Source organism: Glycine max, chromosome 18 (genome assembly GCF_000004515.6).
Source record: "Glycine max cultivar Williams 82 chromosome 18, Glycine_max_v4.0, whole genome shotgun sequence".
In the NCBI taxonomy this organism is placed as follows: Eukaryota; Viridiplantae; Streptophyta; class Magnoliopsida; order Fabales; family Fabaceae; genus Glycine; species Glycine max.
Genome location: NC_038254.2, coordinates 4,554,570 through 4,626,658, shown reverse-complemented (window position 1 = coordinate 4,626,658; position 72,089 = coordinate 4,554,570). Strand labels below are relative to the sequence as shown.

At 32.1% G+C, this 72,089-nt stretch overlaps 6 protein-coding genes and 2 pseudogenes across 6 annotated transcripts; 1 reads left to right on the top strand and 7 right to left on the bottom strand.

Moving 5' to 3' along the window:
• Positions 1–944: 944 nt before the first annotated feature.
• LOC100797049 (nardilysin-like) lies at positions 945–12,576 on the bottom strand. The gene is made up of 19 exons (XM_003552872.5): positions 11,901–12,576; positions 11,550–11,625; positions 11,136–11,182; positions 10,231–10,343; positions 9,601–9,674; positions 9,341–9,436; positions 9,120–9,239; positions 7,743–7,973; positions 7,079–7,227; positions 6,558–6,714; positions 5,869–6,021; positions 5,258–5,640; positions 4,196–4,345; positions 3,904–4,086; positions 3,200–3,403; positions 2,976–3,082; positions 2,417–2,570; positions 1,770–1,891; positions 945–1,462 (listed from the first exon to the last, which is right to left on the bottom strand). Exons 1-19 carry the CDS (start codon positions 12,468–12,470, stop codon positions 1,219–1,221), a joined length of 3,333 nt encoding a protein of 1,110 aa, XP_003552920.2. The 5' UTR covers positions 12,471–12,576; the 3' UTR covers positions 945–1,218.
• A 9,270-nt stretch (positions 12,577–21,846) lies between these two features.
• Positions 21,847–22,493, bottom strand: LOC102665092 (agamous-like MADS-box protein AGL80). Its single transcript, XM_006603055.1, has 2 exons — positions 22,415–22,493; positions 21,847–22,271 (listed from the first exon to the last, which is right to left on the bottom strand). Exons 1-2 carry the CDS (start codon positions 22,491–22,493, stop codon positions 21,847–21,849), a joined length of 504 nt encoding a protein of 167 aa, XP_006603118.1.
• An 8,075-nt stretch (positions 22,494–30,568) lies between these two features.
• Positions 30,569–31,325, bottom strand: LOC100796517 (agamous-like MADS-box protein AGL80). The gene is made up of 2 exons (XM_003552871.1): positions 31,253–31,325; positions 30,569–31,128 (listed from the first exon to the last, which is right to left on the bottom strand). The coding sequence occupies exons 1-2, from the start codon at positions 31,323–31,325 to the stop codon at positions 30,569–30,571; spliced, it is 633 nt and encodes a 210-aa protein (XP_003552919.1).
• Positions 31,326–34,843: 3,518 nt separating this feature from the next.
• On the bottom strand, positions 34,844–35,712 carry LOC100795996 (agamous-like MADS-box protein AGL80). The gene has a single exon (XM_003552870.4). The coding sequence runs from the start codon at positions 35,677–35,679 to the stop codon at positions 34,990–34,992; it is 690 nt and encodes a 229-aa protein (XP_003552918.1). The 5' UTR covers positions 35,680–35,712; the 3' UTR covers positions 34,844–34,989.
• Positions 35,713–43,354: 7,642 nt separating this feature from the next.
• Positions 43,355–44,128, bottom strand: LOC100794935 (agamous-like MADS-box protein AGL80). Its single transcript, XM_003552868.3, has one exon. It carries the CDS (start codon positions 44,126–44,128, stop codon positions 43,355–43,357), a length of 774 nt encoding a protein of 257 aa, XP_003552916.1.
• A 12,537-nt stretch (positions 44,129–56,665) lies between these two features.
• Positions 56,666–58,357, top strand: LOC100794409 (MADS-box transcription factor PHERES 1). The gene has a single exon (XM_003552867.2). It carries the CDS (start codon positions 56,903–56,905, stop codon positions 58,067–58,069), a length of 1,167 nt encoding a protein of 388 aa, XP_003552915.2. The 5' UTR covers positions 56,666–56,902; the 3' UTR covers positions 58,070–58,357.
• A 2,603-nt stretch (positions 58,358–60,960) lies between these two features.
• LOC100793893 (stomatal closure-related actin-binding protein 1-like) lies at positions 60,961–64,750 on the bottom strand (annotated as a pseudogene).
• Positions 64,751–66,031: 1,281 nt separating this feature from the next.
• Positions 66,032–71,439, bottom strand: LOC100793364 (agamous-like MADS-box protein AGL80; annotated as a pseudogene).
• Positions 71,440–72,089: the final 650 nt, after the last annotated feature.

Here is a 72,089-nt window from a genome sequence, read left to right as displayed (position 1 = left end):
CCTAAAAATTATAATTTAATGTTAAATTGATCTCATAAAACTTAATGGCAGAACCTAATTGTCATATTTTTTTACATTTTTAGGGATCAAGTCAAAATTTTCTTTTTTCCAGAGACTAAATTGTCATCACCTTATACTTTTAAGAATAAAAGTGATAATTAATCCTTAAAAAAGGACCGTTAAAAATTTAAATAGTTTAACGTGTGTATCCCGATAAAAATACTACAAATCAAATAAAAATAAATTACATGTCTTTGTTACAATTGATGACAAGAAATAAATTTAAAATTTGTGAAATCAATTATAATATTATTCACCTTTTTCTACTCTTTTCTCTATCTCTCTCCTCATCTTTTTCTATTTTTCTTCCACCGAACATTTTTACTTTTGACTTTGTTTCTCACATATTTTCACTCTATTTTTATTTCCATCTACTCTTATTTTTCTCATCCATACCAAACAGTCTTAGGATTGAGCTCACCGAGTATTAAAAAGTGTAATCTGATTTTTCATCCAACCCAATAGGTCCTTTATATCTCTAGGTGTTTCCTGATACTTGGTTGAGGGTAGTTACCAGAATCGTGTGTATATCAGGTCACCTAGCTAGATCAGGTCCCCCTGATCACGCCAATGAATGATCCGACCCAAAAGACTACATATACATATTTCTTTTTTTAAAAATGGTGATTTTTTTTACCTCCTTTCATTTTCTCTCCACTCTCTACCATCTTCCCTTGTTATCTCATCTCTCCTCGCTCCAATGATGTTTCAACCTAAAAAAAATAAAACTACCAAACAACTACTTTTAAAGATTTTGTTTTTAACTTCTTTTAACTTTTCAAAGGAAAAAAAGAGTCAAACATAGACTAAAAAGGAGCAACTCGTATCCAAGGAGCGCAAGGGAACAAATATACAAAGGACCAATGTATAACTCTTTCAGTCAATGACCTATAATAACTTGTGGATAAAAAGAATATTTCCCAAATAAATGTAATTTACATCAACAAAATCTGTGGTTCCAGGTAACAAATTCTGTATTCCCCTCCTTAAAAACTCCAGATAACAAATTCTGTATTCCCCTCAAAAACTTTAGTTTCATTATAAGTATATGGATGGTACCCCTGCAGTCTGACAAGACTACAACCAATAAATGAGAAATGAAGACTATCTCTGGTTCTAGTTGTCATTTCAACAGTTGAACAAACTACATCTTCGAAGTTAACAAAAACTTGGATAAAACTTGGATTGCATCTTAAAAGCTGCTGGATCTGTAATGGCCAGCACAGATTTGGGTAGTGCTTCAGCTTCTTTCAAGTCTGTGTTGCAACCCCATAGCCGAATAAGTAGTTGCCGACACTTTGGAGACGACGGTTTCAAGTAAGTCTTGTACCATTCAACAATATCATGCTTACTTATGTTCTTCAATTCTTCTGCTTCTTTCTTTGACAAGTCAAAGATGTACCTGAAAAATATAATGTTTTATAATCATATAAAGCATCAATATAGAAACAAAATGCAGATAATGAAATCTCCTACAAGGCTAGCCCCTTTTAGTCCTCCTTAAACTTCAATCATCACTTGGCAGAAATTGTTCCATAAACAGGACAGATTCAGCAGTAACCAGAAATAACAAAATGTGCACATGAGAGATATCTGGCAGATGAACCATGTAGGAATACGTGGCTGCAGGTTATGATACTTCAACATCAATTGACAACTTAAATAACTATAGTCTACCATTACCATCTAGACCCCAAAATATAAAATACCTTTTTTCAACAATTTGGTTCCACAATCTATTGCTTTCATATGTGAGTGAAGGGTCTTTCTCCAGCAGCTTTGCCACTAACCCACTTTTGTAATTCTCAAAGGAATCACCATCAAGTCCATCCTGCAATCCCAAAATATTTCTCCAAAGCATAAGTCTTCACTCAGAAAATATATACACATTTCAATATAATATTTTAGACAAGGGAATAAAAAAATCTAGTCAGAAACAAAAAAGCCTTTTTGGAACAAGTTCTTTTGGCATTTTATTGTCTTTGCGACGAAAACCCAACAGAGAAAGATAATTTTGCTACAAAGAGAAATGAAAAATAATTCATAGAATAGCAGCTTCTGTCTCTCTTTCTCTCTTTTTCCCAACCTCTTGTTTTTCATTGAATTTGAGACAACTACATAACAAGCATTAAAACAGGCAATGGATTTCTCATATTCTGTGATCTAAACGATAAACAATTCAGATTTGGGCTATAACAATGTTAATGCTGTCATCTGAGGGGGAGAAAAGATTTCAGACTCTGCTGATTACAAATTCCTCGCATTTTACTATTTGCATCCATGTTAACTTAATTGCAGTTCACAAGGAAGCAAATAGGCTAAGAACATGGAGGTTGAAAGAATCAGGAACACTTACCAGCAATTCTTCCAGGCCATTTAAGAAGTTTTCAATTCTACCCTGCAAGTAAACTGGGTTGTACTCAGATGACTGGACGCAGAAACAAAACCCAAAGACACGGTATGTTACTCGCGGGCTGCATTCAACAACATAACCAAGCTGCTCTTTTGTCCTGTATTCAGATATATGAATTTTAGCCCCCAAACAGACAAAACAAGAAGGCAGGAGAGACAAATGAAAGATGAAGAAAAGGCAATCTCAACCTAAGCGAAAGACTGCAAGTGAATGGTTTCATTGAATTTAAAAGTTCTTTTCAGCGAAACTAGGATTCTATAACAGAATAGAAAATTCCAGGCCAAATCAAGACAACTTCATTATCAAGCCATCCATAACCTATGCTCGGAACTAGTTTACAAAGAATGGAGTTTATAAGTAATCAATAACCTAGTGTAGCACGCTCAAGTAAATGCAAGTACAAGTGTATTTGGGCAAAGAATATCAATCATCAGAAAATAGGAGAAGAGAGAACCTATCATCATTAACAAAATATAAGAAACTTTGAGCAACAGATTGTCACCTCAGTTGATTGAAAAATGGCTCCTCCACAATTTCATCAAAAAGATCAATTAAAGCTTTCAATTTGATTGAACCCAGACCAAAATCTTGATCAATTTGAAAATAAAGCTGCATAAATACCAAAACCAATGCAAGAAGCAGGAGAAATTTGTCAGGGATCATTGAAAACCAAATATCTATGGAACATGGTGAAATACAAACAAAAACCAATCTAACTGAAATCACCTCAACCACTGAGTTTTTTTCTGACTTATTCTTCACATTGACATCTCTAACTAAATTGGCACTGGATGGGAGGCAAATAACACGCTCAGCATGTCTCAACTCAATAGGGAGCGGATTAACTGGAAAACTCATCTTAAATATTTTTGATATGTTAATTGCTTCTTCTTTTGACAGATTTCCATGGCATAGACCCTCCACGTATATCTGTACAAAGTTAAGATATAAAAGAATAAATCTCCAACAATGTCACACCAATAAATTAAAGACAAAACTAAACTAATCATAAAAGGGTTGCAGTTAACCTATGTTGACTTATCCATATTCATAACAGAACTCATGTTTACAAATCAAGTAAAAAACAATAAATATAGGACAAACATCAAGGAGTAGATGTTTTCTAGCAGTTGTTAGCATTATCAACCTATGGCATAGGACTTCTATATGCACAAGTGTCAAAATAGGGAGCAATTTGGACAGCACAAGCAATAAAGTTACAAGCTCCAAGCACAATAACAATTGCTCATCCATGTGCACCTCAGGAGTTGGCACAACACACATGACACATTCGGGTGCATGTTGCTCACCAATCACTAACAGTATTGACATCTGTTTTACTCCTAAAACCATCATAATTGGAATTAAGAAGACAATAAAACTGTAAATAGTATAATAGAAAATACTAATATTAAATATTTCATATCAACCTGGGAGAGAAGCCCAGGGATAAATGCCTTCAGATCATCAAGAAACAAATCATTTAGATAACACAGCTTCTCATCAGCGTCATAAAAACTCTCACACAAAACTTGCAATCTCAAATATGTTGAATGGCTTAGAGGCTTCATGTTGGTGTTCTTTAAAGCTCTCTTCATGTCTTCTTTTATTACCTGTTCAGATAATTATTGGTTCATGACAGCAAAGAATGTAGGAAAATTGAAGACAGAAAAAGTAAAACATCGTCAACGTTAAAAAAAATTAAATACACATATCACATACCTTAAACCGATCATCAGTTGGCACGAAAGATTTAGATACTGAAAAGAATTTAGATAACAAAACAGGAAGCTTTTCATTGAAACCATAGACCTTCAGCTCAAGCATGTCACCAACATAAGTGACAGAAGTTTCTAACTTGGCAATACTAGCCTGCATCCATAGACAGATTTATTTAAAACAATACCTAAAAAGAGTATGGGACTATTAACAGTTTGGCACACCCTTGGCCTCCACTACTTTTAAACGCAATTTCTTAAGTTGCCTTCAAATATTCAATTTAAGAAACTGCAATTAAAAGAAGTGTTTTAATATGCTTCAGTATGGCTTTCTTCCTTTATTAACATTAAAGAGAAACATAACTATGGTGAAAATATACCTTCAAGTGTTTTAATATGCCATTTTGCCAGTTCTTTCCTAGAAGTGATATTAGAGGCCAGTTTCCATTAAAAACTAAAAAGAAAACTTTGTTCAATTGTAAAAGAATAAAAGTGAAATCTAGAAAGTTATAAAGGCATTCTTCTGGACTCATTTTTCCACAAATATTAACGAATGAGAGCATTTTTATGATTGACAATAGGCAAACAGATGACTATCTGATTTTAAGATTAGTTTAAGAAGAGCTTCAGAAACAATTGAAATGGATAATTTATTCATGAAGAATCTCATGAAAAATAAGCATTTTTTAAGCTTTAGTTTATGTCCTTAATAGAAAACTGTATCTGAGCACAAGTTGTCTTTTGCTTCTGTGCTTTGTTTACTTCTTTCTTGTTGTAGGAGAATTTTCTATCCTCCTTTATTGTCCTGTTCTGTTTCTTATAAACAAAAAAAAAAAAACTTGAATGTAACTAGAGATGATTGAATGGAAATCCTCTAGTGTGTTCTCCACACTTTAGGCTCTATTATATTAGAAAACTTAGCTTACTCAGTAAGCTGAAGAGAGGTAAGTACAAAATACAGAGCTCTGAACAGAGCAGGAACAGCAGGCGTAAAGACAAAAATAAAATGTAAGCTACTACTCTAGGTACATCATGACCTATTTTCCAAAAAAGATGGATGATTTACCTGATATGTGATTTCATTCAACTCATCTTTAAGAAGATGAATAAACAATTCGGATAATACACAACTCTTCACGTCAGCATAGCCACCCTTCATGGTAATTCGAAAATATGTATTGGCACGAGGAACTTTGAAAGTGCTATCCGGTTTGTACCATAATTTTATTAATGCTTCATCAATTATACATCTAGGAGATGTTGAATTTGCAAAATCATCAACACAGGTGTCACTAGCACGTATAGAAAAGTCACTAGGAATAAACTCATTCTTGGAAGGAAGATGCAGTGAGACATCAATTTCTGGAGGATTTCTCCATAACTCCATGAAACTTTGACCAATATCTTCCTCAACGTAACGTGAACCAAACCAAGGTTCATATTGGAAATCTGAAAAAAAATAAGTAGTTCAATTGCCTTGTGAAAATATAACTTCCAGAACTAATCTTTGAAAACAGTGAAATTTTGGTTTTAATTTCTAATACAGTAGTAGAAAAAAATTGATGTGCATAACGATAGCCATTAGTCAGTAGCTTAGAACTTTGCCAGAGTCAATGATTTGGGAAAGGAAAAAGGACAGCAAGCAACTTTCAAATAGACGAGAGAGAAAAAACGCACCTTCTGACTTAAGGAACGACTTTGAAACAACATCTACCCTCATGTTTTCAGGAATGAAGAAACCAAGAACTTGTTTTAACAATTGTTTATCCCATGTCTTGAACACGTAGTCACCATAAATTACATGTTCTGGTGGATAAAAGTGCATATTTTCTGCACAAAAAGAAAACAATAAGGACAAAAAAATTGTAAAAAATTATCAGATTTCTAAATAGCAATATCCACATAGGAAACAACCACAAATATGAAAGGGCCAGCAGACTCTTTCATATAATTGGGTTGAGAGCATAGCAAATACATCTTCAGGTTTTGCTAAGTCACTACATGACAATAATATTCTTTTCATCTCTACTTAAGTTCTTTTTTTATATTTACAATTGATTGTATTATAGACCAGTTGAGTGCTTCAATTAAATCCTATGTTTATAAAAAAAGGCAGTTACTATCCTTTTACGACAAAGATCCAACATAAACTAACATCATAATCCACTCAAATAAGTAGTGATTTTGATATGTTCTTTTACCAAAACTGCATCATTTCAAACACCAAGATTTTCAAAAGGCACTAACATCAGAGGACCTCTCCTCCCCGTATATTAAACAAACTTCAACTCATACCAGAAAAAAGAAAAGAAAAAGTTTGACCCTATATTGCCATGAAAACAACTTCAAGAAAATAATTTAGAAACCTGCAAGCTCAGCAGCATAATCATCAGGAGGCTGCTCTTCCGCAAATCGGAAATCCATGTTTCCAATATTCTGAAGTTCCTTAAATATCCATTCTTGTGGAGAATCTTGGCTCAACAACTTAAGGTATTGATAGACAAAGCCAATGATATCAAAGATCTGCGAAGTAGAAAAAAAGTTAAGCCATATTGAAGAAATAATGTTGAAACTTGAATTCTTGAAAGCATATACTGAAAAAGATGTATTAATTTTGCTACAAAATAGTAAATAATGCTTTCACCAACCTTACATTTATAATTTATTTATGAAAATTTTAAATCACTAAAACTCCCAAATAATAATAATTTGAAACTGACGTTAACCTTATAACTTGGCAAGTGATGGCTCACTAAAACTCCCAAATAATAATAAATTGAAACTGAAGTTAACCTTATAACTTGGCAAGTGATGGCTCACTAAAAACACAAAAATTCACTTACTCTTCCATCTGAAGTGTCTATAGAAGTTGAGAAAATGAGATTACCTTTTCTACACCAGAGTCAGTGAGGTGTATGGACATGACGAAGACATAAGCTATAGATGACCGATAAATTCCTTCTTCCCCAACACCTGCAGATAGAGATGTAGCCCATCCTCTGCTCTTGAGAAAGGAGAGCAAGCTTCCTCTGCCCTCTGAAGGGTTAATTATGCTCTCGTTAATGAAAATCACACCATAAAACTTTCAATCTTAGAATTTTAAATTTAAATGAGAAATAATTAGCACGTATGAATCAACAATGTATATTACTATTAACCAGAAATGAGAATATTCTCATGCAGACTGCAGAAAACAATGTTTCAGAAGTTTATCAAGCATTTTAAGTTGGGGCTAAAGTATTTAAAATAGAAATTTCAGCAGGCAGGGGATATCATGTGTCTTTTTGTGAACCAAATACTATCTTGCTTGATATTATATTATTAACCAAATAGATGAAAACTGGCAGTTTCTGTGCAGGGAATTTGTTGACAAGCTTGGAAATATCAAAAGAAGAAAAGAAGGGAGAGAAATGCAGGAGAAGAAAAACTCTCCAATGTCAATTGTTGTACAAGTGTATTGCTTTAATTTGCAACAGAGATATACAATAAGATGCATAAACATGAATGATAATAGATGCATCTTTGGATTTATCCATAATGAGATATCTTACCATGCCCAAGGAGATGAGCTAAATAATCCTCTGGCTTCTTTAAATACTCTTGGTGTAGACAGGGAAGTGTCCATGATAAGTCAAGGATATGAACATCTTTGACAGCTTCTAGCCGATAAACTTTACCAGATTTCCAGATAGGACCTTCCACTGTGAACACTGGGTTTGCTTGACCTTTCTTGACAGCGCCAAACAGTTCCACAACCCAACTCTCAAGCACATCCAGAGACTCTGTATTATTTATAAGCATATTACTCAAATCCTACCACCGTATATCAATTTTAGTCCTACTCTTGAGCCCTGACTAGAGCCATTAGAAGATATCACTGTTTCAAATAGTGTAATAACAAAACTATTTACATAACATTGTCAAGATATTCATATGATGATAGCCATTTTACAGGTTCAATTTCAAAAAAAAAAAAAATCTAATCAACAGTAACAAGATGCAACCTTAACCCTTTTCTTATTCTTTCAATTAGAAAGATACTTGTTGTGCATCAATCTTATTGGACAGGAAACTCCCTTTTTCATTAGCATTCAGTAAGCTCTTCACTTTCAGTGACAATTTGCATCAAGTTTCATCCAGGAAAAAAAAAACTAACTATACAAAGACCACAACTAATGAAAAGAAGCCATGCATGCTAAAAATTGGGGGCTTCCCCATATAAATTGAATAAAAAGAATGGGATTGCTCATGTGAAATTATTTCACCATTTTCTCTCTATGAAAAAGGACACCAAGTAAAACATGGGTTCTAGGCCAGGAATTACTTCTTCAACATTATAGGTTTTCCTAGGTATTATGAATCAAAGTTCTTATTTCTTAAGAAAAGAGTTTTGATTTTCTTTATTGTTTTACCATGCTGCACTGTAATAAGAAATGTTTAAAATTCTGTTGCAAGGAGAGGCAGCTACTCTCCGAATGTATTGCCCACATGTTAGTATTTGCTACACTAGAACAAATTCTTAGCACTTTTTTTTTTCTCTCCAAGTTAGACACAATCTTTTGTTAACCTGCTTATCTTGCCAATTAGTGAGTGAGACACAAAACCACAGAGACTCCCTGTTTTAACAGCCTGTCTTTTGGAAATGAGCTTCCATGCACAACAGCTTCCAACACAACTTAAGATCAGACAGAGATAAGCTTTGAACAAATAAATCTATCTTAAGGCTGATGCAATGATTTCTCAACTCATCTTTCGATGAATCGAGAAGAGTGACTAGCTACAAATCTGTTTCCCATGTTAGGCTTACTCAGGAAACACTAGGGGCATTATTGCCTGGAACTAAATATAATTATGATAAAGATAAACTTGGTAAACTTCCTGAATGTAAATAGAATAACCATATACAAGATAGTGAAATAGAGCTTCACCTCCACCAATAACAACAAGCTTCATCAATCCACCGTGATAATATTCCTTGTATAATTTCAATATTTGCTCCCGCAAATTAATACCCTTCTCCATTGCATCAACCAAGCTCTTTTTATTCCCTTCATGCATGTGAAAAAGAAATAAAATAGCTTTTCAAGCATACAAAATAAGCTAAAAACTAATTGACCAACAAATGGATGAATAACATAATATAACTTACCCCAAAAGAATCTATTTAAAGGATGATTATGAGCTGCAGTATGGCACTGAAGTTGTTGAAGACGGCAAGCATCACTTTGTAAAACCTGGTTAAACTCTATGTTCAGTGTTGTACACCATTATGGTATACAATTGTAAGCCAAAAACACATTTCATCAGCAAACTGGCAGATAAGCAAGTTGAAGCTCTTTCAAAGTTTTTTTTAAAAAAAATAAGAAAGGTAAAGTGGAAATCTGTAGAATTGGACTAAAATTAGACTACCTGAATCTACTGCAAGTACTTCTCGCTCCATTGCCTCCATCTTTACAAGAGGTGAAATAAAGAACTGAGAAAATCTGATAAGGAAAGAAACCAATAATGAAATGTAACCAACAGCCAATGTTGATAATTAAAATATTATCAACAGATAGTTTACTAATAGGTCTCACTGGATTGATGATCAATAGGCATTGTATTTCACCAAACACTGAGATGACTAAAATAAAAAAGACAGAACCAATTTTACCGGATTAATGATCTGAAAATCTTGTATTGAAATGCATACTAATTCTGTTTTACACTTTACAACAAATACTAATTCTGTTCTGTTTTATAACACATGTGGCCACTGGCCAGAAATCGAATTAACAGTAAAAAAATAAAATAAAAAATCACTTTTTACTTCTATAAAACCGCAGTAGCTAAAATTTATTATCTATCATATGCATCATCATCACATACTATATAGATTTATGTGTTAGGTTTAGACTGTTAGTAACCAGCGGCACAAGACAAGTACAAAATTAAATGCAATTTAGAGGCAAAAATTGGAAGCAGAACCTATCTGCAACAAGTAATGTGTAAAATCACCTAATGAATTGTGCTGTCAATACAATGCATAACAGGGTTTACCTTTTCAAGGCACCCTTCAGAAACTCTCGCTTCACTTCAAAATGGTAGCAGGTATATTCAGTTTCTGTGTAAGCATTTGATGAGCCACCATGCTTGGACAAATAGCTATCATACTAACAATAAAGAGTCAGAGTGTCAACTCCTAGGCCCATTAACCTATGTTATGCTTCTTTCAAATACATTAGGTAGGAGCACAATTAACCACAAGAAAAGTGACAATTCATGCCATAGATACAGAGAAATTAATCAAATCAATCTTAATTATTTTAAGTATCAACAAAGAATAGGAGGGGGAATCAATTAGGATTACAACTTAGCTGTGCTGGGTATAAAACCACAATATGTGACATCTGACATGTAGAAGCAATGAAGGATCACTTAGATTTCAATACTGATAGTTAATAATAGTAAGAACTGCATATAAATTTATCATTTAACATATCAGTAACTGTAGGAAATAGGAAGTTGAAACTTCAGAAAGACCCTCCTGGGGTGATGTGGCATTCAGTGAAAGAATGTCAAGATTGCTTACAAACTATAAAACTGGAATCCTACATCATGTGAAATAAGTAATACATTTGAATCAAAAGCTTCACATAGTGAAAACTTTCTTAACTGAAGACGGGTAATATTCATGAATTTGAATTCAGGATTTCAGGCACATATCAATACGTGATGAAGGAAAAGGCAATAAGTGTACACACATGCATAAGTAGCATTAGCTGTATCTTGTCTTAAAGTACTATTATGTCATAACAGCAGATCTTCATGTTTTATCCCTTTTACACCATTCTTCTAAACCAAAACGAACGTATTTTAGATAAATTATTTTCTCGATACTATATAAGAATTCAATCATTTTCGGGCAGATGTAAATAAGCAACGTATGACATAGAAAATCAGACCTCATTTTCATCTGGAAATTCATCACTCCCCATGAAGAGCATGTGTTCTGCAAACCAAATACATAAAATTCTTGTTTTCAATCCAAGATATTCAAAAAAATGCCATACAATGATAAATCAAAAAAAGAAAAAAGCTCAATAAACCCTGTTTGAATAAACTTCTCAATATAAACACTTATAGAAGAAGAAAACAAGAAAGTAAATTGGATAAACTTCTTCCATAAGTTCATCAACTTATACACCTCAACTTTCAGAGAACTAAGATGGGAGAGCTTTAATAAAAGTTGCAATGCATAAGTTGATTCTAACTTGTGAGAAAAACCTACTTTATTTTACCTCTTCATCTTATTCTCCTATAAGTACTTATAAAGAAGTTTATCCAAACAGGTACCTAAATGAGTTAAATATTCAAACCTAAAAAATGCGCTAGTCCCTGCGCTTCATACGGGTCAGAGAAGCTGCCCATTCCTACACACATAGCTGCTGCAGCCTGCAAACAACAAAAACACATCAATTCATCTATTCAATCATTCACTCACATTCAAAAAAAAAAAAAACAAAGCAACAAACCAAATCACACACAGCATAATCATTCCCCAATCCCCACTCACAGCATCACATTTTCACACAGAACCCAGATCCCATCTACACAAAAACGACCTACCCACAAAGCCACAGCAGCAGCACATTGCAAAACAAAGCTAAAATCGAAATGGGCATTCAGCAAAAATGCACAACACAAAAGAAAACGAATAAAAAACCAACCTTTTTGCTCTGAGCAGCAGCAGCACCACCCTTCACCCCATCCATTTCATTTCCTTCTTCTTCTTCCTCATCATCATCATCATCATCCTCATCTTCTTCTTCTTCTTCTTCATCCTCGTCTTCTTCTTCATCATCATCATCTTCTTCTTCAACTTCGTCCTCGTTTGAAACATGCTTCGGAGGCCCCTCAGGGTAAATCTCGGGATCGTGAACGAGCAGGGCGCGAAGGCCGTTGGGGAGGTGGATGAGGCGGTACAAACGACGGTCGTTTGGGGACTTGAGAACGACGTCGTCGTCGGAGAGAGTGGCGGGAGCACCCTTCATTCCCATTATTGTTACAAACTTCTTCTTCTTGTGGTTCTGGAGAAAATGGGAATAATGAATTGGTGAAAGTGAGCGTGGTTTGGCAGCAAAGGGTTTTTTTTGTGCGATAGTTGTAAGTCTCAGCTGCCGAAGGCAAAGCGCCGTACTTGTTGTGCGGGTTTTGATTGGGAAGGGATGTGGAACTTGCAAGCCCACTCTTGTTCTTCTTTGGTAAGGGAGAAAAAGTACCCTTGAGTCTATGCTCATCTCATATTCTCATCTACACCCCCATAACACGAAGTCACAAACTGCTTCCAAATCAATAGGCCAATTGGGCCAGTCTCTTGAAAAAGAAAAAAATAATGCTCTTATTAGCCTCTCTTTTTTTTACAGCAAATTGCACTTATATCTTTTAAGTTTTTTCAAAAATTGCACATAACATTATTTCTTTTATTCGTATATTAACTTAAATGTTTGAAAAGCATTACGCTGGACCACCAAGGGTTGTTGAAGTGGAGTTGGCCCATGTGGCGTTAAATATTTAGAGAGATAATTTTATCGTTTATAATAGACTTATGATGCGTAAAATATGTTAAGTCCGCACAAGGGCAAGTGTATTCTTCATAATAGTAATAGTGGACTCAAAAGTTTAGATATCCAATCCAAATGACCAATTGTATTTTCAATTAGTCAAGTTTATTAAACTAACCGTAAAGAGGATTTAAATATTTTTATGATTTTGATTTTTATAAGAAAGCAAATAAATGAATATAAAGAGAGGTTTTGAGTTATAATAAGAGTAACCAAAGGTTATGACTCACTAGTACCAATTTCTCCCCATTCTTAATCCTAATGAAATTTTTTTCTTGGTTAATTATTGATTCTCAAAATCAACTAAAACCTATGATCAAGTTCAAAAGATGTTTTTTGCCTTAAATCAATACTCTAATGATCACGCATCTACCAATTTAAGTCAAAGTATAAAATCAATTCTAGGGACAACTAATTAAATATTAACTAATTTATCATAAATTATCCAAACAGTTTGATCATATAATTTGGTGTAAAATATTTTCTACCTAGATCTACCAAGTACATTTGAACAATTACATCATAACATCTGGACTAGGAGTCACTCATGATGAAAGCAAAACTAATATTCTTGTAAAAAAGTAAACATAAACATACCAATAGGCAAAAATGATGATTACAATTTGTCTCAACGGTGTTGTCCACACTCTTCAGCTCTCAAAAGCTTTTAAGATTCTCCCATATCCGTAAAAAAATAAGAATAAAACTAAAGATTTAAACTTGAAATGAATTTTACAAAACATGGAGACTTATATATGGTTTCCTCAAGATATCTACATAAAAAGGCACACCACAACCGCAGTCGAAAATAACACTGAAGCCTTAGGTCATTATGGATTGACCATGACTTTTTTGGTTGACCATGATTATCATGAGTTGACCATGACCCTCATGATTTGACCATGATCGTTGTCGGATCTTGACATTGTTTTGGAGGGTTGTTATCACTTTATTGTGGACATATTAATTACCATGACCCTGATCAATGTACCATGACCATGATCAAGTGTAAAGTCTTCAAATTTTCATAAATTTGTGTAATTTTCAACTCTTTCACACGATTGTATTTCTACAACACACAATTAGTGTTCAAAGGTAAGTTTTGTCAAGAAAAGGCATGTAAAATGACAAAAAAACCACTTAGAAACTAGTTTATCATCATATTAATTAGCTTAAACAAGATTGCCTTCATCGAAAAATACATGTTGTCTACACAAAAAATAATATCACACTAGCATCCGTTTATATATTATATATACTAATCCCCTAATTTATTTGAAAAATATTAAATCATGTATTCCTATTAAAGAGACTATTATAAGCATAGATATTACTAGCAATTTGGAAAACTTCATAAATATTAATATAATTTGTTCTTTTTTCCCTCACAATTATCTTTATTTGTGCAATTCTATTCAATACATTATGAAACTTTACATATAGGGGTGTTTATGAGTCAAATTTGACTAAATTTGTTATCCAATCCGATAAAAAATATATGTGTTGGGTTAATCGAGTTTGGATATTTTTTATTTTGTAAAGAATAAATTTTTTTAAAATAATTTATTTTTACCTAAATTTTTTTAAGTATATAATGACTAAATACACTAAAAAAGATCAAATTGTGATAATATTTGACTAAAAAAAATTAATGATTTTAATGATAATACGATATTTTTATTTTAGAGAGAAATAAAATATCATATCAGTATGAGAAAACATAGATAAAATTAAAACAAAAATGAAACAACTTATAAAAGAAAAAAATTATGAGTGATTTAATTAAATAATTTAATAAACTATGTGAGTTAAAAATTAATATATTTTGTATTTAACAATTAATTTTTATAATAACAAGCCTCTCAAAAAGCTAAAACATTATAATCCATCCCCAGATCATAACATAAAATGTTCCCAATTTTATTTCCAAATTTAAATCATGATTTTCCAATCATAACAAAAATTCTAAAATAATCACAATAGGTGACTAGGCCTTAGAAAGCAATAAGAACTTAAACAAGGTACTATAACAAGAGATATAAAATGAGATAGAAGTTTTATTCAATAAAAGATTAATACATGACATTGCATTCAGAGTAGGCGAATTCTAGGGTGCGAAAGTGAAACTACTTTTGCACCCAACGAAAGTTGCTGAAAAAAAGAAGCAATTGTTGTCGTCCATGTTTAAAATAAGAAAATTAAACGGTGGAGATCGGTTAAGCTATGATGGAATTGTTTACACCAGAATACCACACATACCATCACCACCGCAGCACTTCCTCCTCGGATCCCTCCGTTCAACGCCCTCACTGCCTACGACCTCCGCTCCCGCTCCCGCCGCCGCCTCTTCCTCTCCTCCCTCCCCTCCGAAGAGATCAATACCGCCAGTGACGTCGCCGTCAACCACCGCGGCAATGCCTTCGTCACAAACTCTGGTGGAAACTTTATCTGGAAGGTCACCGCCGACGGAAAATGACAACACCACCCACCGAAACGACATTGCCAAGAAACCCAAGCTCCCGCACGACATGCACACCATTTTCGAGGCCGAGATCCGTGAGGAATTCTCCCACCACCACCGCGGCGTCACCAGAATCAACAACGACAGCTTTGGCAACTGCCCGCGCTCCGTCCTTACCGCGCAGTCCACCTGGCAGCTCCGCTTCCTCCAGCAGCCCAACGACTTCTACTTCAACGCGCTCCGCCCCGGTATCCTCGTCTCACGCGCTGCCATCCAAGACCTCATTAATGCTGACCACGTGGGTGACGTCTCCATCGTTGACAACGCCACCACCGCCGTCATCGTCCTCCAGCAGAGAATGCATTGTGTTCGTCTGAGACCAAAGGAGAGAGAAGCTCGAAGGAGAGAGATGGTGTTGGAGAAAGATGGGTGGTTGGAGACCAAAGGGAGAAGCTCGAAGGAGAGAGATGGTGTTGGAGAAGGAGGGGTGGTAAGAGAACAAAGGGAGAAGCTCGGAGGAGAGAGAATGGTGGTTGGAGACCAAAGACAGCTTGGAGGAGAGAGAAGCTCGAAGGAGAGAGAAAAAAGAAAAAAAAATCTCATATTTTTTTATTTTATCTAGTGTATACACTTCCATGATAACTTAATCGATCTCCACTGTATGATTTTCTAATTTTAAGATTGATTTTCTAATTTTAAGATTGGACAAACGTGATACATTCTTTTTTTTTCCAGCAATTTTCCCATGGCGCGTAAGGAGTTTTCCTTACGCACCCTAAACACTTTCTTCAGAGTACCTTACATCTTCCAACAATAGACGTTTAACCGCTCATGATTATGACAAGCATCACTCTAGGTTCCATTCAAAACTTTCAAATAAAATGACTAGGACCCTAAGAAATCTCTCTCTCACTCATTCTTTTTATGAAAATGACTAGTCTCCCTCTCGATCTTTCTCTTTTGCCGATGCACTTATATATAGAGTTTTAAAATTCCCAAACAGGGCACACAACACACTCTACCCGACGTGGGGCCAACGCTCCTTTAGTGATTAGAAATTCATTCTTTTGGGTCACTAATCGCGTGGCGCTAGTGACTTTGACGCAGGGTGCTAAACCTCATTCGAACACACCTTTAAAACTCTTGACTTTCCAACTTCTTAGGCCTTTTTCTTGGATGCTTTATACCCAATCTCAAATTATTGATAAAAATTACAAAAAATATAATAAAAACATAATATAATTAAATAAAAAACTTTATAAATTTATTACTCAACTTTCTAAGTTTTATTTAAATAAACTAAGAATTAAAGTAAAAAATATAAAAAAATAAAAAAACTAAAAATAAACACAATTTTACCACTAACATTGGTAAGGTTCAAAATTGTATTTCGGAAGGTTTCAGTTTTGAATTTTACAATTGATTCAACTTTCTTTGTTCTCGTGATAATCGGTAGCAATATCTCCTAGACTAACTTGTGGTCGAGTTCTCCCAGCTCATTTAATTTCTTTCAAAATTCCAAAGACTCAACTTGTGAGTATATATTCCTATATAGTTGTCTCTTTTTTTACTAAAGAATCTGAAAGTAAATAAATTCTTCCCTGCATGATAGATTTTCACTTCTTGGCAATGATAAGATGTAGTTAAATAGTAAAAAAATCAAAGTTAAAATGCATCTAAACAATATTTTCTTTTCCTTGTATATTTTTAATAAAAACATGAGAATATATATGTTCAATTTATTTTTGGTAATGTCGTTTGATGATTAAATTCTAAGAAGTTCTCACTTCAAAATAACAACTTTCTTTATATGTACGCATACACACATATACGCCTGCACCCCAACGCACATATTAAATTATATATCCTTCTTTTTATATAACAAATTACCTAACAAATATAGTAGTGATTGTTTGTTACAAAATAGGTAACAATTGTTTAACCTGATAATGGTTTTGCTTCTGTGCTTCAAACAATCATGTTGGTGGTTCATATTGATCTTGCTTTTGCGGTTTGTCATGGTGGTGAAAATGGTTCAATTTTCGGTGGTCATACATAAAAAATTTAGGTTCCTTGTTATTCATTTTATCTGCATATTTGGTTGTTAAGTTCTTATTTAGAATTATCTATTGGATTAAAGTACTTTGTTTGTTAATTTTATTTCTTTTTTTTTTTGTTATTTAATTTTTTTTTCCAACAATTTCAGTTCTTACTCAAACCCACCTTTTATATTTATTAATTTTACTAATTTGAAAAAGAACTAAAATCTAGTAGTCATTGTGGATTTAACCCAACTCATCAATATGCAAAAATTAAATCCTTTTATAAATATACGGTACTAGATACATTGTAATTGCAAATATTTGTTCTTTGCTTCTTCTTTTTTTTCGGTGGATTACATTCTTTGCCTTATTTGTTTTCGATAGAATGAACTATCAAAACACAATGAGTAAGTCATCATTCTATTTTTCAATGTAAATAAAACCTTTCTAATCGCAGCTAACTTAAATTTACTATGTGTAGAATAAAAATGAGAAATTATTCATCTTTTTATTTTATTACAATTCAAATTTGCATTGTAACACCCCTATTTTCTATAAGATTCATTTCTCAGTTTCTATTTGCATTGAAACGCCCCTTATTTCTCCTCTAAACCGTAAGCTTTTCACTCTCCCTATTTTCTTATCAGAGCAAGATGCCATCCCTTATCACTGACACTTAGGTTAATCATCTCTACAGTACTACTCAAGCAAGAATCACTTTGTACACCCATCAACTCAAGAAATTTCAACACAAACTCAGGCACTCCCTCATCTTTTGGCTGCATGTGAAAGGTATAGGGGGGAGTGGGATGTTATTCTCTTTTATACTAGTTGCTCCACAAAAGATGATAGGAATGGGTTTGGCCCTCCAACCCGTACTTGGATTTATCTGTGACTGAATGATATTTTACTCTTTTGTGTGGGTTTTGGTTGGTTTGGCTGTTGTTAATTAATAATGTTGTGAGCTATTATTATATTTAATTACTTTGTGCAGTAATATTTTCTGTGATATTGATCTCCTACACGATCCCAACGGATTGCATGATGCATGGAGAAAGGGAAATGTTTCTTTAAAATAATCATGTCTTTTTACCTGTGGACTTAGGTGAGGAGTCCTAGAAGGAGTGGGCGCCTTTCTCCTCTTTATTTTGTCATGTTTTCTCGTTGGCAGAAGGCTGTATATATATATATACACTATCTAGGGGGTATATCTTTTGCTTTTTTGTGAAACAGTCCTTTAATTTGTTTGAGGAAGTTAGCTTCCTCTTGATGTACTTCTCTTTCATAATTGGGCTACAATTCGTGCCCAAATTAATAATAATATTCAATCTGCCTTAAAACAAATAAAAACACACGCACATATATAGATATAGATATATAAAAGTTAACCTTCCTCGTCATTTTCCTTCCCAGCCATTGGTTCAGTGAGTTTGAATTGTTTCAGGAGTTTTATACCATTTCACGGTTACAACTACCGTACATGATCTTGTAGAATCTTAAAAATTTGTCAAAAAGAAGTTGCTCTCATTATTATTATTAGGTTCGATTTAAAACACTTTGAATGGCTAAAAACGTGATTTGGAAATATTTTGTTTATTATTATTATTATTATTATTATTATTATTATTATTATTATAGATTAAAGGCTTTTTTTTTTATCTCTAACTATTATTGTATTACTAGTCTTTTCCGTGTGTGAGAGTCCCACCTTAAGAAATATTATGAACGTGAGTTATATAGAGTACTATAAAGACCTTGGTTTACAGATGAATATATCTCGTGCTTTCACTACCAAAGTCCTGATTTAATTAATATACTAGCTTGAGGTTACAACTATTTCAATAATTGTAAATTTCTAAAACAAAACAAAAAATTCTGGTTAGTCTAATTACCTATGCTATTCGGTCATGTTATTTTAAACCTTGAGAAAATTGTTTTTTCATATGATAATAAAGTCTTAAAACTAAATTTCGTTTATGTATTTTTCTAGCCTCAAGAGAATTTTATTTTTGTATATGATGATAGTCGAAAAACTAATTTTTGTTCGTGCATTTTAAGAAAATTTTAAAACCTTTTGAACTAAATTACTATTTTATGAATTGAGTTTTTACTAGGTAGAGACACATCTGCCCGTAAAGGAATAACCATTTAGAGAAACCTAGTGTTGTGCATGGCTAACATTCTATGGGTGAGTACGCGAGTATCCTAATGGTTGAGTTACTCACTAGAGCACCTCAAAATCTGCTCAGTATAACCAAGGTTGGTGTAGAACATATACCTCTATAGCTATTATAGCCATGCACGAGCTGAAAGATGGCTCGTTAGTCTTGAGATTGATAGTGACAATTTGGTATCGTGGGGTGGAGAGGTATATGGACTTCCAATTAATCACTTACCTGTGGATGTGGATGATGTTCATCTGTGGGGTATGGATCCATAGATGTGGTGGGAGCAATTGGATAAACTTTGACAAAATATAGAACTTGACTTAAGTCGGCATATTTCATTTTTGCTTATTCCTATTAATCTTTTGTGAATATGTAATTTGAGAATAAATCACCTCACTCCTCTTCTTTTATATATTGTATGTATGCGTATGTGATTTTATACGAGAAGATGGTGGAGATACGTACCGGTCCTGCTGCACATGTACGTGCAATTTAGCCAGTTTGGAGCTTCAAGTTAGGATGTTGTGTCCCAGTTGCTTGACTTTTGATTAATATATGTATTGTTTAACTATGTGGTGCATGTATCTCGACAATTGTACTTTTGTCTTTGTGATGGATTAAATGAGCCTTGGTGCTTGAGATGATATGCATGTATGGATATTCATTACTTTTCTAGTGTTATAACGTTGACGCTTAGTACCTATATATACAAAATTGAAAGTTTATCTTATATGTTTATGTACTCAAATATCAAACCTGAAAAATCTACCTGCATTTTTCCACATGATGAATGATATATAATGATTAAATAAGCCCGTTAATATTTTATAAATAAACCAATGTGATTGCTGGACGCCAATGCATTGTGTGTATAATTGTTTTTAATGTAAACTCCTGTTCATTTTGAAATTGAAATTGTTTCAAATTTTGAGTTGTAAGCGATTCATTCTTATTCTTGTTTTTTTTTTCTTGCAATGTGTTTCTTTCAATTTGCAGAATTGTAACAGAGCAGGTATGTATCAAGCCACATTGATTCTATTTTTCAATTTGCAAAAGTTCTTTTAATGCATGCATTGATGAAACGATGCATTCTTAACTAATAGAAAGAGGGCAGCTATTCTTTTTATCCCAGTGTTTTATCCTCGACTAATAGTTGGGTAAGGTAAGGATAATCTTTTTTTTTTTTGGCAAATAAATTTCATTAAAAAGGAACAAGAAGTATAACAGTACATAAAGGAAACCCCAGCTAAAGATCCATGAAAAACCCTCTCTAAATATGTATATCCCCACCAAAGAAAAGAAATAGAAAAAGTCATGGATCTTGATGTATATATATATACACCTAATCAATGCATACATAAGGATACAAGACATACTGTAAATCTTCTATGCCATCATGAAAGTCTAAAAGCCTCAGGCAACCATTACAGTTATGCAATATATGCCCTTCCACCAAAAAATGTACAATTTAACCTGATAGCTAAAGGATTTGTCACCACGAAACGTACAAAATTGAAAAAGATGCTTCGCCCAACCCCAACATGGTCCTAGAAAAAATGTAGACTTCACATGCAGTACTTAAAACCAACCAGACATCAACCATGTAAGGTTAATCATTTGATGCGTGCGGCCAATGGATGGACATGTGCATAACATTCCAAATACCATAAGATTAACAATAAGACAATCTCAAAATTTCCTAATAGCAGTATTTAGATCTAGAGCAAGTGTAGCCCGCATGATGAGTATGGAATAGATATTTAAAACAATTTAAACAATAGACATAAAATAACTAGTACAATTCAAATTGTTTTGAACAAAAAATGCGTCTTAAACCACCTAATTTATGTAGGGAGAACTTTCTTACTGGAATAACTAATTAAATATATATCAATGTCTTCTTTCCAAATATTTAGATACACATACGTTAATTCTTTCAAAGTATGATAATGTATCCTACGTACTAAGATTTTGCGTAATTAGAATTGTGAGCAATCAAGGTTCTACATAATTGATCCATAGATAGTTGAATCCATGAAATATACCGACAAAGTTTCTATTTTATTTGGTATTATTCCTGTGTCTAAGCATGGACACAGTAATTTAAAGACAAAAAACATGACAGCAAAACATTGAACAGCTCAAACAAACGAGACCTTTGAAACCTTGCCAAGAAGAGCATCATTTTTTCAAGGGATGTATTTGTTCAGACAACCACTTTTAACATTAACATCTTTCAATGTTACATCCCATCCCCACCACCATCGATGTTGTTCATAGACCAATTCTAATTTGGCATGGCATCCCCATTGGTCTTAGGTCCTTGGACTTGATACTTCACAAGTGCTTGCTCTCCTTGACTCATGGTTTCTCCTCCATTCTCAATAGCTGGTGTCATCTCCTGGGCTTGGCGCATCTCGAATTTCATTCTCATTTTCTCCAATTTTTTTATCAGTCAAGAATGTGTTATCATTTAGATCAATGGTGTTGGCATTCTCAAGGTTTTTCCCAACTATGAAGTATTGACACATGAGAAGGGACATCTCTTTTTTTCTATTTTCATTTTTCAGTTTCTTGGGCTGCTCCTGGGCTTTGCTTAAATTATTCCTCAACAATAAGTTCTCTTGGCACAACGTTTTCTTGCTTTGTTCCAGTTCAGAGACTTCCCTAAAGCAGAAAATCACACTTCGGACTCCCTGGTCAGATGGCCATACCTCAGGCTTTGCAGGTTCATCTGGAGAATAAATGATAGCATATGCTTCAATTGCACAAAGGGTGCAGATTTCAGAAACCTTTTTGAACAAACCTGCAGAAAAACATAGCAGTCCATAAGGAGAAATGAGAAAGTGAGAAATGGTTAGAATTTGAAATTTTATGAAAAGATAAAATGTATGCTAAAAGGCTAATAAAGTATAGTTAAAATGAATTAAAGAGAAAGAATCCTTGAACCATTTTTTCTTTTCTTAAACGTTGCCTTCCTCTTGGCGGGATTGCTTATGTATCTAATGTTGACCTTCTTTCTAGCCATGACAGTAAACAGAAAACAACAAGAAAAGAGCAAGAAAGAATCTCTGAGAATGATAAATTGATGTACCTTTTTCAATCTTGATGATGTGTTGTTTAAATATATAAAAAAATGTAACTAGATTGAATATGGGAAAGTGTTGCTAACTTGCTAAATACATTTGTCAGATAATCTCATTACCAAATTGGGTCCATTGTCTGAGTCATTGTACCTTAACAAATTGGTAATCAAATTCATAAACATTGAATAATTTGAGGGATTTTATAATAAAATATTTTTTAAATGATTTGTAATATGTGGAAGATAAAAGAAGTGTGGCATTTTTGAATCATCATAATATTTGTGTGGAGTATTTACTAGATGATTAATATCTTTCGTATAACTTAGAGTGATCCTGAACCTCTTATCTTAATCATGTTTTTTTATTTACAAAAGTTAAATCTAATATTTTACTTAAAATATCTGAGTCTAGTTTCATTTGAATCAACTACATGTTAGTGAATATAAGATTTTCAACTTGATATTCAAATTAATATTATCATTATTTTCTTTTATCTATCCATTTAAGAGGATAAAATACAAATTAATTGTTATTTCTTTCTCATTAATGATAGATAACAATTAATATTATATTGAATTAGTATAAGTAAGTGAATGTATAATAATTAATAATTGTATTAATATTAATTAAATAGTACCTATACTTTTTGAAATACACAATTTTTTATTCCTTCCAAAAAAAACTAATAGTTTACAAAAGTACTTTGGATATTTTCAAAAGTACTTATATAAAAACTAATAGTTTTAAAACTTAGAGACAAAAACTAAAATTTGAAAATCTTTGAGCAATAAAAACACCATTAACCCCTATTGAATATTATGTCACTAAGTTGCTATAGTTGGTAAGGATCAAAATTGTATCTCACAAGCATTCAAATTTGAATTTTACAATGGGTGAGAATACCTGAGTTTACTCAACAACACACCATTTATAAATGCTTTTGCATCTTAAAAGCATGTTTATTTGACATAACTAAGATTTATTGAAGGGATTAACATTTCCCAACAAATAATATTTCATATATACATACATGGAGATCAAACTCTTAATCACATACATTAGGAAACATAATTATTTGTCAATTATACCACATTATATTGGTCAATTATTTTTTTAGCACATTCGATTACTGATCTAATCTGTTATATTTTGCATATGGTTTTTTAATTTGGTTTATTATAATGATTAAATGTTGAATCACTTACTTTTTAGGGCGTGTATTAAAACTTCTTTGTAGTTGTTTATAAATTGTATTTAAACAATTAATAAATATATAATTGATAGATTACTATTTCAGTATAAATTGAATTTTCTCCAAAGATTTAATTAATTATTTAATATAAATTAATAATTATTCAATAATTAATTTAATACATAGAATTTGTGTTAATTACATGAATGTCATGAAGATGAGGTTTAGGACTCAGGAATATGCTCTGTAATACATTCTCTGACTCATTACTATTAATTAGTTTTTTTTATAACCAAAACTTTTCTTAACAAATAGCTAGAGTACATTCTAAGCTGAGTACAAAAGTCTTACAAAAACATATCAAAAGTATATAAAATAGACAAGCTATAGGATCAATAAACCAATATAAAAAGAGAGAATTGAACTACCTATTTTGATCGTAAAACCATGTCCATGATTTGATCCTTACCAAGTCAAAAGAACTATTGAAGGAAGAAGAAGCATCTTGAAATGCAATTTCGTGCCACATAATCCAAGTAGATCATATTACAACATGCTAAACAAAGCGACAAAATTTTTTCAATAAAAATTTATTAAAAATTATGAAATTAAATAAGTGGAACTCACCAAGTTTTGTGATTATTTCTAATTAAGTTTAACAAATACTACCTCCATCTCCAAATATAAAATTCTTTTAACTGATTCACATATATTAAAATAGTTAGTTGATTTTGTTAGTTACGTTAAATTTGTTAATAATTAAAATAACCATACACAATTTAAATTGTTGATTGTAATTAATCTAAAATATATTTTATATGTTCATATATGTTTATTATTTATTATGAATTTTAATTATAATAAATTTTATAAATTAAAAATACTATTTAAATATATTTTTGGTCCCTGAAAAATTTATGAATTTTGTATTTAGTCATTAATAAATTTTTTTTTACTTTTGCTACCTATTTTTGTATTCTTGGTCCACAATGCCATATTGGCTCGGTTAAAACATGTCTGGTGGTTGTGATAAAAAAATTTTAAGGACCAAAAGAAAAAATCATTAATATTTTAGGAACCACTTAATAGAGCCAATGTAATAACTTCGACAAAATACAAGATAAAAGAAATTCAAAAAAGACTAAATGCAAAATCCGTAAATATTTTAGGGACCAAAAGTATACTTAAGCCTAATAATATTTATTTATTTAAGAATTTTCATTATATTAATATAAGAATGTATGTTGTGTAATGATTCATGGTCGTTACATGAAACTAGTAATAATTTCAATAGAAAAATTTATTTTAATTCATTTAGAACTCTTTAATTAATTTAATTATGAAAATACTTGTAACTTTTCATGTTTCAAAGACCAAAGATTAAAACACACACAAATATAACACCGTAGTAATCCAAATCTTCTCAAAACATACATATAAACATAAATCATACTATAAGGATAAATTAAATAAACTCCGAGTCAGTCAACATTATACATAAACCTAACGAAGAACAACACATGAAGGACTACATCTTCACGTCCAAGCATGCCCATCCATGGTGCCTCCAAAGAAAGGATCCACCTCCTAATCATCTGCTTCGATGAACATGAAATTTGAGATCATCACAGTCACAACCACGTATCTCATGTAAGGATAAACTTACCAAAAACAAACATACTTAAAAACTGGATAAACTTAAATCGTTTAAGCATGACCTACTATTATCACATATAAAACATAACATGAAGGAATCATACATAAAACATAAGGTTTAGAATCCACATAACAAAGAATATCATAACAATCATCAATTCATCATATCAAGATTCAATCATCATACACCATGACTTATCCATCAAACATCATCATCACCAGTCCATCAATCATCGACACCAAAGACAAACTTAACTCTATGGAGATTTCACTTTTTGAGCGATTAACCCAAATACACATCCCTTAACATAGTCACATGTTAATTGCTATTCATGAGTACTAAATGATTAAAAATAGGATAAAAGGTAGCAATGTACCTCTAATTTATGGTTTCTTTTGTGAGATTTGTAAATAATTTATTCTTGTGTGAATTTATATAGTGGAAACTCCATTTGGATGACTAATGTTGAACTTATTTGGATTTTTAGGCTAAAGAAGAAAAGATTTTGAAATGCTGCTGAAGGGCTCGCTCAACGAGCTAGATTGGCTAAGCGAGACTTATCTGCTTAGCAAGGGAGTCAGCTCGCTAAGCGAGTATGAAACCCTAGAGAATGTTAAGTCAGAGAGCAGCACGCTTAGCGCACAGCCAACCCGTCTAGCGAAGATTTTGTCTCTTCTCGCGCTTAACGCGTCTAAGCCCGCTTAGCGCCCAACTACTAACGCTCACTGAGCGCGCCTTCGTAAGCTGAAAAACCTAAAAGTCTTTAAAGACTAAGAGATGAGGGGAAATGAAGCGTGAAGCAGCATGGAAAGAAAGGGACAAGGCACCAAGGCTGAAAGGAGACATTTTTCTTTCCATTCCTGCATCATTCTCATCCTTGTATTGAGCCCTCCTTGCTAATGGAGGGCTAAACACTGCATTGTTGGGGAGTTTTTTTTACTGAGCACTCTTGATGTAAAAACTCTAACTATCTATTTAATATTATTGCTAGTGTTCTCTGCTTCTATCTGTGTTTATTTTTCATATTTGTGGCTTGATCACTCATTTATATGTTTTGTTAGGCTTTGAGTATTGGAAAATCCTTTTAGTCCTTAGAACTTGGTAGAGTAGCTAGAGGCCTGCATTTCTAGGAATGATGTGTAGTAATCTAGTAAATATTGCATCTTTTGCGTAATGCAACTCGTTTAGAATGAGTTTGTTGAGGAATCAAGAACGAAACTAGGAGGACTAGACTCTTTCATGTGAGGAATTACGGTTAGAGCAATTCAACGGTGTAAAAAACATTAGAGCAATATTAAATAGAGAAAAACTTATTTAGTTACATTAAGAGAAATTTAGTAGAATACTCCTCGACATTTTCATCTTGGTATTTGTTCAGTTGTACAATTCTGCATTTGTCTTGTCATATGTTTTTAAGTTTAGAAAACTTAATTCAAGAATTTGAAACATGAATGAGTTCTTTCATTTTATTTCACTACAACTAAAATTGTTTACAAACTGAATATGCGTCATCTAAGTATAACAAATTTCTTGTGGACACGATACATGGACTTACCGTTTTAATTACTACTTGAGCAAATTGGTACACTTGCCAATCGTTACTAACATCATACTCTATGGTTTGACCATTTTAGGAGACTCGAATTAACCCTATGGAGGAAGTTTGATTTTATAAAAAATGGATGAGCGTGGGTAGTGGTTTACCTTGAAAATTCTTGAAAAGACCTTAACCTATATAGGAGTTCACCCACCCATTCATTTTATAGGCCTTTTCATCGTTAACCACCACCGAAAACCTCTAACACTAGGTTAAGGGCCTTCTTAGCACCCCCAACTTACGTACCTACTCACAACAACAACTAAACATGGATTCCTTAAGGCTTAAGATATGCACCTCCGTACCCGCCATCTCACTCATGGTTTGTCTCAAGGATTTAAGTTTCACCATCAACAATAATTCATCCTATATGTACTAAAAGAGTCACTAATCCTCTTGAGAAGTAGTTCTCAATACCTCGACATGTCATTCGAAGTCAAAACATAAGGAGGGTAATTAGGAAGATACCCCACTAGGCGAGACCTCCAGGTCGCTTTAGTGAGGCAGAGTTCTAGCATGAAACTTACCTTTCCAAGTATACCATTTTCTAACAACAATAAAAGATCTTCCCAAAGGATATAATTAACTCCTTTTTCATACATATGAATGGTTCTCAAAACAAAATTATCATCTACAACAATCATATGTTATCACAAATTCATTTACCAATCTCAACACCATAAGAGGTTATAACATCATAGATTCATCATTCATATGCTCATCACAATCATGAACCTACCTATAGTTTAATAGACCTAGCAAGACATTCTAACACCTTGAATTCTTGCAACAACTCACCAAAAACTCATGAATGTGAATCTCATGATTTCAACGTAAAGTCAACTTTAATCATAAAACAACATCATGTCAACCACATCTCATATCATCGTAAATTTATTAAAATCTCAAAAAAATAATTTACACAAGGAAAACAAACATAAATCATATCCACATCAAGAACTAATTTTTTGGACTAAAAAATGATCATTGAACTCAAAACTGGTCATTGGACACCTAACTAGTCATTGAACGCAAAACTAATCATTGAATGCCAAATTGGTCATTGGACAAGAGACTGATCATTGGTTGCGAGACTAATTAGTGGACTCCAAACTGGTATTGGATGCAAATTCTGCTACATTTCAAAATTCTGTAGAAATGCCTCTCATGGCTTCCAAATCATCCCAAAACAAACCCAAACCATTTTCTATCAATTCTAATACATAAACAACAACAAAACTCTTCACAAATAGGAACTTTTCACCAATATTCATCAAGTAATAAAAAATCTAAATTTCAAAACTCAAAACCTCAAATGCTCAAACTTCCATTTTCAAGCAACATGATTCATTTTCCAGCAATATTGAAACCAATCCATAACAACCTAAGCATAAAAAATGGATGAAGCTTCCCTTACCTATTCAAACACAAAAGATGACTTTGTAAAGAAGAAGAAGGAAAGAAAGGAACTTTGAGTCCAAGATGGAAGCTTTCTCCTACTCTCACAACAGCTCCACACCATCCATACCACCTAAACTCAGAAAAACAACAGAAACCACATCAAAATCATGAAAATGAAATCTTTTTATGAACTTCCAAAAGTACTCATGGGGGAAAAATGAAAAACAAAAATGAAAGGGGAATAAGGAGAGTTCCTTACCATTGAACTAGCCTCAAAACTCGAAAAGAACACCATTACAAGGTTCATTGAGTCAAGGAAATTCAAGGTCTCACACTCTCTAATGGTGGGTTGTCTTGGAGAGGAAAAAGAGAGTGAAATGAGAGGATTTGTGTTTTGGTTCAAAATTTACAAATGGTCTCTTAGTAGTTTATGGCTCTCTCACTTTCTTCTATGTACACCCCACACTTCACTAAATTCACCCACCCTTTTCTCATGACTAAAGGCCCATCCACTTAGGTCTAAAGATTTTTAAATTCATCAAAACATATATAGAACATGACATATACATAACCTAGACATAAATATAACAACCCATCATATCATAATTAATTAATTAATTAATTAGAGACACTTAAATTAAATTTAATTACTCTTACAATCTAATTAAAACACTTAATCAAATATTATAGAAATTACAATGTTACGTATTGTGTAATGCATGAGTTAAAGTTCTAGGTATTGAATTATCTCGAATACACAACATATATAATTAAAAGTGTTTTGGAGTTGATCCATTTTTAACTTGGGAATCGAAATCTGATTTAATCCAATGAAAAAAAAAAGTTTTTTCAATTTCAATTTTTGATTTGTTTTTTTTTTTGTTCCTTATATATTTTCTGCATCAACTATTTCATTTTACATTATATTAGATCAATTGATGAGTATCCTTACTTCAACATATTAATGTAATTAATTAATAAAATGTCTTTTACATAAGGGAAAATTAAAAAAAAATCCATAAATTTCCATGTATTGTAAATGCAATTTTTTTTTATATTCTCAATCAATTAGAAATAATCTCAAATATGATTTTAAAGTAGTTATTTTAAAATTTAATAAACTTATCAAACTCGACAATTTGTAATATTGGCTGGATGATAGTGTAAAATATCTTTATACCGTGAGTGCATTCAAATTAAATTCTTCTTTAATACAATTCATCATTTTTTTTGTTATTTGTTTTTTTTATTAATTAATTTTTACCCATTTAACAATAATTACACACCAATAAGCAAATAAAAGAATTGTTTTCCAAATTGAATCAAACATTGGATGAAAAGAAATCTAAATTCATGATTTAACTTGAATTCAGCTATTATTATAATGTAATGAAATCAATAATTATATATATATATATATATATATATATATATATATATATATATATATATATATATATATATATATATACATTTAAATTTTGAAATCAATGATTATATATTTTAAATTTTAAATTCAATCAATCTGATTTCTTCTTTTTCAATAATATAGAGCATGCAAAGAGGATTTTTAAGAGTTATGGGATCAACCTAGTTTGGAACATAAAACTTATTTTGATGCGGATGCATGACTCATTTGCATAAAGAAATTGAATTGTAAGTCACATAATTAGGAGTGGAAAGCAAAAACTATCATATTGGAACTCTTTCTCTTCCTAAATTTTCCCAAATCTTGTGCTCAGTTGGGATACAATTTACCAATAAAACTTGCTTATAAATAAATCATTATATTACATAACATTCCATTATTGATAATATAGTTCCTAATTATAATAAATTAATGGTATGTAAGTTTTATTTGTTTTCTGGTAGGTGCACTGACCCAAGAAAATGTATAGTTCAATTAAGGTAGATGTTATGTCCTTTTTTAAGGAGCTTGGTTTTATATGGGTTAGAGTACCCCATGTACTTTGTATAATATATTTGCATCTAAAAAAATAAAAATTAATGGTATGTAAGTTGATGTAGAAAGTTAATTAAAAATTACATTTGTAAAAAACACATAATAGAATCTCTTTTTATTCCATTATATATATATATATATATATATATATATATATATATATATATATATATGTTCAAGGGACATATGGGCTTGGCCAAAGGTCATTTAGGGCATTAACATCTCCGAATGGTAGCATCTCATCCCCGGCACTACCATAATAAATTCCATGGACCAATGTTTTTGCATGGCGTTCATGTTGCTCCCTTGCCCTGGAACATGATTTGTATATGCTTTCTCTCCTCCATTTTCAATCACTGGTGTCACTTCTTGGGTTAGGATCCTATTAATCTTCTTTTCTATTTCGTTTAAGTTTTGATCAATCAACCATGAGAGATAATTCAAATCAATCAAGTTAGGATTGTTAAAAATCTTCCCGATAGTCAGGTAGTGAAACATAAGATGTGTCATCTCATGCTTCCTGTTTTCATTCTTTTGTTTCTTCGGCTGCTCTTGGGCTTTGATGATACTTTGCCTCAAAAAGCTTTCCTGATCAAACATCTTTTTGCTCTTTTGCAGTTCAGGGATTCTCCTAAACCTAGAAAGCAAACTTTGGATTCCAAGGTCAGATGGCCAAACCTCCGACTGAGGATCATTTGGATTATAGATTATAGCACATGCTTCAATCCCACAAAGGGTGCCAATTTCATCAAGTTTCTTGATCAAACCTGTAAATAAATCATAAAGGAAATTGGAAGAAAGGAGAAATAGAAATTTTATTAAACGGTAAATATGCATGCTACAAGACTAACAATATGGTTTATATAAAATAAAAAAATAATAATCTGTAACCATTTTTCCTTTTCTTTGATGTTGCCTTCCTCTTCGAGTCATTGGTTATATACACCAGTTTCACCTTCTTCATGGTAGTGATTAGAAAAGAAAAAAAAGGGCAAGAATGAAAATTGTGAAAATTTGATGTGTCTTTCTCACTATCATATATATATATATATATATATATATATATATATATATATATATATATAAACAAATTCAAGACGTAACAGAATTAGTTTAGGAAAAGTTTGCTAGAAGCTTGGAGATTTTCCATTACCATATTTCATCATTGCGCATTGTCTTAGCACACAGATTCATAATAATTAAATCCATGTACAACGAATTATTAGTGGGATTTTACAACAAAATATTGTTTAAATGATATAAGATTTGCGGAGGATCACATTTTAATTTTGGAATAAAATCTTTAATATTAAAAAATTATATTCAATTATTATAATCGATTCGAGTTGAGTCATGTGAACCTATTTAAAAAATATAAAACTATTTTAATTCTTATTTTCTCATTAGTATTGTTAATAGATAATTTTATCTCTTAAATATGTGATTATAGATTTAATTTATGATTCGTGTATTTGAAATAATATCTGTTGGGAAGAATAAATCTCTTAATACTTGGAGGGACCAAAAATACTCACTCTAACCCTTTGTATAAAAAAAAACTAATTTATCAACACCAATAAAAACAGTAAAATTGATTAATTTTAATCAATAATGTCATAAATTTAATTTTTATTTTAGAAATATATCCACATAGTTAATGAATGTCTTGTTAATAAATTTTACGATAAATTAAAAGTATAAAATGAAATTAGCAATTAATTAACATATTTAAACGTAGATCTACATTTCTCATAATTAGATATAGAATTGCACTAATTGATTTCTTATATAAAAAGGACGAAAGACAGAATTCAATACTTGAAACTTTAAAAGAAAACTCAATTCCCTATCATTATTAAACGTTTATAATAGAGAACATGTTTTAGTTTTGTTTTAGTTTTTTTCTTTCTCTAGACAAATGCTAGCATGGGTAGGTAGAGAAAGTCTCCCACAGTGAGAAATCTATTTTTTTTTGTTAGATATCTTAAGTTTTTAATATAAGGTTGAGATTTTTTTCTGCTTTTCTTTTTCTCTTTCCCAATTTACCATTTTCTTTGCCCTCGATCTCCTTCTTCCTACACATTAGAATTGAATAAACATAAGCCTCATCATAAAGCCAAAGCTACTAGCCCCAAAATTCATATCTAGCCAAAATCAAACCCGCATTAATAGCACCAGCGAACCTGTTAGCAACATCATCCTAGCGAAACCCAGTTCACCATTCATGAATTAGAGTCACTGAACCCACCATAGGTCGCATGCATCATTACCATAGGTCACATGCATGCGGGGTCATGTCCTTTGTAACCCACATCGACATCGATTTGACGGGGTGGATTTTTTTCCCTCTCTTCCAATCTCTCTATAATTTGGGGGGTTGGAGGAGATGAAGAAACCCTATCTCTGCAAAGCTATTTATCGAAGTGACGAGAAAAAGGTCTGAAAAATATAAGGCTTTGTGAGTGAGGAGTAGTTGGGTCGCAAGTAGAAAAGTTGGAGAGGATCATTTTGGTTTTGAATTTTGAAAAAAAAGATTTTTTTTTGTTTTCTTTTTAGAAGGATTTAGTTATAATGTGTGTGTTATGTTGCTGAAAGTGATTCTCCTTCTGTTCATGGCATGGCTTACGATGGTGATGTGCTTGCTTGTGTTGTGTCTGACTTCATTTGCAAAACAAAAATAGATAGATAAATAAATAGATAGAGAGAAAAAAAAATTAAGACACTCTAAAATCTATTATGAATAAATATTCACTTTTCCTTTAAACTAAACTCATTATTAATATAATCGTTTTCATTGATCCACACTTGTTGAAATAGTTTACCTTAAAAAAATGTGAGTAATTTTCCTCCTCTTTTTGGTCCTTTATGCATACAACTAGTGACAAAAATATAAATGGTTCAGCACAAACAAAAGTGTTTTGATTGTAAACCATATATTTTTTTATGAAGTGAAAGAGAAGTGTTATAAACTTAAGTTGTTGAAATATATAATGAAGAGCAATTTATTACAATAAGTACTAAGTTTGAACCGATAATTCATCAGGGTATGCATATGTCCCAAAATACATATGATAAAAAACTTATGACCGCAAGTATACATACAAAATATTTAGAACCTAAGTTTATCCATACATATGCAAAAGAAAAAGAAAGAAACACACTCAAATCCCACAAGAGTCACTACTAATCTAATCTTAAGGGAGAAACTGTACACAAAAAAGATGAATCAAGAGTCAACAGCAGGACTCCTTAGAAGAAACATCCCACCTATTCTCATTAGGACCCTCCTACATAAGCCACCTTGCTCCTCCCTGAGAAGCTCCCCACTGCCCGCTACACAATCCTCCATGATAATGAATCAAATCAATTCAAACATAGTTCAAGACTTGATTTGACGTAATTGATTAATTAAATTTGGTTCGTAAAATAAATGAGTAAAATTTGAGTTCAAAGTAAAACTCGCTGAATAAACGAGTTAAATTTAAATTACATATAATTTGATTCGATTGGTTTATATAAATCAGCTTGATATATAAGTATATTTATTTATATTTAGATTTATAACTATTTAACAATTTATGCATATATTAAATATTTTATATTATTGAATTCCTATAAAAAAAATTGATAGGCTTGAATTCCTACAATTATTTTTAGTTAATTTAATATTCTTTTGTATAAAATGAATAAATAAAAGCATGTACAATAATTATAAATTTAATATATACATGTATATATAGTAATATTTTTTTATATTATTAAAATGATTAATTAATTTTTTGATTAATTTCATATTGATTTAATTTCTGGATAAAATAATTATAATTTTAAACCAAGTCGATCTGACAAGCTGAATCGAGTTGTTGCTATGTTTAAATAAAATCGAGTTTTACCTAAAAAAAATTCACATCAAATTTTAACCGAGTGGAGTTAAAGGGAGTTCAGCTCATCTGGACTTATTTTCAATCCTACTGGCAGCAATTGTTTAAAGGATTTATTTCTCCCCTTTTCCAAGAGCATGGGGGTGCGGCTGTGGGAATGGGACTGGAGGCATAGATACTACAACAAATGACTTTAGTGTTGTCCGAGGTTTATTTGGACCAAGATATGCCAGACTCGTGAAAATAGGGGGTCTGGGTGCACCCTTCTTTCTCATCTGCGTCTGTTTATAAGATGTTGATCTCTAGTATATGGATATTGGTAACGTGTCTGGTGAGTTGCATGTAATTTAAAATGTCCATCAAAGATTTTGGCATTCTCCTGGAGACTACTACATGGGGGTTTACCAACTAAGGCATGCGTAGGAGTGTGAATATTCTGTATACAGGTTGTGTACGTATTCAGAATAGCCTAATACGCAATGAAACAAAGACGAACTTTCAATATTAATGGTATCACAACATGAGGTAAACAACAAACCGAAAGACATAGTTTATTAACAAACCAATATATTTTGAAAAGCGAAACTAATAAGCAGAATAATAAAATGAGAAGACTAGACAGTAAAATAAACCCCAAACCATAAACTATTGAACTTAAACAAGCATTCATAAACCCCAGACCATAGATCCCCAAAGGACTTCTAACAAGAACATGCTTCAAGGTAACAGGTTAGGCCAAAAGCCAGTTTAGAGTGGGAGATTAACATCTCCAAATGGAGTCATTGGTGTCTCATCCCCATTACCATTAAGCAAGTCCATAAACCACTGGCTTTCCAAGGGGTCAGCATTCACATCCGACTCATCAGGGCCATAATTCAGCGGTGTCGTCGTTGTCTCTTCAGGCGCTACGGGAAGCGCTGGTGTTTGCATCTCGGGTTGCTGTGGTGTTGTCTCGTTAACATTCAGCGTTTCCATCCTTCTACTAATGTCCCTCAGCTTCTGTTCAATCACAGATGAAAGAACATTCAAATCAGCTATGGCCATGTTGTTATCAGGATGAACAGTACCTGTGTTGAAGCACTGATACATGAACATGGTCATCTCCTTTTCTTTGTTGTCCTTCCCTATTTTCTTCACCTTGTCTCTGCCCTTCTGGATGCTTTCTGCAATGAAACTCTCTTGGTTCGCCATTTTCTTTCCCTGCTCCCATTCTGGTATGGTAGAGAACTTTCCCAGCACATTTTTGACACCCGCTTCGGATGGCCAAGTCTCTGGCTGAGGATCATCGGGGCCATAAACTATGGCACATGCTTCAATGCCACAAAGAGTGCTAAGTTCCTCCGTCTTCTTCAGCAGTGACTTCTTCCTTTTCTTGTATGAAGTCTTCCTCTCAGTATCATTGGCTATGAATGTGAGTTTCGTCTTTCTCCGGGTCATGATTGTGACCAAAAGAAGGGAGAAACAAAAGGAGAAGTGAGAAAGAAGAGATGCTTGTGGTTTCTACTGCCACCAACAATCTCTTTATATAGAATAATTTGATACAATCCGTGATTCATTTTCACTATGCATTTGTTGCTGCTATTCTGTTTTGTGTTAAAGTATTAATTGAATATTATCACATTGAATTAATGTCATTCCATTATGAAGGATATAGAGAATCCGCACTTTAATTAATGATATTTTAATTAATTTGTAAAATTTACATTATGTAGAGTTAGTACAAGAATGGTGGTATTTTTTTTTATCATTACAAGAATGTTAGTATATGTCACTGAAATAATGGACTTCATGCATACATAGATAGATTATATTTTTTAATATCATTTTAACGGTTGTCATTTTAAATTGACAGCTGGTTTTACATATTTAAATGCCACTTTAAAATGTCATTCCATATATTGATTAATCTAATCTGGATCTATATAAATATATGTATACTCAGTTTGTGTGTGTATTGTATTCTCATCATTTAGTTTCCTTTATAAATATATAGATTCCAACTTTTAATTGCTTTTTAACAGTTGTCAGTAGGGCAATATTCTTTGTATCTTATATTAATAGTAGATATTTATATATAGTAGATTACTAAATGAAATATTAATTGGGTGACCTTTATAAGAAACATATCTTTAGAAGTTTTTTTTTTCTTTCTAATATATATAATGAATGCATAAATGCCTGAACTTATCATCACTTACGCAAAAATAAAAAATAAATAAAAATACTTATGCTATGACGTTTATAAATTACAAAAGACCAAACAAACATTGATTGGGAATTTTTCTTTTACAATGATTCTTGTTCCACCATCTCAATTTACCCTGCTAACCCTTCTTTTAATACAAAAGCATCCCAACCACTAACATTGATCCCCTCCACAAAATCACCAAATCCACTTTGTTGAAACCAATAATCCAAGACTTTAAGATTGTGTTTGATATAGAAAAAAGAAATAGAATATATGAAAATAGAAAAGAGATGATTTGAAAAAAAATTAAATAAAAATAAAATAATATGTTGTGTTGTTTGTTTTGAATAAAATAGGTAAAAAAATAAAATAGAAATAATATTATAAAATTATTTGGTATGTATGAAATAAGGAAGAAACAATTAATTAAATTCAGACACAAAAGTACCATTATGACTCGCAAATGATAAAAGAGAATATAAGGGTATAGAGGTCATTTTTGTGAAAGGACAGACTTGGACTTCTTTCTTCGCCCAATTCTTTCCATTGCTCATAACAAACACAACCAAAAGGTCTCAATCAATGTTTGTGTCTTCCACAATGGAGTAATGATTGGATATATTTCTATCAAAAATATATTCTGTATTATCCGACCAAATTGCCAAATTAGAAAATTCAAGAGATAAAATTGAACAATAATTTATAAATAAAGTTTAAATATATTTTAGGTCGTTAATAAATTAGTAAATTTTATTTTTTAATTTTTTTTAAATCTTTAATAAAATAATTTTTTTCTTGTTATTTTGTTTTAGTCCTTTTATTATGTCATTTTTTCTCTAAAATATATAGATAATTTTTTATTAATCTCTATTAAATATAGGACTAATACAATTGAATGTTTTTATTTTTTGTTTCACATGGTCTAAAAGTTTTACTTGAATCACCGCCTGATACTTGGATAGAAATTTATAGAAATTCTAATTAATTAATTTTATATTTTAAATAATTTTTCACTTGTAAATTGTGTCTATAAAGTCAATGAGATATTAGTAGAAACATAGGTGTTACGGTCCTCCACAATAAGAAAATGTCTTCGAAAATTTTCTTACCTAGCTAAGATCGGAAAGATTTAGGTACTTCTCATTTTGCTTTGTTCTCTAGCTCCCACATTATATCTCTCAGAGCTTAGCTCCATATGACTTTGAGCTAATCAATAACCTTACTTTAAGTTTTTCTACTCTTCTTTCGTCACCTCCAATGGTGAAACTTCCTCAAACTTCTTATATGGTACAACACACAAACTCATAGTAGAGCTTCCAAAGTTTGAATAATTCTTTCTAATCGACCATCCACAATTGTGGGAAATTAATATACAAAACGCAAATGTAGTTTTATTCCCGAGGATTCATGTAGACTCTGTAAATACCTTGACATGCATTAAGTTTATTTCGAAGGCACTTCATGAGTTGATGAATTTATGTACATGATTTCATTGGTAACAGAAGATGTTGGAACAATAGTTTATGGCAAACCGAAAAAATTACTGGCTGAGTCGCAGACAATGTCGCTTTCTTTAAGACGTTTCGTGGCACTGCCAAAAATTGTGCAAGCAGACTATCAACCACGACGTCCCCAGGATACAACAGCTCATATCACTGTATAAGATTCCTATTGCATTGAGGGAACCTTTTCTAGAATTACACCCTCTTGTATGGCCTGAAAAGTCACTCTAAAGCCACCCGAAAATGACTTGAAAAGTCACTCTAACAGCCAACCGAAAATATGACTTGAAAAATCACTCTAATAGCCAACCGAAAAATATGACTTGAAAAGTCACTATTATAGCCAACTGAAAATATGACTTAAAATGTCACTCTAATAGCCAACCGAAAAGTATGACTTGAAAAGTCACTATTATAGCCAACCGAAAATATGACTTGAAAAGTCACTCTTATAGCCAACCGAAATTATGACTTAAAAAGTCACTCTTATAACCAACCGAAATTTTTAGAGCGACAGAAAGAAAGAGGGAGAAGTTTGCCGGAAATGCATCGGCTAAAATATGAGAGGGAGAAAGAAAAGTTGAGGAAATGCTTCTCATCTGGGGCAAAGAAAAATGAAGAAAGAAGCTCTCTATATATAGGGAGTGAAACACTATTGAAGTGTTTATCCTGAGCGATGTGGGACTTGAAGCCTTTTTTTCTTCTTTTTTTTCCTTTCTTTTTTTTTTTCAAACTTTCATCCACATTCTCCTTTGTTCTAACAATCCCCCACTTGAAATTTGAAAAGAAGATTTTCGAGGATTTCATAAAATTGTGCATAAACAAAGGTGTCATACAACTTGAACCTTTGCATAGTGAGTAAGATTCAGATTTTACTAGAGTGACTCAAAGTCTTGAACTCTATCTCCGACATCAAACCACACACAACCTTTTCATAGGTGTATTCTATAAAGTCCGTGCGTTAAAGGTCATGCACGTCTATCCCGGTATAGTGAACGCTCTAGAAATTTTTGCCCAAAATTTCATATGAAGCAGCCCCCACTTCAACATTCACATAGGTGAGTCTATCAAGAGTACTCCTGTAGCCTAGGTACTCCACTCAACATAGAGTATAGATCTCATTAAGAATTACGAATTTTTTTTCCATAACTCATCCTCTTGTTACTTCAGGAATCATGCTGCTTTCACTTATAACAGCATGTTCATCTTATATCACTTCATAACTTGTTATTACCCATTGAACCTAGTTCTTGGGATCTCCAGTCATTTAGGTCGGGTTACCATTATGAATGATCATCGCAGTAAGGGCAATAGTCCCATTCTTTTAGAAGTGTAATGGACTTTCTCTATAGCTAATCCTTTCGTCAAAGGATCTGCTAAATTATCATCAGTGTGTACGTGATCCACTCTAACAGCTCCTGTGGAGAGTAATTCTCTAACAGTGTTGTGCTTACGACGTATCTGTCATTTCTTACCATTGTAATAACGGTTCTCAATTTTTTTTCAATAGCTGTGGTACTATCGCAATGGATCAACACAGCTGATATCGGTCTTTCCCATAACGGAATCTCTGCAAGTAAGCTTCTCAGCCAACTTGTTTCCTCACTAGCAGTTGCTAGTGCTATCATCTCAAATTCCATAGTGGACTGAGCTAAGATAGTCTGTTTCTTTGACTTCCAAGAAACAGCCCCACCAACTATGCTAAATATATAGCTGCTGGTTGCTTTGGAATCATCTGAAAGAGTGTTCCAATCTGCATCGTTGTATCCTTCAAGTACAACGAGAAACCTTTTATAATGTAATCCAAGGTTTATGGTTCTTTTAAGGTACCTCATTACCCTTTCAATAGCATGCCAGTGCTCCATACTAGATCTACTGGTAAACCTGCATAATAATCCCACAACATAGGCTATGTTGGATCTAGTACAATCAGTTGCATACCTATGGCTGCCAATGATACTTGTGTACTCAGTTTGTCGTATACCTTCACCAGTGTTCTTAAACAGTTTTATACTTGGATCATATGGTGTACTAGCAGGTTTACAGTCAAAGTAATCATATTTCTTTAAGATCTTCTCAATGTGGTGAGATTGATCCAGAGAAATTTCCTCTTTTGACCTAGTAATCTTAATACCAAGGATTACACTTGCTTCTCCGAGGTCTTTCATATCAAAGTTGTTACACAACAATGATTTCACATCTAATTGGTTTGCATCCAGGAGGCAAGTCTACTAAATGCCAGGTCTTGTTAGATTCTAAAGAATCAATCTCATTATTAATGGCTTCTTGCCACAAGTCAGCATCCAAAGAAGACAAATCTTCTTGGAGGTTTGATGGATCCTCCTCTAATGTATAGGTCATATAATCGGGCCCATACTCTTTAGCAATTCTTGCTCTCTTACCTCTTCGAGGCTTTATATCTGATTCTGGTTGTGCAAGATTTTCACTACTAATAGCAAGAAGATAACTGGATGAAGTACCCCCACTATTCCTTAATTTTAAAGAAAATCAGAAACCAGATTGTTTCTCATCTCTGGAGTATGCATCACATCTTTGAGAATCAAAGTTTTTCCAGAGGTAAACTTCAGTTCAACTTCTCCAGTTCTAGTAACCGTAGAGGTGTGGGAATCACCCAGCAACACTTTCTTATTCATGTATGTTTTAAACATAGCACGATCATAGCAGACATAGCGAGAGGCGCCAGTGTCTACCCACCATCCATCTGATCCTCCAATCATATTGATCTCAGTTATCACAGCTATGTATGACTCTTGAGCAATTTTCTGTATCTCATGGGATTGAGACTCTACTGATTTATCATCAGTCATTTGATACTTGAGGTAGCGGCTAACAACATACTTTTTAGTCCCAGCTTCCTCAGTATCATACTTCTCTTCCAGAGCCAGCCAAACTAATTTGGCAGACTTATATGGGCTATAATCATAGAGATCATCAGCTAACCCATTCAGAATGAAATTCTTGCATAGGTAATCATTTTCATTCCAAAGAGCTAAGTCCATAGTCATTTTATCCTTCACTTCCTTCTCAGCATCTTTAGGCATCACTGGAATATCAATGTTCAAAACATAGGCAACTTTTCTCATAGTTAAAGAAAACATCATCTTTTGTTGCCAACGTTTGAAATGATACCCTTCAAACCTAAAAGGTTTGTTGAGGTCATTGTTGTTCGAGCAAGTAATATTTACGATAGCCATAGCAGAGCCGAAATCGTCTTAAAATTGTTGGAACAATAGTTTATGGCAAACCGAAAAAATTACTGGCTGAGTCGCGGACAATGTTGATTTCTTTAAGACGTTTCGTAGCACTGCAAAAAATTGTGCAAGCAGACTATCAACCACGACGTCCCTAGGATAAAACAACCCAGATCACTGTATAAGATTCTCATTGTACTGAGGGAACCTTTTCTAGAAGTACACCCTCTTGTATGGCTTGAAAAGTCACTCTAAAGCCACCCGAAAATATGACTTGAAAAGTCACTCTAACAGCCAACCGAAAATATGACTTGAAAAATCACTCTAATAGACAACCGAAAAATATGACTTGAAAAGTCACTATTATAGCCAACTGAAAATATGACTTAAAACGTCACTCTAATAGCCAACCGAAAAGTATGACTTGAAAAGTCACTATTATAGCCAACCGAAAATATGACTTAAAAAGTCACTCTTATAGCCAACCGAAATTATGACTTAAAAAGTCACTCTTATAACCAACCAAAATTTTTAGAGCGACAGAAAGAAAGAGGGAGAAGTTTGCCGGAAATGCATCAGCTAAAATATGAGAGGGAGAAAGAAAAGTTGAGGAAATTCTTCTCAACTGGGGAAAAGAAAAATGAAGAAAGGAGCTCTCTATATATAGTGAGTGAAATACTATTCAAGTGTTTATCCTGAGTGATGTGGGACTTGAAGCCTTTTTCTTCTTCTTTTTTTTTCTTTCTTTTTTTTTTCAAACTTTCATCCACATTCTCCTTTATTCTAACACTACAATATTTTATCTTAAGTATAAAATTGAAAATATCAATATTAATAATATAATAAATGTGTCTATTGAATAGAGGACATTAATTGATTAAATAGTTTAAACATTTTATAACACCACTGGGTCCGAACACCTAATTTTTGAGATGCTGAAAGGTGGTTCGTGGTTTGCTTTGGCCACTATCACGTTTAGAGCCCAAGTTATTTTGAAATCAAGCTTAAAAAAATTGTTTAAAGGAAATTGGGTCATTATTTTTAGATTTAGATTATTTTTTTTCTCTAAACTTATTTTGAAATTCACTTTTTAATCCTTAAAAAAATTGACTGACCTAAACAATGGTTATCATTTTCACACAGTAAAAGGACAAGAAAATAAATTAAGATGAGAACTTTTCATCAACTCATAAATATATGAATGTGTACACATAACACATCCATCCATGGCACTTTTAAGAGCAAAATTCACCAAGACAATATTTTTAAAATGGCCAACAGCCTTAATTACAACACTTTAAATTGTAGAATATTCGGTAGAAAATGTAAAAAAAAGAAAAGGGTAAGCTTCCCTCACTCTTAAAGCTCCCGAAGAAAGTGATAAAAAAAACACTTGAAAAAGGATGAAGAATTTGAGCTCTAAAAGCATCCCTTTGGGCCATAATCACCCAAAAGAACTTGAAGCCAATATTTTGTGAAAGAAAAATAAGAAAACATGGTGAGAATAAGAGAGGGGCAGCGTAGATTTTGGAGGAGAGAAGAGAATGAATAAAGCAAAGTAAATTGAATGAAATAATTATTGGCACAAAGTATTGTGTGTCTTTAGGGTTTTCTATTCACAAAAACCAAAAGTGGCACCTCAAACATATATTAAATTTCTAATGTATTAGTCAAGTTCCAAACTGTGGCCCCCAATTAAAATCTCATCACACTATCATAATATCATATTTGTAACTGCATTAGCTCCATTTCTTGTAAATTTAATTTTGATAACTGCAAACAGAACAGCGACTTTGATTTAACATAAAGCCTTATTGTCTTAATAAGTTTAAAAACGTATGAACTATTTAGAAATTGAATAATATACACAATATGTCGCAATGGAACAAAAAAGAACTTTTGATATGGGTACCAAACCATGAGGTAACCACACACCAGCAGACTTTATTTATTCAACTAACCAATACATTTTGAAAAGTGAAACACTCATAAACCATATTTGATCAATCAACATCTGGAAGTACGAAATAAACATGGGAAGCCAAGACAAGAATGACTCACATTGACACAAGGACAGTAAAAAAGCAAAACAAAGCATAAGACAATTGAACTAAAACATGATCCCAAAATGACTACTACCGAGCACATGATCCCCAAAGCCAGCTTAGAGATGGAGGTTAGCACTTCCAAATGCAGACATTATTGTCTCATTAGTCATCCCCATTACCATTAAGCCAGTCCATAAATCCCTGGCTTTGCATGGGATTAGCATTCATATCGGACCCATAGCCATTATTCAGCAGTGTCATTTCTTCAGGTGTTAGTGTTGGCATCTGGGGTTGGTATGCTACCAATGCTGGTGCTTGCATCAGGGTTTGGAATGCTGGTGTTTGCATCTGGGGTTGGTATGATGGATTTTGCATCTGGGGTTCGAATGATGAGGTTGGTATATCGGGTTGGAACGCTGGGGTTTGCATCTGGGGTTGGTTTGGTATCACCTCATTAACATTCAGCATTTCCATCTTTTTAGCAATGTCCTTTAGATTTTGATCAATCATCGATGAAAGAACATTGAAATCAGCCATGGTCATGTTATGTTCAGGCTGAACTTTCCCTGTTTTAAGCCACTGAACCATGAACAAGGACATTTCCTTCTCCTTGTTCTCATCCGCAAGCTTCTTCAATTTCTCTTTACCCTTCACGATGCTTTCTGCAATGAAACGCTCTTGGTTCGCCATCTTCTTGGTCTGCTCCCATTGAGGCATACTTTTGAACTTTCCCAGCACATTTATGACACCCGATTCAGATGGCCAAATCTCTGGCCGAGGATCATTGGGGCCATAAACTATAGCACATGCTTCAATGCCACAAAGGGTGCTGAGTTCCTCCGTTTTCTTCAGCAGTGACTGCTTCCTTTTGTTGTATGTTGTCTTCCTTTTAGAATTGTTGGCTATGAATGCTAGTTTCACCTTTTTCCGGGCCATGATGGTGACCAGAAGAAAGTGAGAAACAAAATGAGAAGTGAAAAGAGTTGCTTGTGGTTTCTACGACCACCAAGAATCTCTTTATATAGACTAATTTGATACATACATTGTTTGTTTTTCTGTCTGATTGTTCCAACTGATTTTGCACATTCAAATGTCACATTAAACGTCATTCCATACGTGAGGGATATAGAGAATCTGGCTTTCGGCACTTTAATGATATCCAAGTTTGTAAAATTTATACTAGGTATGACTTAGTAAATTACTTTATTGAGTTGGTACGAGAATGGTAGTTTATAAACAAAAATCGTATTTTCATCTTTGAATTTCATGCATACATGTATAGATTGTAATTTTTAATGGTAGCATTTTAATAGTTGCCATTTAAAAGTGACAACTGGTTTTGAACGTTGAAATATCACCTAAATGACATTCCATATATGAATAATATAGAGAATCCGACAATATATAATGATATTTAAGTTGTAAAATTTCATTATGAACTTCATATTTGACTCTCATACATAAAAATAGATAGATTCTAATTTTTAATCACATTTTAAGCATTGTTATTAGTGTAAGATTCTCCATATTATATATTTATAGTAGATTACTAAATGATATATTATTTGTGTGACAATTCCACCAAATATATTTTTAGAAGTTATTTTTCTTTCTTTTTATATATGTGTGAATTTATCATAACACTTAAAAATAAAATGTGATTTTTTAACGTTTTTATAAATTAGAAAGGCCCAATGAACATAATAAGTGTGTTTTTAGGCCAGTATGAAAAATATTGATTTTGATCCTGGTAAATTTTAAAGAGACCCATATTATTCAATGATGACATAGCATGCATCTAGATATTCACTGGCGAAAAAGAAAAAAAAACATTTGTTGTTTTCATATTTTTATATTTGTTTTAGAAATGATCTAGAAAACCACTTCCTACATCTATTATAGCAATAATCTATATAGAAATTAAGTTTGACGCCCTAAGTTGTGAATAGAACTTAACTAATCTTTGGTTCAAAAGAAAAAAAGTGAACTCATTATTATTAATTAATGAAAAATACAGGTAAATTTTAGCGATTTAAGTAAACCTGGTTTTTAGTTTAGAAAATATGGAACCAATTGATGGAAAATAGTGTAGATGCATGTCTTTACTTATCGGAAATCTTAAAAGATTGGTTATTTGTAGTTTAGAAAGTCTTTCTTCGTGACTCTCTTCATAGGTCCAGACAACCTCTATTGTTTTCTTCTAGAAAGTAATTTTCCAAAAAGCATTATAATACTTCTGGAAAATAGTTTTTAGAAGTGTTAAAATTTAAATACTTTATGGAATTCAATTTTCAGAAAAGCATAATTTTGAAGAGAGGAAAAAAAAAATACTTAAGGGAGTTGCATTTAACAATTACCTAACTTGAGCTTCAAGTGACCACACGTTGGCCCAAAGCTAAAAAAAAAGAGAAAATAATGTTGGGCTAAGAAGCCCAATGAAGATTCTAAAAAGAAAATTAAAATAAAATAAGATACTAAAGTTAGAATAGAATTTATATTTATTAAAAAAATAAAGATAAAATAAAAAAAGAGAGAAAAGTAAATATAAATAGAGAACAAATTTGATTGTTCATGTTAATTTACCACAAAATTAGTTTATTCTTATCATTAAATTAATTTTAGATGTGAAATTATTATTTTGTCTATTCTCATATAATTGTGAATTTATTTTCGAAATCTATGCTAGATTAAGCTCTTAAGATGACAATCTTTTTTTAATTCTCTTAATCATTAATTAAATATTTTAGAAATTAAATCTAAGATAAAATGATGCATTGCATTTCATGGTATATTTTACATAGATTTCATTAGTGGTTTCCATGCATTTGTTAGTGAATTAGGTTTAGTTTCTGGCATATTTCTTAGGTTTTTCTTATCTAAGACTTTGTTACGCTTTCCACGTGCTTTTGGTTGTAGGAAAGTTTCAAAGATGTTGGTTTTGCCAACAAAACGAGGGGTTGAAGACAAGCTCAATCTTGAGATTTTATGGCCCAAGGGAAAAATATAATAAATACAATCCTCTTATATTTATATTTGAAAATATAAATATATATTGTATAAAATAAATAAACACATAATTATATTAACAATTACACATTTTGTTATATTAAAAGAATAAATTAAATAGTTTTAACAAATCTCAAAAAAATAAATAAATTTTTTTATCCAAATTAGTCTAGTGTTATATATTGTCTATGATTCAATTTATGCCTCCCAGAAAAAATACACATAAATATCTAGGTAAACATAACATCAAGACAAATTGAAGCAGGTTCAACTTTCTTTATCCCCATTCCACAGAAGCTGAGAAGAATTTGTGTCCAGATTTAATAGAGGCAAGTTTATTTTTAAACACATCCCCCTCCGGTTTTGTTGAATTTGAGTAAACTTGTGGGAGAGTGCACCACATAATCTTTTACAATTTATTTTACTTATATTTTCAAAATATTAATTTAATGTAATTATAAATTAATTTTATTTAGTTTTTTATATTTTTGGTTCAAAGAAAAGTTCTAACTTGGTTTCTATCGTCTTTCTTTAGCAAAATATCATTTTATATTAAATCTTAAATATATTTTTATTCTTTATTGATATATTAACTTTTAGTTTTATGTCCATTATATATATATATATATATATATATATATATATATATATTTCTTATCATGTCAAAAAACAAACACTTTAAATCAATTATCATAAATCAATTACAAGAGGATATGATATAGGGAGCTTAAAATTTAATAAATATGAATTTATGAATATAACACATCATGAAAAACTAACAACAAATAGAGTGATATGCCACACTTTAATTTGAATAAAAATACATATGAAATAAATAGTTTCAATCAATTCATAAAAATAATTATTCAAAAAAAATAAAATTGAGGCCCCTTTAAACCATGAGCCATTTGTTGTGGCAATTTCGAACAAGACCAAGACCGATTCTGCCTGAAGATTTAAAAGCTTATGGAAAGAGTTAATAATATAACCTTGGAAGTTCGAAAATCTACCTTGGAGGAAGCATAAGCCATAGAAGCTTAATCACTGTGGAAAAAGCTTGAAGAGGAGCTCACACCACCACAAGGTGGCACTCACTACCCGGTGGTGGCGCCTCTCGTCGGGCATCCATCATCACATGGTAGCACTCACCTCACTATGATTTGTTTTTCTTTTCCGGCAACTCCACTATATCACTTTTCTGCGAATCCACTACCAAATAATAAAAAAGACATTTTAAGGAAGAAAATATATAATTATTCTTAGGAGTTTAACATATTATTGATTAAATAATTACTAACTTTTTTATTTTTTTTCAAAAATAGTATTAATAAATATAAAAGCCTAAATAAAACGATCAATTATTATGTCACTGGTAGGCCAAAATGCTATAATCTCTAATATATGCCCAATGCTCTATCATTATTTTATGTTTGTTTTTAAATTTCTATGTCCTACTATAATATTAGTAAAATCATGTGTGCGTGGTTGAAGTGTTAAATAAAAAGTTTACAATTTGATCAGAAATTCCCAACTAAAACCGTAAAAGTAGCCTTATTATTGAATGAAAAAAGACTACACGTGTTGGTTGTTTTTTACGAATGCCATTAATCCCTACCAAAAAAAAAAAGTAACCAATGGTGGTTAAAATTGCAGTTTGTGGAAGCTAAAAAAACCCCATAAAATGTAATTTTTGCATGTTAAAATAATTGTCAAGACCATGTGAATACACATGTGATTCAAAATCTGACCGTGAACGTAATTGGTAAACCAATTCAATTTGATGCAATCGTAAAAGTTGAATGCAAAAAATGACAAACATAGAGAGAAGAAAGGTAAACTATGAACCCTAATTACTACAAAAACTGATTTCTACTATGTTGGATCGATCCACGCCGGTTTTTGAAAAACTTATTTTAAATAAAACACAGTAATATTTTTGAAAATAATTGTAACTTTTCGATATCAATTTTTACATATTATTGCATAAAAAGCTCATGAAGGTTTGATCTTTAGATGTCATGCCCTAGGGTTTTGAGTAATAGCAAGTTCTTTTATTTTTAAACTTATTAATATATTGTTAATTATTAATTTGTTAATTTTTATTAGAGGGGGGATTCAAACCTACAATCTATAACTCCCTCCTTTTGTCCTTTATCATTAAGTCAATTTTATATCTCAAATGCATTTCTAAGGTGACACGACACATGAGTAGGTAAAAAAATAATAAAAATTATATAAAACTTGTGACAACTTCAAACAACAGATGAAAAATGACAAATAATCAAGAATAACATCTGATAGTGATGACTAGACTGAAAATGAGTCAAGTTAAACCGAGTTCGGTTAAGCTCAACTTGACTCATTAATATTTAACTAAGCTCAAAGCTTAACTTGAACTTAACATAAACCTTTTTCAATTCGAACTCGATTTAGTTCAAGCTTACAAATAATTCAATTCAATTCGTTAGCTCAAACACATGAACCAAAAGTCATTTTTTTAAATTCTATATATTTCAAAATTTTAATTTATTAGTAGATTTTAGATAAAATAATTTTTTTAAAAAAAAGGATAAACCTAAATTTATTCAATTAGTGTATAGGGTTACAAGATATGAAAAAAAAATGACATAATTATAACCTATACCAATTATTGGGGATGGTTAACATTCTGTCACCTCTTTATGTTAGCAATCTATATCAAAAAAGTTGGGGAAAAAACAGTATTATTTAGTTAGTTAATTTATGATAGAGTCATTGTAGTAAATTAGTGTTTAACTTCAATTTTTTTTATCTCTTCTGCCACTCATTCTCTCTCATTACCATCTCTCACGTAACAATGCAGCAATTTCCAGAATCTCCTTTCTTCTTGGGCATTCATCTTCAATCCATTGTCAAAAGTGTTCAACATCAACAAATATATCTAATTTCAACTCCTAATCTTTGTATCTCAAGAGAGGTTTTTTAATTACATATAAATTTACAAAATAAAAAGAGAAACTACAGTTTTCTGTATATGAAAAGTTAACTCAAGGAAAACCCAAAAAGTTAATCGAAAGGGTTAAAAAATAGGAAATAAATTTGAAACCTTGGTGTTTCCTTCACCAACGACAACTTGTTAGGAAGAAGATGCAATAGGAAGAAAATCCAGCAGTGGGACGCCATTGGAAGAAGATGCATGCACTACCATACACTGCCATAGAATCAGTTAGTTAGTTACAACCATATTAGGGTTGTTAGAAGCTGTTGTGAAGTTAGTTACTGATTTGTTAAAAGTTGTTATAAAGGTAGTGTATATATAGGATATTGAAGGCATGAATAAAAGCAAAGAAACATTTCTAGTAAAAGCTTAGTTTTAGTTCAGGAGGGACCTTGACCTCGAACCAAGGTAATTATCTTTCTCTCGCTCATAACAATTGGTCCGACCTGTCATCCATGGCTGCCTCTACCTGCCGGAACCATTACCTTCCACCATACTCACTCACTACAGCCACCTACCGCCCATGGCTGCCTCCCATGGCTGCCTTTACCCTTACTCTGGCCATGCCATAACACACCACCCGTAATCACCCCTGCAGGAGTCATCCCTTCCGTCTCAGCACCCACCTTCTCCTTATATACATCTAGCTTAATCCCTTGGGATTGATTTTGAGAGTACCCAGATCCGCTTGCTAGCCTTGTGCGGTTCCCGGATCCCATGGTTTCCTTCTTCGGTGCAGCCACCACCGCCGTCGTCGCTACCGCCAGTTATTGATTTTACGAGTACCCAACACCGTCTGTTAAGCTTGTTTAGTACCACAGCTCTGCAAACTGTGCCGCCTTCCATGTATCCTACAATGCCAACAGCAATGCTGGAACATCGAAACACAAGAACCTCCTCCTCCGCACAACCACCACCAACAACAAAACCCATGTCAGCTTTGTCCTCCTCCGCACAACCACCACCTACAACAACACCCAGGTCAACTCCGTCCTCCTCCGCACAACCACCACCAACAGCAGCACCCACGTCAACTACGCCTCCCTTGGTTGTTTCCCAGCATCCCAAACTCAAAACAGTCACACCCATGGCTCCGCTGTCGCTTCCCCGCTTTCATACGACCAACCGCCACTTCCAATTCAGTCGTCTGTTGCCCCTATCACTCCACACTGCCCACTGTCATTACAGCCACAACCATTGCCGCAAAATCCCTTATGGCAATGACACCATCTTGCTCGGCAACGATGCCATCAAGCATCATATTCATCCACGCTTGGTTTGGATTCTTTTCACCGTCAAGACTTGGCTTTGCTCCATCTGTCATCGGCGATGATGTTCGACGCCACCATATCCACCACCACCATCGAAGCCACCGCCTTAACCACAACCATGGCTGGCACAGGCTGAGTTTCTGGTTTACTCATGTTTTGTTTTATGCACCCAACACCTTGAGGACAAGGTGTTTTTGATGGGTTAGGGAATGTTAGGAAGAAGATGCAGTAGGAAGAAGGTCCAACAGTGGGGCGCCATTGGAAGAAGATGCATGCACTACCATACACTGACTTAGAATTAGTTAGTTAGTTACAACCATATTATAGTTGTTAGAAGCTGTTGTAAAGTTAGTTACTGATTTGTTAAAAGCTGTTATAAAGGTAGTGTATATATAGGATATTGAAGGCATGAATAAAAGCAGAGAAACATTTCGAGTAAAAGCTTAGTTTTAGTTCAGGATGGACCTTGACCTCGAACCAAGACAATTATCTTCCTCTCGCTCATAACAATTGGTCCGACCTGGAGGATATTGAAGCTGTTATAAAGTTAGAAGCTGTTGTAAAATTAGTTATTTATTTGTTAAAAGTTGTTATAAAGGTAGTGTATATATAGGATACTGAAGGCATGAATAAAAACAGAGAAACATTTCGAGTAAAAGCTTAGTTTTAGTTCAAGAGGGACCTTGACTTTGAACCAAGGCAATTATCTTCCTTTCACTCATAACACAACTTCTGGATTTCTGAGACTGAGGATGCTCCGAACCACATGTACCTCGATCCCGCGGAGTTGGTCTCTCTGATGGAGTTGCTCCAGGAACACAGATCGTCATCCACCTCCTGGGTTAATCGCGTGAAAATGTTAAGAGAGACAAAAGAGATGGGAGGAGAGAGAATAAGTGCCAAAAGAGAGAGAAAAATCTATTTTTTAATGTTAAACCCTAATTTATTACCATGATCCTATCATAAAATTAACTGATTAGATAGTATGATTATATATATATATATATATATATATATATATATATATATATATATATATATATATATAACGAGTTTAAATTCACAAATTAAGTTTAATAAACTGATTATCAAATTAAATTTTAAATTATTTTTGAGTTGATTTGATTAGTTCTCATAACTAATGATAACTAACTATTCTATCAAAAATTAAAAATATTTTGACGGTTTATAATAAAAAAAATACTAAAGTAAAGCTTCATTTTTTTTGGTAGTGAATCTGTTTTTAGTGTTCGGATATTGCACCTCTTGGAGAGACTAGAGCATGATTTTAACTTGACAAAGCCCTATTATTGTGAACTTAGCGTCCAGATTGGTTACATAAACATCTCACCTCACACATATATTAAATCTCTTATGTATCATGAAGATTCTTTTTTATTTTTTAAAGACAAATGGATATATTTATTATTATAAGAGATAGCTAGTAAGGATTTACAAAAAAACCTGTACAAGGTGTACAGTTTATCCAATAGTATAAATATGCTATCCAAAAAAGCCTAACAAGAAGAAACTCCAGCAAGAGACCAAAAAGTGAATATAACTCAGCTCCCAATGCACCCTAGTGATTGCTGCACCACGAGGAGAAAAACACACCAGGCCTATGTCTTGATTTATACAGTACCCACTGCCATGAAATAGCCTTAATTTGAGCAAGCAAATCGGAACCATCAGCTGCACCATTCCTAAAAATAATCTTGTTCCGTAGATTCCAAATACACCATATGAATTGGAGAAACAGTATTGCGTTTAGAAATCAACATTTTGATGAAGGGGGCATTCTGAATTTGATTAAGATCATCTCTTGGCAATGGTTTTTATACAAGAGGAAGCATAAATCTGTTACTTTCTTCTCGTCCTTGAACACTTTAATAGTTAACTCAGATGATATCACACTTTTTGTTCCCATCTACTTTTTTGTTAGTAGAGTATGGGAATCTTTTGGATGTAACTATCTTAACTGTAGGCCTTGTACAGGTTCTTATATATATATATATATATATATATATATATATATATATATATATATATATATTCACTTTGCCTTTCAAAAAAAAGAGTCTAGCATCATGAGGGAGAGTTGTAGAGACTCCAAGCCAGCGAAACACAGCATACCACAATTGAGAAGAAAAGTTGCAACTAAGGAAAAGATGGTGCGATCTTCACTGGACTCATTAGTCATTACAAAAGATAGTTAATGGTCGAGATACATTTTTGAAAGAGAAACACTAACCGATACCTAGAGTTTAGTTTGTAGACAAGGCCATAAAGTCGCTTGCTTCTTATATAAGGCGTCTAGATCTTTCATTTGTCCTCAATTAATTTGAAAATATACCAACCTGTATCAATTCTTATTATTACTGAAATGTGTTAAGCCCTTTACAGTAAGAGAAAGAGACTCAAACCATATCTATAAAACTTACACAATGGAAGATAGTTTTTACTATTGCAAGAGCAACATTTTTTGATTTAGCCCTTTAATTTATTTTTTATTTAATTTTTTAAATACTTTTTACTATTGCAAACAACATACACGCATCGCATGACCATTCATTTGGCCGAATGGCATACACAACTTCCCATGTAAAATTAAATCTCTTGAAATCATGGAACCTTAATTGGAAATCCTACTTTAACTCTTATTTATTTAGTTTTTACATTACAATGCTTCCCTATCCATCTTTTTCAAATTCCCTTCCTTTTATAAGCCTTAAGATAGAATTAATTGAAATAATGAAACTTAATGGAAGTTTTTGTAAAACAAAAATACTACACATACATATTTTGACAAAAAGACCCAAAACAAAGTTTTCTTTCTTAAAGCAAAATGTATTTTTAAAAATTTATTTTATGTCTCACTTTATTACTATTTGACTGAACTTGCCAACATGAATCCAAACTTGACATTTTGTATCTATGAGTATGTAATTTTAACTACCTGCAATTGAATACTTCAGAATATGCATCATTATATATATATATATATATATATATATATATATATATATATATATATAGCTAAGTTCATCTCCATCAGCATATATTTTACACGATTTTCATGAAAGGTGACCTCAAATTGGGAAAAGGAAGATAGCATAAAATTTATCTTAAGTTTAAGCAAAATTTTGTTTTCCTTAGATCCCCTTCCAAAGGTGCAATTTACTAAAAGTAAGTTGGTAGCACCATTGAAAAGTCTTTTTAAGAAAGAAACATTTGATAGAGGAAATGAACTTATACTAAGCAAATTTTGTTTTCTCATGGACATGTTAACGAGAGAACCACGAGTATAGACATATAAATTCTCTATTAGGTACCTATGAGCGCGACCTCTGCGAGTGGTCAAACTTTTATGTTTTCCAATACTTTGAAGACATGTATGTAGACTATTTTCCTTCAATTGGTTCAATATTTTCTAAACTAAAATTAAGGTTTACGTAAATCACTAAAATTTACTTGTATTTTTCATCAATTAATAATAATAATAATAATAATAATAATAATATAGTTCACATTATTTTCTTTTGAACCAAAGACGAGTTAAGTTGTATTCCCAACTTAAGATGTTAAACTTATGTTATAATTGACAAAATATTTAGAGTGTTTGGATAGGATAATTTAACTAGATAATGTATTTTTTTTTATAGAGAATTAAATTCTTTTTTATTAAAAGTAATTGTTTGGAAATTTTAGTAAAAGAAATTCAAAATTTTAGAATTTTAAAAGGAATTTTAGTTAGTTGAAAGAATAGAATTTCAAATTCTATCTTCAAGAGAGTGAATTTGGAAATTCCTTTCTTTGTCGCCTCCATGCCCCTCCTCCGCCACCTTCACCTCGGTGGCAACTTCTTCTCCGACTAGATCCCTCTTGAGTGTGGCAGCTGGCATCACCTTCAGTACCTCGCCCTCTTCGGCAACAAGCTCGTCGACAACGTCGCACTCGAGCTCGGAAATCTCTCCACCCTCTACGAGCTCTACATCGCCTACTACAACACCTACTTCGACGACATCCCGCCCGAGATTGAAAACCTGTCCAACCTCGTTTGGTTAGACGTCGCCTACTGTGGCCTCTCCGGCGAGATTCCGACAAAGCTAGGAAAGCTCCAGAATCTGAACACGTTGTTTCTTCAGGTGAGTGCGCTCTCCGGCTCACTCACCCCCGAGCTGGGGAGCCTTAAGAGCCTCAAGTCCATGGACCTCTCCAACAACATGCTCTCCGACGAGGTTCCAGCGAGTTTTGCGAAGCTGAAGAATCTAACTCTCTGTTGAACCTGTTTCGAAACAAGCTCTACAACGCGATTCCTGAGTTTGTTGGAGAGTTATCAGCTTTGAAGGTGTTGTAGCTTTGGGAGAACAACTAAAGAGAGGAGAATTAGGGGATAGAGGAGAATTTGGATTTGACTTGTTGGTTTTGGTTTGAAATCTGAGACTGTCATTTGGTGGTAAATTTGTGATTGTTGAGGAGAGAGATTGTATCCAAACACATAATTTTAAAAATAAAGGAATTTAAATTGAAGCATTTCAAATTTTTAGAATTTAGAATTTTAAATTCCCTTATCCAAACACACTATTAAGTTAATTTATAAATTTTTTTATTAGTTGAATTTTTTTTTAATTGTTCGATAAACAAATTTTTTAGAGTATTTTTTAAAACAATAGCTTTTATCTCCTAACTTTTTATATTTTCTTTCATTTTTTCTCTCAATATATTTATGTAATTTCTTAATTATCCTTTTTTAATAAATCATAATTTTATTATTTTTTCTGTCATTTTATACTTTTGAACTACTTCAATAATTAATTTTATCAAATATTTATAATTTAATAAGTTAGTTTTTCAATTTTTAATTACCAACTTTTAGCTAACGTTTCAGTTAGTTTTATCAAACATAATTTTAATGTGTCAATTCTCGCTATAATTGATGTAGGAAGTGATTTCGTAAATTGTGTTCAAAACAAATCTAAAAATTCAAAAACAATAAATGTAACAATGTTTTTTTGCACCAATGCGTATCTAGATGCATGCCTTGCCAATTGTCATCACTTAATAATACGTACGGGTCACTTTTAAAAATTTTAAGGATCAAAATTAATATTTTTTTAAGAACTAAAACCATAATTCACCATGTTTATTGGGCCAAAATTACACTTAAAGACTTTTTCTAATGTAATTCTGTTTCATGTACATTTATTATGTTGATTAGATATTAAAAAATTTATAATAATTCACATCTGGCAAGACAAATAGAACTGGTCCTTTGGTGAAACATTAGTGGATTATGCATTCCTTATAAAAACTAAGAAAAAAATTGCTGTAAAAGTATGTTTCATGAAATTATCAAACAAATATTATATTTATATGGAGAATCTTACTCTAAAATGTGATTAAAAATTAGATCTATTTATGCATAAAAGTCAAAGATGAATTTCAAAACGAAATTTTATAACTTCAATATCAATTTTATAAGCTATATAGCTTATAAAAAAAAAAACTATTTGATTTCATGATGCTTTATAAATTAGACAAGACCCAATGAATAGCGTAGTGAATCCAACACTAAATGGAATGATGAATAGTATTTTGTTGGTCATGGGTCTAAAACTAAATCTTACTCTAATAACATCGGTCAAAATGTGGTTAAAAATTAAAATTTATTTATGCATGAAAGTCAACTATGAAAATTAAAATGAAATTTTATAACTTCAATAACAATTTTATTAGCTATATAGCTTATAAAAAAAACTATTTGATTTTATGATGCTTTATAAACTAGACAAGATCCAATGAATAACATAGTAAATACATCCAAACTAAATTGATATTGAACTTATAAAATTTCATTATTGACTCTCATGCACAAATAGATGTAGATATTATAATTTTTAATCATATTTTGACCATTGTTTTTTGAGTCAAGTTCTTTATATTATATCTTTATACTAAATTATTAAATGATATGTTGTGTGTGACCATATGTTTATGAAATGATTACATAAATAACATATCATTTAATAATCAACTATAAATATATAATATGAAGAATCTTACATTAATGATAAGGATAAAATGTGATAAAAAATTAGAATCTATGTATATATGCATCAGAGTCAATGATGAAATTCATAATAATATTTTACAACTTAAATACCACTATAGTGTGTGATTCTCTATATTGTTCGTGAAGAATCTCATTTGGGTGTCATTTCAACGATCAAAATTAGTTGTCATTTTTTTTAAATAACAACAGTTAAAATGCTACAATTAAAAATTACAATCTATTCATGTATGCATGAAAGTCAAAGATTAATATATGATTTTTGTTTATATACTACCATTCTCGTACCAAATCAATCAAGTAATTTACTAACTCCTACCTAATGTAAATTTTGCAAACTTGGATATCATTAAAGTGCCGAATTCTCTGTATCCGTCACGTATGGAATGATGTTTAATGTGACATTTGAATGTGCAAAACCAGTTGGAACGTTCAGACAGAAAATCAAACCGTGTATTATTCATCAAATTAATCTGATCTATATAAAGAGATTCTTGGCGGTAGTAGAAACCACAAGCAATTTTTTCACTTCTCATTTTGTTTCTCCCTTTATTCTGGTCACCATCATGGCCACAGGAAAGCTGAAACTCACATTCGTAGCCAACGATTCTCAAAGAAAAACAGTATGCAAGAAAAGGAAGCAGTCACTGCTGAAGAAAACGGAGGAACTCAGCACCCTTTGTGGCATTGAAGCATGTGCTATAGTTTATGGCCCCAATGATCATCGGCCAGAGATCTGGCCATCTGAATCGGGTGTCAAAAATGTACTGGGAAAGTTCATGAACAAGCCACAATGGGAGCAAAGCAAAAAGATGATGAACCAAGAGAGTTTCATTGCACAAAGTATCATGAAGAGTAAAGACAAGTTACAGAAAGTTGTGAAGGAAAACAAGGAGATTGAAATGTCCTTGTTCATGGCTCAGTGCTTTCAGACAGGTATGTTTCAGCCTGATATCAATATGACCGCAGCTGATATGAATGTTCTTTCATCGGAGATTGAACAGAACCTGAAGGACATTGATAAAAGGATGGAAATGCTGAAAGCCAACCAGGTGACACCAAACCAACCCGATATTGAATCGTTAACATTTCAACCCCAGATAATGCAAACATCAGCATTCCAACCCCAGATTCAAATACCAGCATTCGAAACCCAGATCCAAACACAAACATACCAATCCCAGATGGAAACACCAACATTTCAACCCCAGATGCAATCACCAGCATTGTTCCAACCCCAGATACAAACTGCATCATACCAACCCCATATGCAAACACAGTCATACCATCCCCATATGCAAGCAACATCATTCCCAACCCAGATGCAAGCACCATCATACCAACCCCAGATGCAAACACCAGCATACCAACCCGATATCCAAACCCTAGCTTTCGAACCCCAGATGCAAACACCTGCACCTGAAGAGATGACACTGATGAATTATGGCTATGGGTCGGGTATGAATGCAAATCACATGCATAGGCAGAAGTTTAATGGTAATGGGTATGAGACAATAATGCCTGCATTTGGAGGTGCCAAACTCCCTCTCTAAGCTTATTGTTGGCCTTAACAGTTACCTTGAAATTAAAAAAAAAAAAAAACATGTACTCGGTAGCAGTCCTTTGGGGATGATGTTTGAGTTTAATTGTATTTTCTTTTGCTTGATTTGTTTCTTTTACTATATATCCTTAATTGTGTGTCAATGTGAAGTCATTCTTGACTAGTGATCTTCCCATGTTTATTTCCTATAGTGCCAGCTGTTGATTGATCAATATGGTTTATGAGTGTTAATTTCACTTTTCAAATTGCATTGGTTGGTTGCATAAATAAAGTGTTTTGGTGTGTGGATACCTCATTTTGTGGTACCATGCATATCAAAAGTTCTTATTTGTTGAGTATTATTCAATTCTCTTTATTGTATGCGTTGTCAACTTATTAGATAATTAGGTTTTATTTTAAATCAAAGTCGCAGTTCTGATTGCACTTATCTAAACTAAATTACATGAAATGCAGTTAATTGAGTTATAATATATGTGTGAAGGACGACATTTATGTAACCAATACGCTCCAAGAGTTGCAACATCCTTGCACTAGGAATAGATTAGTTAAATGACTTCTAAAAAAACAAACAACACATGTCTTACTTCATTCAATAAGATCAATAATTTCTGTTTTAGAATTAGGTTGTGCACTTGTGTTATATAATCCTCATTGGGGGCTTGCTTACTTTGGGATCTCTTTCAGGTTCTAATTTTTTTCAACACTTCAACCAGGAAATAGAAATAAATAAAAAAGCAAAAGAAATATAATTACTTGTAGGCACAAACAAATATAAAACTTAAATATAATGCATAAATTTAATTTTAAATTTTATAAAAATCTTATGCCCGATTTAGAAAAGTCCTTCTTTCTACCATGACTGAATCTACATTAATCGTTCCATAACTGATGTAGGAATGTCTTTACAACCAATTTAAAAAGGGTCTTTAATTTGTAGTAGTGGCCTATATGTGTAACTTTACTCATGATAAGTCTGGAGTTAAGTTTTAATAAGAGTAAGTAAAGAATTAATATTAAGCCTACTACCTACATGGTGTATAGCTCCAACTCCAAGTAATTGTTTTAAGGTTTGAATGGGGAAAGATATGTAAATGTGTATACATCTGAACATATGCATTGTCATTAGCTAACTTTAGTCTTATACTTAAAAAATGATAAATGAGGTTTGGATAGTTGAAATATAATTACTTGCCTATGTTAATCCTAAGGCTAAAGCTCTACTAGTTGAGTTTGGTTAATCATTTATATATATCATAGAAATATGTGAGGTAAAGATAATAAGCTCTAGGTTAGTAAGTGGTGAAAACTTAATTAAAGATAACTATCCTAGATAATAAGCCTTATAAAAAGAAGGGAATTTGGAAAATATGGATTGGTAAACATATTGTAACGTAAAAACTAAATAAATAAGGATTAAAGTAGGACTAAAAGAAAATAGTATTTTATTTGTGGGTCTAAAACTTGAGGGAATTTGTTAAATGCACCTTCCCTATTTGCTGAGTACACCTTTTTGTTGTTATCAAAATCTATGCCAGATTAAGCTCTTTTCATGATAATCTCTTGGTATGCATCAGATTGGATGTCTCCTTCATAGTTGGCATTCTTAGTAGATACTAGTAAAACTCTCAAAATGATAACTAGAAAGTTGTTAAGAACGTGCAAAGGTACTTGTGGAGGACTAAAGATTATATATATTTTTTATATAAGAGAGTTGATAATTTGGAGATCATTGGGTATATAAAATAATATTTTTTAACATAAGTAGTTCTATAGATAAGTCTCTTAACTAATATATGATATTTACATACTTAGGAATGAAATCGTGACTAAAGATGTTAGTTTATCCTAAAATGAATTCATTCTGTAGGAAGGAAATAGTTTAATAGCAAATAGAATCTCCAAATATGTCTTGATTAAAAAAACATTTGACAAAGGCCTATCCTATATAGTGAACATAACCTGCAGATTAGTCGCATAAACGGCACCACATGCATACATATATTAAATCGTTGTGTATTATGAAGGTTCTAAACTATATATGGTCCGCAATTAAAATCTCACCACTATATCATAGTTCTGGAAATATTTGTAACTACATTAGCTCCATATATTATTTCTTTTTTGACAAAGACTCCATATATTATTTCTTGTAGCTTTTTTTTGTTTTAATTTTGATATAACTGCAACATATATTATTTCTTGCAGTGTTTTTTGTTTTAATTTTGATATAATTGTAACGTAATCACAACTGTGACTTCGAGTTAAATAAAACCTTGTTATTATCTATGTAGTTGATGACTGGTAAACTATTTATAATAAATACTATTATAAAAAAGGTTTTTTACATCAATGAAAATCTGTATTTTATGTCTGTTATTAATTATTGGTGTAGGAAACGTCCTAGAAAGTTTTCACTTTCTATAAAAATTGTCTAAAAAAAGATATATTTTTAAAACGGTTCTTAACTCTAAAAAACCATTTTAAAAAAAGATATTATTCTAAGATGGTTCTAAAAATATCTTAAAAAGATATTTTTCTAAGACGATTCTTAATTAAAAACTATTTTAAAAATATATTATTTTAAGACGATTTTTTAGAAAATCATATTTTTTTAAAAATAAAAATATATAAAAGATTTTAAGACGATTTTTTTAGAAGAGAAAACTATCTTAGAATGTCGATATTTTAAGACGGTTTTTCAGAAAACCATCTTAAAATGTATTTTTTTTAAAAAAAAATTAAAAATATTTTGAATAATAAGAATTGACTTGCATACTCAACAACAAAAAAAAAAAAGCAAACAGTTGACTTGCATAAACCAAGAGTCAATTGACTTGCATTCTCAACAAAAAAAGAAAAAGAAAACCACATAGGAACAATACCTGAGATAAGTTCTTTTTTGGAACCATCAGATGATACACAATACCACTGAATTGAACATTTTGAAACTTCAAGGGCATTATCAGAGCAAGGTTGAATTTGCAAATAAGAACCTAACATTTCATTCCCTTCAAGTTCATATAAATGTGGAACATTTTCCCCACCTTTCTTCGTCCTTGTTAACTGAACAGTAGCATCAAGGATAATCAACGAAAGAAGATTACAATGGTCAATGGAAGACAATCACGAAAGTCCTCCATTTAAGGAAAGAAACTTAACATTCACTTAAGACAACAATATAGTTTAACATCAAATCCCAAATTCTAATTCTTATTCATATAATTAAAAACCATCATGGAATTTACCATCACACCATGTAAGACATTAGAAGATTCCCCCAAGTCTATCTAAAGATCGTATACAGCAGCAAAGGATTATGAAAATTCACATGTTTGATGTTTTTCATATTGTATTTAGTTTCTTTTTTTTACATCACTAATAGAAAAATAAAAGAAATATGAAAGAATTATAGGACAAGATTTTCAGTATAGCCAGAGAACATCATGAAAGTATTCGCTGCATGACCTGAAGCATAGATGACATAAAATGCCCCAATAGTTGTTATACACCCAACAATGGAAAAAACATATTATCCACATAATCCGTGCATGATGTCAAACCATGTTATGAACACGGATTTTCAACCGCCAAACCAAAAACCAAACTATAAAACCAAATTGAAGTTACCAAACGTGATTCATCATAACATGTTACTCAAAAAACTAACAGCTTTAAGTCTTCCAGATAATGCTGAGAAAATATCAAATAATTGACCATGGATGCATTTCACATAATAATCTTTTCAACATGGCATAAGATGACAGGCATACCTCCTTCTAAAGTCGAAGATACTGTCTAGTCTTCTTTGCAAGTTGAACCCTCAATGCTCGAAGCTCATGTTCCATATCCATGACCTATATATCAATCAACAATCAATGTATTCATCACTTTGAAATAACTTGATAAAATATTAACGACAAAGAAAAATGAAGTCTAAGAAATAAAGGGAAGAAAGCCAATTCTACACAGGAAAACAATTAAGAGACTAACACACCCAAGACAAATGGAACCTAGAAAAAGATCGAGAAGGCATTTGAAATGGCAGTTAGATGAGAGACAAAATTGGGGCATGCGTTCAATATATATATACCTTCCTTGGCTGATGCAGCATTTTAATTCTTCGAGCCTCTTGGACCTCCCTCATTAATTGCTCCAGGTCCTAACCGTAAAGCCAAATGTTATTCAAATGGTTATTACTAACAATTTATAGAAAGGGGAAGCAGTAGCTCAAGGGTATCACATAAAAACAATTGCCAAAAGAGTAAGATGTTTAGTCCAGGGCTCCAGGCTTTCAAGCAGAATGGAAAACTAGAAGGGAGGGAAAACATAAGTATATATATAATATCACTACTGTCACAAATTAAAATATATATTGAGAGTATTATTAGACTATAAGATTATTAGTTTTATAATAATTAAATATTTTAAAATAGTTAATCTTTATTCAAGCACGGTGCAAAGATATGCTATATCTAGCAGGTTAAAGATTAATCTCAATGTAAATTCACATATTTTCTTTTTTAACTTTACTTCTTTTTAGAAGTTGATAAACTTCAATTAATTAATTTTTTTAAACGATCTGTTTTAACTCTATCGTTAAAAACTATTTTAAATTCTAAAATTTAGTTTATTTAGGATAATATTTGGCAAAGATGAAACAAATATAGTACTTCAAGTTGACAGAAAATGGCATGTTAGTTAATTTAGTAATATTTATTAATATGATGGGAAACCAGCCGTATTGGGTTGGAAACAAAAATCAATATCCCGTTTTAGATAGGTATGTGTATCAGTCCAACACCTTATGTTTTCCTCTCTACATGTCAATTATTTAAATATGATCGGTAAAAAATTAAATACTTTTCACAACCTTTTAAAGTATTGAACCATGTGTGCAAATATAATGGAATTAATGTCAAGAAAGGCAGAATTAATATATACCAAATTAAATTCAATTTATTGCTATTATGACCTTGGTTAAAATGGATTACACTATAATCAGAGCAAGAAGATGACAACTAGATCTTGATATCACACTTGCTCCACCACACTAAGATAACCAAAGACATAGGTCATATTATATATATATATATAGTATCGGTTAGTGTTATTTATTTATATATTAATTTGTGACAGTAGTGATATCATATATGAATGTTACCCGTAGCTAGAAGGGATGGAAGAATAATTTTACAAAAAAATCTTAAGAATATGATATTTAAGTCGGATGCATTTATCATTATGGCATCATGAATTACTAAATTCCCCATGATAAAACATTACAAATGACAAGTAAATATCACAAACTTGTTTCCCGGAAGCTTGAGACATTCTCTCGTGTTCTTGTAGTGCCACTTCCACTCTTTGAACTGCTGCTCTGGCATCCTTACTTTCAGCATGAGCAAAAGCTCTTTCCTCATCAACAATCTTAGCATCTTCAGAAGCCTATAAATAAATCTAAACTCTCAGCATTGGTAAAGGAAATTTTTTTATGCAGGCATATAAAGAAGATATAAACTAACAACATATTTCTTTACTCCTTTCTTCTTTTTTCCTATCTCTAATAAAACTTCTTCCATCACCACATAAAATAAGTTAATTCACCTGCTTAAAAAAATTTGCAAGCTTCTTCACCTCTGCCTTCTCTTGTATTAGTTCCCCTTCCCTCTAAGTCAACTGAACTGCAAGAGGTTCAACCTGAAGAATGCACAAAATAATTTATAGTTGCATCTCTTAAAAAGATTGCAAATGCACAAATAAACTGGCACCAGGATGAATATTCCATTAAAATAAAATAAAATTCTTTTTCTGTGATTGGAGCAATGAAGGTATTTAGTATTATCTACATAGAAAATTTTCTTCTACAAGCTTATGCAAAATTTAGTAAAAAGTATTCCCAAGTTTAGTCTCAAAGCCTTTCCATTCACCACATACACACTCCCAATTTGACTTTTAAAGAGAATAACAAGACTATATTTATACTGTCAGCTTCATACAGAATAAATATGAACATAAATCTGTTAGATAGAAATAAATGTGAAATATATATCTTTTTTTAAAAAAAGAACTAACCATCGCAATAGTGTCTTCTACATCATCCTTGTTTCTGCCTGCCAGACGCCTTTTTAAGGATTCAAGTGCATCTCTAAGCTTCTTCAAAAGAACATGTTTTTCCAATGATGCTGCCTCTCTAAGTCTAGCCTAAACTTCACCAGCATACAAAAAGCTAGTTAAAACAGGAACATCAATCTATTAGTAAACTATGAATATAATCATTGGTTATTTCAGTTGCAAACATTTTACAATAAGAATCTTAGGTTGCAAAACCCTCCAAAAGGAAAAACTATATTCCTAGAGGGAAAAATGAGTTTCGACCAGAAGGAAGGGTAACCTCTTCAGAAAACTTAGTTGGCGCTGCCAAACCCTTCTCGAATTTACTAGCAAGGTCACGAACGGAGAGATGATTATGCTGTTCCAACAACTGTGCAGTCTCACGTGCAACAACCTCCTTCATTGATAGCACTTTTGGGTCATCCTTTGTCTCTATTATCTTATTGTTAGCTCCAATTCTATAATTAGGAAATCAACTAGAAGCAAACACAACATCAGAAGAAACTGCAGGCACAACATCTCTTTGCATTGTATCACCAAAATCACGAGTCAACCTCATCATTTTTCACAGCCAATTACCTATGCCAATCACAAATACACGCCCTTTACCAAAGGTGATTCAACAAATTATAGCTTAGAATAATTAAAGGGGAAAAAAAGGGAACATACACATACTCAGATATATACATGAAGAAGAGAACAAAAACAAAAGTACTAAACAAAACAAAGCATAACAAAAATGACAAACTAATAAATAGAGATACCATAACACCACAACCCAATAGGCCTACTGAAGTCAAAACATATTTTGAGAGTTTTCCACAAGGAAACTAAACCCCCAAATTCCTTTTTTTTTTTTTTTCAGTTGAAGCAGTGAGGAAAAGGGTAACAAGAAAAAGACAAAAAAAAGAAAGCTTTTACTTACAGGTCATGAGAAGGTAGAAAATGGGTAGCTAGGCTTGTGATTCTAGGATTAGATGCAAAAGGGGTTGCTCCAATTTGGTTATAGTACACAAGCAGGAATCAGATCAATGGTGAGAGAGAGAATAAGCATATACATAGCATATGGATAGAGAGAAAGATGAAAGCTTTGCTTTTAGAAAAGAGGAAGGGAAGGGGAAAAACCAAAAGCCCCAACTTGCGATGTATAAACCTCAAGAGGCAAAACCGCGGATGACCCGATCCTCTCATACTACTCAAAGAACTCACACCCCAGCGTGGCCACCACCTGAACCCACGACTTGGTCAACTTTCGGCATCGGCGTCCACAGAGTCATAATTCTCAGCGGCGAGAACCCACAGGTTAACGCATAGATTCTTCCTAGACGAGAGGTTGAAGGCGAGGATCTTGGTAGCAAGGCCGAGGTGGCGGAGCTAGTAATCATGGAGAAGACGAAGCTCGACGAGCGTCTTCTCCATCTCGTGGGCGGTGTGGGTGCATAGATGAGGTTGAGCAGGGAAGGTAACTATGAAATTAACATGAGTCCGTGAAAATCTTTAAAAGGTTATTCAAAGACAGTCAATATGAAAAAATCATCTTTGTATAATCACACTAACTACGACGGTTTTTGTCAACCGTCGTTGTACTCCTTAAACTCATTATTAGAGATGGTTATTAAATAATCGTTGTTGTATGCTTTTGCAAAAATTACCACAATGTCACCGCGTATCCTTCAACAATATTTCTTTGTTAACTGTTGTAGTTAATGCGTCGTAAAAAAGTTTTTTTATAGTAGTGAAAGTAATACACAATGAAAGAAAGGAATTGGGATATGACTACAACATGAGATAACCACATACAAAAAGAGACTATTTTATTCAACTAACAAATACATTTTGAGAAGCGAAACATTGTTAAACCATAATGATTAAATGATCAGGATTAACATGTCAAGCAAAATCAACATGTATTTGCACGCATGAAAATAAAATGTGAAGACTAGACAGTATAATGATTTACTGTTGTGTCTTCACATTGACACAAAAGCTAGGACAGTAAAATTAAAAAACAAATCATAGGACAATTGAACTGAAACATGATTCCAAAAGGAGACTAACAAGCACATGCTTAATTTTTTCAAGGTAAAGATTAGACAAAAAGCCAATTTGGAGTTGGAAATTAACATCTGATCCAAATGGAGGCACTGTTGTCTTATCCTCATTACCATTAAGCAAATCCTTAAACTTCTTCTGCCTTTAAATGGGGTTTGCACTCATCCAACGCTGGTGATTGGATCTGTGGTTGGTGTGGTGTCTTCTCCTTAACATCCATGGCTTCAAACCTTCCACTAATGTCCTTCATTTTCTGTTCAACGATCGACACAAGATTGTTCATATCATCCAGGGTCATGTTGTCGCTACCAGGCAGAAGCCTCCCTGCATGAACGCACCGATATATGAACATGGTCATCTCCTTCTTCCTGATTTCCTTTTGTAGTTTCTTTATCTTCTCTTGGTGCTTCTCGATCCTTTGCCCTAGGAAGTTGAGTTCCTCCATCTTCTTCAGAATTCCCATCCTCCTTTTCCTGGATGCTGCCCTCCTTGCAGCATCATTGGAGAACGCGATTCTTACATTTGTCCCGGTCGGCATGATGGTGACCAGAAAAGAAAAATTGAGAGAAGAGTTGCTTGTTGTGGTTTCTATTGCCACCAGCAATCTCTTTATATAGACCAATTTGATATGAGTGGTTTGATTTTCCGGTAAGCCTTTTGTTGATGATATTATATTTTTGTGTGTAAGTGACAGCTGGTTTTAATTGAAATGCATTTAATTTTTAAATGTCATTCCTTAAATGAAGATACAGAGAATCCGGCACTGTGATTATATTTAAGGTATAAAATTTATATTATGCATGTATGAGTTACAAAATTACTTGATTGAGTTTGTGCGAGAATGGTAGGTTTCATGTAAGTTACTTAATTATATATTAATTGCCCGACTTTGTCAGGTTTTATAAATTAGAAAATATTAAATGAATTGACTAAATCCATGTGAAATGTAACTATACGTTACAAAAGGTTTAAATTAAGTTTTTAATTCATTCAATTGTAGTGAATTTTGGTTTTCACCTTCAACAAAAAAATGGTAGGTTTTAGTCCTAGCAAATCTGATGAATTAGTCAAATTATAGTATATCATATTTCTTACTATATATATATATAATACTTACTCCATTTATTTTTATAAAACTTGTTGATTAATTTATACTTATTAAAAAAATTGATTAATTTAAAAATTAACATTAAATTTATCCATAATTATATTATTTTTTCCAAATTTACTCTTAAATAATTAATACATGAAGAGACATCAAATAATTAGAAAATTCCCCCAAACTCACCAAACTTCGTTACTTTTACATCATCCACACTAATATTATTTTTCATAAATGTTAATTGTTAATTCATTATTTTTTTTGTAATTAGTGAGAGAGATTGGTACCTATAATTTCTTTTTTTTTCTTTTCATCCATCAAGTCAATCTCATAATTCTATCATCAACACCAATATTTCTATCTAGATTTTCAATTTATCTTCATAAAAAGTAATATATAAAGGGGAATTTTTTGCTTGCCCTTGTTGTCGACTGCTAGACCCTTGGTAAAATTTGTTTCTCTTCTCTTTCTTTTGTTAATCTCTATATTTTAGATTTTTTTAGTGAGTTGGGCACATGAAGTTTTCTCAATGGTTCAAGGTCTTCTTTTTTATCCCCACCCATAAATAATAACTTTTATTGTAATATTCCTATTTTAATTTTGGGGTCAAATGGAGAAAAATGAAGGGTGTGATTAAGAGGATAGTTTGGGAAAAAAAATAAGAACAAGGGGTAAATGGTGTATAAGTAAAAAAAAAGTGTGCATAGCAACTACGTTTTTTTAAAAGAAAAAGTATTGAGTTTGGCCCACTATATTTTTTCTTTATTTCTATTTTATTTTAATTTGTTTTGGCTCAACCCAACAATATTGTCTTTCCATTTCTTTTCTTTCGAATGCATTGCACTGGTCTTATTGTGTTTTTTTTAGTTCTTTTGTGCTCAATCAACAGACATTAATTTCTCTTTCTCTTTTTTTTAGTACTTCTTATAATTTCTTTTTTTTAATTCAAGTTTAGAATTTAAAAATAAATATGACCGAATTACATTTTTAGTCCTTTATACTATTGTTTAGATTCAATTTAATTCTTTATCTTTTGAAAAAATTAATTTAATTATTATTTTAAATTTGGTTTAATTTGATCTTTTTATTAGTTAAGAATTAACTCTGTTAATAATTTCAATATAATACTCGTTAAATACTGTCACAAAACTTGCTGACTTGGACCTGTTGTCACACACACAATCAACATAGTAGTGGTTTTAAACACCATGATGATATTTAAATATTATATAAAAATTTATAATTCCTTTGCGAAAAACTTTAAAATTTTTGTGCTTGGCTTGTCTAATATGGTTCTATAAATCTTAAAATTTATTGAAGGTTTTGTTACCCTATGTCTGAGGAAATGAGGATTTTCTCAAGGAAAAAATTAATATTTCATTGTTTTTAAAATTAATATTATTTATAAAGTAATTACAATCTGTTTTAATTTTTCTAAAAAAATATTAATAATAGAAAAGGCTAAAACGACAAAGTTATAACTTGTCTTACTGTTGAACTAATACTGAATACCCTAAAAAAATATAATTTCTAGCAGTGGAAGAGCATCATTGGGGCTGAGGGTGGCGGTGGTCCCCACCCAAACTTTTGACCTTGTGTGTATATTATGGGCATGTTTTTTTCTCTATCTTTTATCTGTTTTAATTTTCTTTTTCTGGATTAGGAAACTGTTCTAAACTTTGAAGCAGTTTCAACTTTAGCATGCTTCAATTCTGAGTCTCTAGAGTCCACACAACGTATAACTTAGGCACAAGATATATATACCTCACAGCAAGCCGCGTCTAATAGAAGAATGTTTATTTTTTCTAATTCATTGGAATGTTTATATATATTAAAATTATTTCTATTTTTAGTTTTTTCTAATATATAATTAAATTTTGTTTAAAAAGATCTTTGCATTTTTACACATTAATTCTGTTTCGTGCAATTCATGCTCTCTTTTTTCTTTTGATGATAGTTTTTTGTTAATATTATTTTTATAGACAATTTTATAATTAGTTAAGTTGTCTTTTTATAATATAAATTAAAATTATTCTTTTGCATTCTTTAAACTCATTTTTTTCATATTTATATTTAATAAAAAACTAAATATGTCTTTTAATTTCTTTTACAAAAATAATTTACGGATAAGTTCTTTATTTTTTTATGCAGTTATTGATGATGGTATATAAAAGTCATAAAAAGGTAAAAAAAAATATTATTAATAAAGTAGGGGAAAAGATATTTTAATATAATAAAAGATAATTAATTTAAAAATAATTAATATTTGCATGATATAATTAAATACTTAAAATTGCCAACGAAAAATAATATTATTAAAATTATTACATTTGATTTAGGTATTATAATTTTAATTATTTTTGTTCCTCCAACAAAAAAAAAAAATTGTCAAGCTCCACAACTTATTTCTAGAATATATACCCAACGCTTCAATATTTTTTATTTCTATTTCCAACTAATATTAGTAAAATATTTAGAACTGAGTAGTTATTGTGCAACAACTTATAGCATTGATCAGAATTTGATCAGCTACAAAAGTGATAAATAAAATATTTAGAATTTGATCTAAAATCCCAAGTTACACGTACAAATACACAACTAAACTAAGGAGTCTTGTTTCCATGGGGAGCTGAGTAGTTTTTCTTTTTATTCCTTTTTCTTCTCTCATTTGTAACAAAAAAGAAAAAATAACTAAAACTAGTCGTGGAAAAAAAATATTATTTAATTTTTATGAAAACTACTTAATTAGAGTTGTCAAAATTTATCTGACCCAATTGGATTAGAATCTTTGATTCCAAACTTAAAAAGAATTTTGTCAATTTTGCTTGGTCCAATGAGGCTAAGCCAGACATGTGAAATGCGTGCAAGCCCAAAAATTTCGGGCATATTCAGCTTTCATTAATTTTTCTTTCTTTAAAATACATATAAACTTATACAACCAAAAACATCAATTTAACGTAGTCCAGTCCGGACCAGACAAGTGACTGAATTTGTGACCTATAAAAACTAGGCCAAACCAACTCGCTTTTCATGCCTTGCCCCCCACATTGAATCATATATACAACCTATTTTGATCTATTTTTCTTAAACTGATTGCACCTCTTGGAGATGTAATGACAATTTGACAAAGAGCTATTGCATATTACACAATAAAAAAATTCTTAGGTGGACATAAACTTAATTCTTACACACAACCAACAAAAATTTACAGCTGATAAAATACAAAACAAATACATCTAACCTGTAAAATAAATTAAACTGTTGTGTCTTCACGTAGAGTAATGATTATACTGTTGTGTCTTCACATTGACACACATGGACAGTAAAAATAACCAAACCAAGCAAATGAAAATTCAACTGAAACATGATCCCCCAAAGGACTGGTAACAAGCACATCCCTTTTTTTCAAGGCAACAGGTTTGACCAAAAGCCAGTTTGGAGTTGAATTATTAGCATCACCAAATGCAGGCATTATTAATCTCTCATCCCCATCACCATTATTAAGAAAGTCCATAAACCACAGGTTTTGCATGGGCTCAGCAGTATTCATATCCGACCCTAGGGCATAATTCAATGCTGGAGTTTGCATCTGGGGTTGAATATTTTGTGTCATCTCATTAACTTTCAGAGTTTCCATCCTTTTATCAATGTCCTTCAGGTTCTGATCAACCATCCGTGAAAGAAAATTCAAATTAGCAATAGTCATGTTATTATCAGGACGAGCCCTACCTTCATTAAGGCACTGAAACATGAACAAGGTCAACTCCTTCTCCTATTGTCCTTCATGAGCTTCATCATTTGCTTGTTACCCTTCATGATACTTTGTGCAGTGAAACTCTCTTGGTTCACCATCTTCTTGCTTTGCTCCAATTCAGGCATACTCATGAACTTTTCCAGCACCCTCTGCACGCCCCAATGGGATGGCCAAACCTCTGCCTCAGGATCCTTGGGCTATAAACTATGGCGCATGCCTCAATGCCGCAAAGGGTGCTGGGTTCATCAATCTTCTTTAGCATTCCCTTCTTCATTTTCTTGTATGTTAACTTCCTTGCAGAATCAAACGAAATGAATGCGGGTTGCACCTTTTTTCTGGTCATGATGGTGACCAGAAAAAAGGGGAAAACGAAAACAAAATTTAAAATAGTTGCTTGTGCTGGTTCTATTGCTACCAACAACCTTTTTATATAGACCAATTTGATACATACATTGTTTGATTTTCTTCCATTAAGCATTTGTTGCTGGTATTATGTTTTGTGTGAAAGTGCAAACATGAACCATATAGAGAATTCGGCACTTTAATGATATATATATTTAAGTTGTAAAATTTACAACAATATGTACGAGTAAATTACTTGATTGAGTTGGTAGCAGAAGGGTATGTATATGTCAAAAATCTTATTTTCATCACTGAATTATATTTAATGCATAGATAGATTCTAAATTTTATCAGTTGGTATTAATATGTAAGATTCTTCATATCATATATTTATAGCATATTACTAAAGGATAAACTAATTGTGTGATCATTCCATTTTACAAAACATAAAAAAAATTGCGAGACCACATATATCATTCACGCTAAAATAAAAAAGTAGACTCACATGATAAAGTAGAAGTAGCGAATCTGAGTTAATGTCAAAAAATCTTATAGGTTATCATTTCTAATTTTGAGAGTCCTGCAGGAATGTCATATTTCCACGATAATATCTTTTCATTCATGTAGAATAAAATACAATGAATTTATTTT

Excerpts from the sequence above, each read along its gene's own strand:
- LOC100797049 (XM_003552872.5), bottom strand. The coding sequence starts at position 12,470 with ATGAGCATAGACTCAAGGGTACTTTTTCTCCCTTACCAAAGAAGAACA. Across the intron at positions 9,240-9,340 it reads TTTAAATAGATTCTTTTGGG|GGAATAAAAAGAGCTTGGTT; the intron begins GTAAGTTATATT and ends ACATGCATGAAG. Across the intron at positions 4,087-4,195 it reads CAACTGATGATCGGTTTAAG|GTAATAAAAGAAGACATGAA; the intron begins GTATGTGATATG and ends TTATCTGAACAG.
- LOC102665092 (XM_006603055.1), bottom strand. The coding sequence starts at position 22,493 with ATGGCTAGAAAGAAGGTCAACATTAGATACATAAGCAATCCCGCCAAG. Across the intron at positions 22,272-22,414 it reads GTTTAAGAAAAGAAAAAATG|GTTTGTTCAAAAAGGTTTCT; the intron begins GTTCAAGGATTC and ends GTTTTTCTGCAG.
- LOC100796517 (XM_003552871.1), bottom strand. The coding sequence starts at position 31,325 with ATGAAGAAGGTGAAACTGGTGTATATAACCAATGACTCGAAGAGGAAG. Across the intron at positions 31,129-31,252 it reads ATCAAAGAAAAGGAAAAATG|GTTTGATCAAGAAACTTGAT; the intron begins GTTACAGATTAT and ends ATTTATTTACAG.
- LOC100795996 (XM_003552870.4), bottom strand. The coding sequence starts at position 35,679 with ATGACCCGGAGAAAGACGAAACTCACATTCATAGCCAATGATACTGAG.
- LOC100794935 (XM_003552868.3), bottom strand. The coding sequence starts at position 44,128 with ATGGCCCGGAAAAAGGTGAAACTAGCATTCATAGCCAACAATTCTAAA.
- LOC100794409 (XM_003552867.2), top strand. The coding sequence starts at position 56,903 with ATGATGTTTAATGTGACATTTGAATGTGCAAAACCAGTTGGAACGTTC.